The following is a 72,089-nucleotide window of genomic DNA, read 5'->3' as shown; positions in this document are numbered from 1 at the left end:
GATAGGTGCCAAAACCCAACAGACCTGAAAAACGCTTACCAGGATGAAAAGCTGAAGGACACTGGCTTTTTAGATGTGACTCAGGAATGCTTCATCCCACGCTGCTCGAATCCTCTATCTGCAGACAGGGTGACATGTCCCCAACCCCAGTCTTCCGCAGGCTTTCTTGCTTGGCACAAATTTCTGTGAAAAGTGTGTAAGAAGCTAGCAAGAAGAATAGCTCCTAAAGGCTGCACAGTGGTCCGGTATGGAAAAAAAAAATCTATTACCATGCGACAGAGAACTGAGGCAGGCACTCCAATCAGACTCAGAGTGAACTGAACAATGGCTCCCACAGTGCCTAGGGCAAGAAGGAAAAGTAGGATTGAGGCAGGGAGGCAGGCAGCAGTGTCCTTGGTTTCTCTGTCTCTTTCCTGCCCACCCTTGGTCCTTCTGAAGCTTCAGGTGTCCATGAGCCACGGTCTATCTCAGCCATACAGCCTGGGCTGGCAATTTCAATTATTCAGCTTGGTCAACAAACTGTAGAGAGGCCTCCAGCACTGTGCTGTGTGTCCTTGGGAATCAGTTATATAAAGTAAATGCAAAAAACACACTCTGCCTTCCAGGAGAGCCCAGAAAGCACAGGGTATTACAAGTGTCATACCACAGGCCACCTACTGGTTTTGGAGGGTAAAGAGGACTCTGTGTGCGTGTGTGTGTGTGGGGGGGGGGGGTGAGGTGACCTTTAGGCAGAGTCTGAAAAGATGGATGGGAATTGACAGACAAGTTGAAGGGAAGATATCAGGGAAAAGGTGACTCCTACAGAGGGACTGGCCTGTGCAAAGAGGATGGGGGATGAGCAGGCTGTGTCCCGGAGACAAGAGGCTCGGTGTGGATGGAGAATGCTGGGACCAGGGGAATCAGAGACATAAATGACCTGGAGAACAAGGAGGGCTACCCAGGGATCCTGGAGACCTTATGTATTGGTTACCTTTAATGATGTGGCAGAACAAGGGATAGGAAGCAACTGAAGGGAGAAAGGGCTGATTTTGGCTCATGGTTGGGGGTATAGTCAGTCCATCACAGCAGGGAAGATTCCACAGTGGGATTTGAAGCTCTGGCTCTAATAGCAGGGGCGTGCGGCTGCTGGCTCACATTCAGATGGATGGGGAAGCAGAAACGGGATGCTGCAGATGTTTACTTAGTCTTTTTTTTTTTTTTTTTTTTTTTTTCCTGCCCAAGGGAGAGTGGTACCTATATTCAGGGTGGATCTTTCCCATTTTCTTTACAAATGCCCTCACAGTTATATCCAGACCCAAGCCAAATTAATACTGTAGGAATTTCTTAATTCAATTAAGGGGATGAAACAGACCATCATACCTCGGGAGCAGTTTGAAGATCTTGGATTTCCTGGGGCAGATTTCGCTTCATTCACAGCTTCATTTGCCCTTGGCTATACCGGACATTTGATGGGTATTACCTCCAAGTGAGAGGGGAGTGTTGGAAGACTTTACACAGAGATAATATCTGCTGAGTTCTGAGTCTTACAATCCTCACACTCAGGCTTCAATATAAAGAATGGCTTTGAGGACAACAGGACTGGAGGCTAAAGACAGGGAAATGACAGAAGCTCGAGGCACAGATGACCACGTGGCGAGAGAGGTAGACAGTAGGATCTGCCGAGCTAGTGGCTGTCCGAGGGATGGCAGGAAGGAAGAGTTAAGATGAAGAACATTGCATCAGTTGGTTTTGTGTAACTGTAGCAAAATACCCAAGATGATCCCTTTAAAAGGAGGAAGAGGGCCTGGCGGGGAGGACACTTGCTATACATATGTGCAGACCTGGGTCTGAATCCCCACCACCCATGTAAAAAGTTGGACATGGATGCCCCGTGCCTGTAACTCTGGCATTGTGGGACGGAGGCAGGCAGATTCCAAGTGCCCAATGCCCTGACAACATGGCCAAAATGACATGTTTTTTGATTCAGTGAGAGACCCTGTCTCAAGGCGATAAGGTGGATAGAGATAAAAGAAGATACCCAACATTTTCCACAAGCCTCTATGTGCATGTATATGCACATATGCAAGCCTCTATGTGTATGTACCATGCACAGGCATGGGTACCTGCATTCACACATGCACCGCCCCCACATGCACAATAAATAAATAAATAAATAAATAAATAAATAAATAAATAAATAGAGGAAGGCTTAATTTCTGCTTATATTTTCAGTCCATAGTTAGTTACCTGGACCCATGCTTTGGGCTTGTGATGACACAGTAAATCATGACAGATACATGTGGTAGAGGAGACCTTTCAGTTTATAGTAGCTAGAAACCGAGGCTGGATATGTCCCTTTGAAGGTCAATGACCGAATTTCTTTCCATCAGATATCATTTTTCAAAGCATCTCCCCATAGTACCTTACGTTAGCAATCACGTCATCGACACGCAACCTTTGAGGGACAACGTAAGATTCAAATCACCAGGAGTATTAGTGGTAACTTCTGTGACCTCTAAGAGAGTTCAGGGCTTAGCCTCACCTCCAGCCTTGCTGGCTGGCAGTCTAGTCTCAGAACAGCTTCTGTAGCCCAGGTTTGCAGTTTGGACTTTGCCCAACAGCTGTGAGGAGCCACTCTGAGGATCTTGGTAAGAGCCTAATTAAACAGCACTGCCCTCAGTTCTGCTAGCCAGAGAGCAAGGCTCTACAGGGAAGCCCTCATGGAGCTTTAGCAGCAGAGTTGGCTCGTCTGGGGAGGCTGTGAAGGCTCTGTACTGTATCCAAAGCTCAGCTCAAAGGCACTCACGCATCCTGGGCAGCTCCTCATCATGTGGCTTCTTCCTTATGTGTAATCCAGGCTTCCTCTCCCTTCACCCGGAGTGTCTCAGTGACAGATGAAACAGACCAAGACTCCAGGGTCTGTGATCTAGACCTTGTATGCACAATAATCCCTTATCTTAAATTTCATCTGGACTTTGCCCTTTATTGCATAGCGTGATGCTCATTCTCATTTAAAATCACATCAATTGCTGGTGATGAGGTTATTTTACCTAAATCTTTAATCAGAGTAGCATGCCAGGATGCTGGACTACCCTTAACCCTGGCCTCATGTGTGCCGTGACCCGACAGCAGCAGACTCTCAAGTTATAGATTATCTAACTGGGAGCACACTCTAGAACTCCAGTTTGGGTTTGTGCTCGATGCTTCCCTCTTGGATGCTCTTCTCCTCTTGAGTTAGCAAGCTCCGTACACTCCAAGACCCAGATGTTTTCTCTTGATTGAAAATTATCCAGCTTATTAATTCAACAGAGAGCCCAGGAGAGCCCCTTCCTGCTAGCCTACCCAGCCCCACTCCTTCCACAGAGACTAGCTCAGCTTTTCTTTGAGTAGCACTTATGTAGATCAAACAGTCAAGTGATGACACAGCATTTCGCTGCTTCTCTCCCGAAGACGTGTATTGAACAATTATGTGGGTGGGAGAGGAGCCAATATCGGAGCATCTACTTGCCTGCCAAGCTTCAGATCTGGTGTCCTCTTGTTAGCTTCCCGAGAGGCTCACAGACTCGGACTTGAGTTTGTGAAATGATTTGCCTAAAGCCACACAGGTACTTTGTAATAGAACCCCTCTCGTAGTTCTGTCAAGGTAAAAGGCACACTCTTACCTTAAAGGAAACAAGAGGCTGTTTGTTCTGGAGCCATTTTAGGTGACCATGAGAACACAGATTTAGGTTAGCTCCAAACCCCATGTCCCAACATGAAAGCAGTCTCATGAAGTTTTATAGTTTTACCAAACAAAGAAAGTAATAAATCAAGTTTAAAATACACTAGTGGGTACCCCAGAGAGGTGATTGCCGCGAAGCTTTTCTTTAGGTCTGAGATGCTCTCTGATGGCACCCCTAGCTTTGGGGTTGGTAGAAGCTAATGACTTGCTAAGTTAATAGATTCCAAAAGATTTGTATCTATTGACCACAAGATGCTAGTTCTGACACAATAAAAGGGCAAGGAATGGCTGGTCAGGAGGGCTAGAGCTAGCCACAGAGAAGGTAATTAGCCTCTGGACCTGCCACATTGCAGACTCTGCACAGAACTGAAATTCTAACCAGTCAGCCAGTCTCTGCAGACACAGCTTCTTTTCAATAGTTCCCATTCACAGTTCTTACCCCATTGTTATGTAACTTGATTTTGTTGTGTGTGCATATGGTGTGCAAAGGACGATGTCAGGTGTCTAGCTCTTATTCCCTTGAGACAGGGCCTCTCGCTGGATCTGGAATTAGGTGTGGCAGCCAGTAAACCCCACTGATTCTCCGGTCTCTGTCCCTTATAGCACTGGGGTTACATGTAAGAATACAACCTCTCCTGGCTTTTTACCTGGGTTCTGGGGATTTAAACTCAGGTTCTCCTGTCTGTGCGGCAAGCACTACGACCGGTTAATCTCCTCAAGCCCTAGAATTTGATTTTGAAGCTTATGTTTGTCCTTCTGGCTCTGTGAAGGTACCAACGGCTCCTCGTCATCTTGTGCATTGAAGCCCACTACAGCACGCTGTTTACAGGCTGAGAGTAACCCCTGAGGATCTCTGAATGCCAAGTGATGATGTCTCCTAACCGCATGGCGACAGAGCAAACCAACAGCCTCCAGGGTAGCTCCATTTGGGTCTACTCTTCTCCAATGCTTACACATTCCTCTAGACAAGTAGATACAAGAGCCAGAATAAAGGTTGCCTTTAAACTACTCAAGGAGAAGTGTAGAGTTGAGGGGAGGCTGGGGACTCTAGGGTCCCTTCATCAGCCTTTATATAGAGAATAGGAGGGACCTGTTAAGCTTTCTGCTCACGTAGGTCTGTCAAGTCTCCAAGCTGCTCACATGCGCCCTCTGCAGGGCTGTGACAGCCTTGCGGAAGGAAGCCCGGCTGTGGGCCGCAATGCTTCAAAAGCCCCAGTCTGGCTTCCTGATCTCTTTTCTCCCAGGAGTTTCCCAGGTCTTGGATCTCCAGGTGTTGAAGCTCCTGGTCTCCTACGCTGGAGGAGGCCTGCTATCAGCGGCATGATGCTCCCATACCTTCAAGGTCCTGTGTTTTGACCTCGACAGAGTTTACTGACTTGGATAATCAAAAATTAGATGTCCAAAGTTTAATAATGTATGCAGTGCTTTTTTTTTCTGTGCGTGCTGCTGTCACCTCTGTTTATACAATTTGAGCTCTGGATTGTGATGGCTATAAACTGAGGGGAGGGGATGTACAGTCTTCTCTCTTCACCTTCCCTACCTGTCTGCAGCTACAAACGCCCCAAAACCTCTTTCTCAAGCAAAAAAAAAAAAAAAAAAAGGAGCTGTTTTAGTCAGAGCATCGCAACTCCTGGAATTTCCTCCAGAAAGGAGAAAATAAATCAATGTTTGCTTAAGGAGTTTAAAAGAAAAAAAACAACTCCTCTGGAAAAACAAAATGTGATTTAAAAAAAAAAATTATCAAAGCTGGCTTTAGGAATCACAGAGGAAACTAAACCCTGGAAGCTCTTGGATGGTGCTGGGTAACACCAGACTCCCTGGCTGTGATTAATTACCAGGTGCCTTCTCTCTCCATCTGGTTCCCGAATCCCTGCTATCCCTGGCCGGTCACCTCCATCTTCTTCTGTCCCTGTGGGATCCCTGATCAGCCCACAGAGAAACAATTAAGCCCTAATGTTAAGATATACCCCTGCCACCCGTGCACACATACATGCACGCACACACAAATGCACACGCACACTAAAAAGAGGCTCCTAACTGGAACTCCTCCCTGGCTCTAATTTTAATTTTGATTTCAGCTCCTCATTGTTGCTCGTCCTGTCTAAGATATGACTGTGCCCCTGCTATGCTGTCAACAGTAAGCAGCAATGTCCCAAGAGACCTCTGGGATTTAACACTGCTTTGTTTGTTTTGTTTTTGTATTTATAGACAATGGCTCAATATGTAGCCCAGGCTGGCCTGGATCTCAAAATCATACTTTAGTATCCATGTCACCAGTGCTGGGATTAAAGGTGCATTCTACAGCATCTGGCTTTAAGCACAGCTTCTTGCTTTTACAATATAATTTTTTAAAATGTCATGTGAGCCAGCAGCCTTCCTATGGATAGACCTGGGCTTCCAACATGGTGTCAGTCTTGACACTTCTCTCTGATTAGACCTTCTAAGAGCAAAGAGCCAAATTTAGAAGTAAATAAAGTAGAAAAGAAAAGAGGAAAAAAAAACACTCCCCAAACAGGACATGTAACAGGAGGTGAATAAAAGAGAAAGAGAGAAACCTTCTTCTACTGATAAAACTTCCCAAATTGCATGTTTTATAGGACAACAGCAGTGCAGGCTCAGAATTAGAAATTCTTGTTGAAATTTTAAAATAAATATACATATATATGTGAATTTCATATGTGATAAAAGCATAAGCACATTCTAAAACATAAATATAGACTCAAAGAGTACTCATAAACAAAAAAACCACTCTCATAACCATCACCCAAACCAGGGGACAGAATGTAAACAACGAGTGATACACCAGGAGGCCTTCAACCATGGCCGGCCCTTGTCCTTGTTGACCAAGTTTGAGCTTGGTGGAAGTATAATCCCACAGCATGGGCTCCTTCCTGTCTGCCTTCTTTTGTTCAACTTTATATTGATAAGAGCAAGTGGGGATTATTAATTTTCATTATTGTGTAATATTTAATTGCCTGACTATATCATTGTTTAGCTTCGATGGACATTGATGGACTTTTGGGCAACTTCTAGTCTGGTTCTTGTGAATAATGGTATTCTCAACGATGCAGTTTATTCTTTGAATTCACATGGAGACAGATCTAGTAGTGGTATTATTGGGTCATGGAAAAACATACACACACACACACACACACACACACACACATACACACACTGCCTGAGGTATTGGCACATAGCTGACCAATATAAATGAATTGAGACTTCTAGGAACTCCACACCCAGTGAGATCAATAGTCTGTGACCAGATTGGGGTAAGGCATTTTATATTTGTCATTTAATTATCATTTTACTGATATGCCAACATTAAGTACTTATTTCTAAACTTGTGTACTGTTTAGATAGTCTGTTGTGGAATGTGCCTGATCAGGCATTTTGCCTTCCTATGGCTTTCTGTGATTTTCTTAATGATTCTGGGGCTTATTGGCCTGTAGAAGGGCATCTAGGTGGCCTGTTCTTAATGCTATTTGCATGGCTATGTTCACTACCTTGGGCTTTCTAAAGGTGTACAGTCCGGAACTCACTGTGCCTCAAGCTCTATCTGTCCCTGAAGAGTTTGGGATCTTATCCTTAGGTCCTTCTGCTGCACAGAATTCTCAGCTGGCCTTGGTGTCTTCTTTATATTACCATCCTATACCACAGCCTGGCTTGGTGGGACAGGATTTAGTGGAATTTCAGTCCTAATTCCTTGATAGATTTCCATAAAGGAGCCTAAGAGAGAGGAGAACCAAGCTATGTGACAAAGTGTAATTGCCTCTGTGCAGCTCCACACATCCTGTAGGGACTGTACAACAACACAGCCTGGCTGTCCTCTCTCTCCCACCACACATGGTAACAAGCAGCAACAAATTGGTATTGTCGTCGCCTCCTTCCCCGCTGTACAGTAATAGCCAGGCCTCCGTTTGTGTCAGAAAATGTGAGCTTTCCACACCACACCTGTTCTGGGACTCTGCGCCTGTCATCGTAACTGATAGCTTCCGTTTAAGAGGGAAAGTGTGTAGGGCTGAAGCGTTTGTCTCTCCCTGCTTCTGGACTGTGGACACGATGTGACTACAAGGCTGTCTCAGGCTCCTTCCACTATGCCTTCTCCCGCTGTCAGGGACTGTTGTCCTTTTTAAACCCTAAGCCCAAACCAAACCCCTCATTAAGCTGCTTTTGTCAGGTATCTGATCGATGAAAAAAAGCAAAGCATTGGATCGGGCTCCAAACATCTCTGATCTTATTACTGAAGGATGAGAAACTTGCTTTGAGTTTTGGCCTTCATCTTGAGGCTTCCAGTGCCTACATGCTGACTGTGACGAGAAGTCTGTTGTAGAATGTTCCACCCATAGGGCCATGTCAGGACTCACCCCAATTCAGAGTGGGAACTACTTTGGATCTCATATTTGGGGACTGTGGCTGCTCATCTACTGTTCAGTGTGAGATTTGGCTGCAGCACGGTAACACCAAGCTGGGTCTTTTTAAACCATCAGCTCCCATCTAACCTCTATCGCTGGGTCTTAATGACCCCTGGCCTGGAATTCTTTATGCAAAAGGTATCTCTGTGGTCTAGATAAACTCTTGTACTTTGGCATTTCACCACGCAGCTGTTTGCTCCGTAACCTTTTACTTCCTTTGTTCCTTCCCAGGTCTAGCAGACCTTTGTCACCTCGACAGGATCTGCTTAGACAGCTTCCAAACCACACCGAGAGATTTTAATTTCCTCCCATCTTTGTTAGCGTTTCACATTGTTACAGGTCAAAACCGGAGGGTATTTATGAGGAACTAAGAAATGTCACGAATGTGAATCCAAAGCTCTGCCATTTCCCTCCCAGTAGTTAGAGCAATGTGCTGTGCCCTTCGTCCTGGGGGGCTTAGCCCAGGACGGACCCCCTTGAGCTTCTTTCTGCCATTGCTGTAGGAGGGCTATCACCCCAGGCTGGGATATGCCAGTGCATGTTAGATTTGGTGAGGGGACTGCACTAGTGGCTGCTATTAGTCAAAGAAAATTCTCAAAGACTTCAACTCTATTTCCTAGTGATGAGAATTTACTGGTTCAGAAATCATCCATTCCAGAAGTAACCCTGGCCCCTCCGTTTGATTCTTTTACTCTTTCAGGGGTGAGTATGAAGATAGTATAGAAGTGACTGGATGGAGCTGTTGACAGGTGTCTTCTCATTTTCTAGCATCATAAATGTAATGAGGACGGAGCCAGGGCAGGCGGTGATGAGGAGGGGCCTCTCGAGTTCTCAGGGCACAGGATGCAGTTGGCCATCGTTGGGGAACGTCTTCTTATTTGGGCTCCTGGGCACTGCCCGGAATTGAGTTTCTCTTTTGTTCTTCTTAAACACTTGAGTGCTTTCAGGATCAGCCCCAGACCCTTTTCTAACTTCACTAAGAAGGTCTCAGCCCTTCTCCCAGCTATAAATGCGACTTGCCACCACAAGCCTCAAATCAATCCCTGGTTTCTCTTCAGAGCTGTAGAAAGTGTATCCACTCTCTCAGTTGGTCTGTTGTTCACTTGGCAGTTACGTTGGTTAGTGTCTCATTACAGATGTGAAGTGTCTAAAGTGCTCAGTTTAAAAATAGAAAATGTGCCAGGCACTGGTGGCGCGCTCCTTTAATCCCAACACTCTGGAGGCAGAGGCAGGCAGATCTCTGAGAGTTCAGAGCCAGCCTGGTCTACAAAACAAGTTCCAAGATAGCAGACTACACAGAGAAACCTTGTCTCAAGAAACAAATAAAAGAGGAGATGTTTATTTTGTGTATGGCATATATATATATATATATATATATATATATATATATATATATATATATTCATATGTGTGTATACATCTATGTGCAGAGGCCACAGGTAGATGTCAGATGTCTTATTTTCTTAATTGATCTTCACCTTACTCTTTGAGACAGGGTCTCTCACTGAATCCAGAACTCACTACTGGCTAGACCAGCTGACAGCAAGCTCCAGGGATCTGCCTATTTTGAACAGCCTTCCCCAGCATTGGGGTTCCAGGGACATGCCATCCCAGTGCAGGGATCTGAACTTAGCAAACGCATTACCCACTGAGCCATCTCCCCAGGCCCCAGAGTGGTTTCACTCACAACTTTGGAGGTTTCGGGCCATGATCAGTTGGTTCCCAGCCTGTAAAGAGCGTTCTCCTATCATGTTGGCTGGAAGCAAAGAAAGAGGAAGAGGCAGAACTGGGGCCTCTGAATGTCTTCTGAGGGCATCTCCCATCGCCTAAAGTCCTCCCTTAGGCCCTGCCTTTTAAAGGTACAAGCACATCGCACTAGCACTATGAACTGGGGAACAAGCTCATGACATGAGCCTGTGGAGTATGCTAAGGGGCCTAAAGTGATGGAGTCAAAAGCATCTCCAACTTTACAAGTCAAGACCAAGTATGTCACCTTCACGTCAAGCCTGTCTCCTCTACCTCCACTCATCTCTGCAAAGCCAGAGTCCAGGAGACATCTTGGGCCTTTCTGTCTTCGTCCTCTGCCCTTCCCACCGAGCACCTGCAAGCAGTTTCTCCGCAGGGAGACACACTCCAGCATCATTTCCCGCCAGAACTCCCGCAGCGACTCCTCCCAAGTCTCTTCTAACTCGCTCCTCCTTTGACTCCAGTCTGCTCTGCAGGAGAATCAGCAAGTGGGAGCTTTAAAATGAGAACAGCTTATGCTCCTCCCCACCCAAAGCCTGCAGGGGCTGCCTGCGCATTTATACACTTTTTAATTGACACATAATATTTGTTTATGGGGTGCAGTGTGCTAATTCGATCCATGTATACAATGTGCAGCGGTTAGCATTTCCACCTCCTTAAACACTGACCACTTCCATGTGTTAGGAAACTCCAGAGTACCTTAGACTTCTGGCAAGCTGCTCACAGGCTGGCCATCACACTAGCCCATAGTTCTCACCCCTGCGCCTCGCTCCTGCTCACCTTTGGCTTCTCTTTGGTTCAGTCTTCACTCAGGATGTTCCCTTTGCCTGGAATCATTTCCTCTCAGGCTTCAACTAGCACCTGCCACAGCTGTGTCTTACCTCAGAGCAAGCCTCAGCACGGGTGCCTTCCTTTGCCTTCCGGTTCATGTATCTTCCCTGATTGCAGTTCATGTCTTCAGAATCCTTCCAATGTGTTTAATTATATATATATAATAATTATATATATAAATTATATATAAAATAAAATATAAAAATATAATATATATATATATAAAATTTTCGAGTACTAAAAACTGTCTCTTAAAAGCCAGCACTGCCCTTTGCCTTCATGACTGAGCATTGTAAACCCAGCTCTAAACTTTTTCTGGCTTTTGGCCCACCTAGTGGGGTGAAGCATTGACAGGGGCCTCAGCTCCCACCCCAGCGAGCAGATTTAACAAACAAAACTACTTGATGCACAGTTCAATTTGAATGTCAGATAAACAACCACTCATTTCTTAAGTGTGCCCCATTCAATATTCGGGAGAGATTTATATCCAAACACTTTGCGTCGTTTGGAATCCAAGTTGAGCATGGTGTTCTGGATGTTATTGGCAGGTCCAGATCCGTTTTCTAGATCAGATGTCAGCAAACTATAGACTGGAGTCTAAAGCTAACTTGTTTTTGTGCGGAAGGTTTTATATACTGAGATGTAGCCACATTCATGTCTGGATCGTCATCAGCTTGTTTTATGCAACAGTGGCAAAGGTGAATAGTTGTGACCAGAGACTGTATTGTACACACAGGTTACTATCTGACCCTTTACCACAAGATCAGACCACACAGAGCTTCCTAAGTCCCTGCATGAACAGTCTAGAGTGTCCAGAAATCCCAGGGGTCTTTTGACTCCTTAAGGTGTTCAAAGGCAAGAATGTAGGAATAGGGTGGAGTAGGGAAGCTTGAACACAAGGCCCTCACAGCATGAGAAGGGCTGCGGGAAGTGGGGAAGGAGGAACTGGGTCCTACCCTTTCTGATTTCCTCACAAGATTCTGCATACTCTAAACTTGGGCCCATCTTTTCTTTTCACTAGGAAGACCTGTTTTTCAACAGAACGCATCCTACTGACCTTAACCATTAGATTTGATTTAACTGTTAAACGATTAATTATGTGTTAGACTAGGCCCCTTCTTGTACTCTCCACTTGCCCTCTCAAATGTCACATCAGCTTTAATCAAGACAAAGAAATGTCATCAGTAGTGCCACCTGGTGGTGAGATCTGCTATTACCATCCAAGCAGCCTAGCTCCCCGGGGATGTGCTCAGGGGCTTAAGAACTCCAACCAGGACTGTAACAAGCCAAGTTCAAATTGTGTGGCTTTTGTGGAACAATAAGGGGATACTGAATGGTAGTCTGCATAGTTATCTCCCAAATTAGTCACTTACAGGTGGCCCATCCAAATACTTTCTGGTATTGTTGCTGTGCTTTACTGTTTGTAAAATGTGGGCGTATGTACCACAATGTGGCTCCAGTGATAATGGGGCCTCTTATAGCATCACACTGCAGCCTTCCCGGCAAGCCAGCACTCTTGTCCTGTTAGAGCTACCCTGCTCTATTAACCAAAACAGAAGTAATCAAAGATCCACTTCCCTCAACACGAAGAGAACAGAGGTTACATACATTTCAGCAGACTGGACCCTTGATGCTGGCTTTCTCTTGGAGTGTCAGGGCCAAAATAAAGGAGAAGAGGTTTCTGAAGGGTTGCTGTAGACTCACCTTCAATTCCAGAGACCTGTGACCATTTTGTTTTTTTTACCCACCTCAACAGAGAGAACACTTAACCAGAGTTGACTCTGCTATTTCTGTTATTCCTCAACAACCCTTGAAGCCTGATTCTCAGCTCATCAGGCAGGGTCCATAGGAGATGCCAACAACCTTAGCTGACAAGTCAGGGCTCGTTGGGGTTAACCTCCATAGATGCCTGTGCTGGAGTGCAGTCAGGGGGCTGCATGTCAGAGTCAACATCTTGTGCAAACAGCTGTCTCCCAGCAAGCCTGTGGGTGAGCTGGGAGCTCACTACAATCTGCTGACACGCCATTGAACTTCACATTCCAGTTGAAAATACTTGGAGGGAGCTCGCGGAATAAGTCAAGAGACTGGAAGCAGCACTGTTTGTTACATCATACTTTTCTGAAAGATCAATAGATGCTTCAAAAGAAGTCCTCTGGTAGGAGGTTGTGTGTGGCTTTGATGAAAAAAAAAAAAGTCTTAAGCTTCTAGCCTTGGGGAGAGCCAGTCTCACAACCCAAGAGACACCCTTCCAACTCTTTGTTTGTGTGTGATAAGATTTGTGAGAAAACAAGTTTACCTTGCCTTTCATTGCCGACTTCTGGGATAGGCAGTGAGCCAGAAGGAGGAGAGCGGTAGATTTACCAGATCCAGGCTGGCCTGCTGAGTTCTAGACACATCTTTTTTTTTCTTTTTTTAAATGCATATATTTGGCAAATACTAGGAGCCCTATCTATGACTATATCTCAGAAGCTGCCCTCAGAATAAACAAATCTGACTTGACAATGGCCATGTGGCATGTACAATGTCATGCAGCCATGACACATACTGCCGGGGACCAGGAAAGGCTTTGGATAGGAAGCACTTTAGCTGTGCTTAGACCAGCATCAGGTGATGAGATAGATAATGGCAAAGGAAAGGGATGGGCTAGCACCGAAGCCCAGGAAGTTCACCAAGAGACGGTCAGTTCCAGAAGCCCCCCTTCCCCGAGGTACTCGGACTACAGAGACTCGGGAAAGGGCACCCAGGTCTACTGGGTCTGTGAGTTTCAGAGATTGGGAGGCAGCCTCAGGAGAACGCAGTATGTTCTGCCCATGGTGGCCAATAGGAGGCAGTTCTGTGCTTTCTCTGGGGAGTTGGTAGGATACACTCTGGGTGGACTATTACCCTTGGAAATGTTACTGCACATTTCTTTACTTTCTATCCATTATCCTCTTTCCCTCTCCAGGGCATACACACCATGATCTTGCCTGTTTTGTCTCTGCTTTATCCAAAGCATGCATGTGCAGTAGTGCTGAATGTACCACCCCGTGTGTGTGTGTGTGTGTGTGTGTGTGTGTGTGTGTGTGTGTGTGTGTAACAAGGATGGACATTACCTTTCCCTTCTAAAAGTGCATCTGGCTTGATCTAATCTAGTCTACTCTTTTTCACTGGCAGTCAGCAGCATGAACAACCACAGGAGAGTCACTTTCTTGGTAGACACTTTAGTGTAGTCTGGGTGACGTCCTCCGGAGTCCAACATAAGCTGTGAATGCCAGAAACCAAGGCGATGACAGTGAGGAGGGAGGAGTGGGTCAAACCCCGGGTCATTGAGTAGCCGTAAGCCATTAGAAGGCACAGTGGTGACCTGAGTGACCCACATCCAGTGAGGCCAGTGATGACACCACAAGCAGCAGTCTACGGCTTCAAGCAGACTGGAGTATGAGGGTCTGGCAGTTCCACAGTGCTTGGGACAAAAAGGACAGCCTGCTGGGCCAATGGCTGCCTGTGTCAATGAGACCTGGAAGGCCACCCACTTGCAGGTGTGCTTGCAGCTAGCTGACCACAAGGGAAAGTTTCTGCCTCTGCTACCTACAGCTATTCTAATATTTGCTTTTAACACCAGCCCCATGCTCATGTCCTGGCTCTCCTAGAGGTATTGCTTTATTAGTTATAGTTTAAACAATCTGGGAAAAGAAAAGCTAAGTGGATATGTCTTTTTATTTTTTAAATCCATACACGGCAAATGCTGGGAAGTAGATATGTTACACTCTTGGTGTCTGTGGCTTTTCAATGAGATTTCAGAGAAGTGTAGGACCTCCAGACAATAGCCTTCGAGGGGCCCACAGTCCAGCCTGTGTCTGTGCATGCTTCCTAGGGCAGTGCTGCAGGATCAAAGGTCTCGGTTTCAAATGTGAGATGATTTGGCTTCAGTGTGATGTCAGAGTGATTTTTAGGTTTTTCTTATCTGCTCTACATGACATGATTAAATCCTGCCAGTATCTACCAGCTTTCCCACTTTGCCCAGGACAAGGAAGATTCCAGAACATATTCCTTTCAGCGTCAAAACTTGCAAAGTCCTGGGCAAACCTGCATGAATTTGTTACGCTGTTACCGAGTGTTGCCAGCCAGTTTGCCCTTCCTCTTCTCTTGGCCATATCACACGAAGTATTTACGATTTCTTTCTGCCCTGCCATTTCCCCTTCCCCCTTCCTCTCTTGCTTTCAATTTTCCTGTCTGATCACCATTCTCAGACAGCACCCTTTGACACCATCTGGATTGAGGATTGTTTAATGAAGAACATCTCTGGGCAGCTTGGTCACTGCTAAGGATCTTGCAACTAAATTACTTTGGGACCCATCAAACCCACTGCCAGCTCTGAGCCCTGAAAAGTGAGGTGAGGCAGGGGCAGGGAACAGTGTCTCTGTTTGTGGTACTTAAGCCTGGGCCATCATTCACGATGTCAGGGCTCTGGAGAAACAGACTGTTAACTGATGCATAAGCATGGCCAGGCAGAGGAGGCCCCACAGAGGATGCTTAGCTTCTGCCTGATGTAACTAGCAGGAACCATGTGCTGACTAAGCAAATTAATGAAACAACAGCAGGAATGTCTGTCCAGATAAATCTCCTCGCTGAGATTTGAGCACAAGCAAGCACTTAGCAAACCATTCAAGATGAGAGCCGCCAGAGAACACTGTTAGTTTCTTTCTTGAAGACCGTACCCTGGAGGGCCTGAAACCTCTTTAACCTTACATCCTACCTTTCAAGTAAGACAGAGTAAATTGTCTGTCACCTAATTACATCCGACATTACTGTTGATGAACAAGAGAGAAAATGTTGGTCAGGTTCAGTGACCTGCAGGACTGCAAGCTTCTTTGGCAAGTCTAGGTTTAGAAGAGGCGGTTCGAATCGTGGTCCTGCTGTGACTCCTTGAGAAGAATAAGAAATGGGACTGAGACAGGCTGGGAGTGAAGGTTTTCATTAATAAATTTCTCATACTGAGAATACCCCATGGTTGCAATCATGCCTGGTGCCACAGGTCACCTTTGAAAGGCTTTTCCCTCTCATTTCTGGCTTTCATGAATGAATGAAGAAGAAAATAATTTTTATTTTATTAATTTTGGACTTGTGGCTCCTGGTTGAATCTACTTCTTTTCATATACATGTATTAGTCAGTTTTTTTTTTTATCTCTGTGGCAGATGCTCTAGGTAAAAGAATTAATTACTTTCCCATGCTATGATAAAATACCATGACCAAAGGAAACTTTGGAAAGAAAAATTTTAGTTTGGATTATGGTTCCAAGAGAGAGTTTATAATGGTAGGGGAGGTATAGCATCAGGTAGAACAAAAAGCTGAGGGATCATATCTTCAGCCACAAGCAGGAAGTAGAGCAGGGGCAAACAGGAAGTGGGGCAAAGCTCTAAGTTCTCAAAGCTGACTCCAGTGATGTGCTTCCTCCATCGAGGGATACACCTCTTACGAGTTCCATAACTTCCCTAGACAGTGGTACCAGCCAGGATCAAGTATTTACTCACATACATGTGCCTTTGGAGAACATTTATCTTTCAAACCACCACAGCAGGCTACTTTATAAAGAAAACAGGTTTATTTAGCATACAGTCATAGATGTTCAAAATCCAATATCAGATGGTTCCCATAAGTTTGGCCTCTTTCAAGGACCTAGCTTTACATATCCCAAGTGTGAGAGCATGCATGGGAGAGATAGGGCTTGATACAGGAGACTAGAGAAGCTAGGGTCTCACCGTCTATTTCTAGGACCCCTCCCAATGACCTGGGCACCTCTCGCTAGTCTTTTCTCTTAAAGGTTCCACACTATATCAATCCACCAAACCAAGGACCTAACTTCTAACTTACGAACCATGGGAGAACAAACTATATTGAATCCATAGCTATGTATTTATATCTAAATCCTTGACTATATCTATCTATCCATCATCTATCTATCTATCTATCTATCTATCTATCTATCTATCTATCTAAATTATCTTCTATCCATTCATTTACAAGCACAGTTTAATGATAAAGTTTATATAAGAGGAAGTAGTACTTTAAAATGAGATAAGGTCAGTCTTAGTGTGGAAAGACACAACCACAGAAATTCTTATAAAGGAAAACACTTTTGGGGGATTGCTTACAGTTTCAGAAACTTAGTTTATTATCATCATGACGGGAGGATGACAGCACACAGGCAGGTGTGGTACTGGAGAAGTAGCTGGGAGTTTTACATCCGGAACCTCAGGCAACAGGGAAAGAAATACATAGGGACTGGCTTAGTCTTTGAAATTTCAATGCCTACCTCCAGTGATACACTTCCTCCATCAAGGCCACACCTCCTGATCCTTCTAATCCTTCCAAACAGGCTCACTCCCTAGTGACTGATTATTCAAATATGTGAGCCTATTCTTATTCAAACCACCATAGGACCTTTTCTCAAATAACAGAAGAGTATTTATAAGATATTAAAGAAACATTTGCTCTCTGAGTCTACCCTATATCTTCATAATGTTCTAGAAATATTGTGTCAGTCACCTTACCTGACTTCCTCTGCTTCAGAAGTGATCTGACTCTGCCATTCAGATAGTAATTGGTCCAAGGGTGAGCTCCTGATTTAAGCAGAATCCAGTTATGGATACTAGTGAGGAAGATCCCTGCCCTTTTCTGAGACTGCTAGGGGTTCCTGAAATTATATCACTTCCACTTAGAGGAAGGTTCACTGAAATAAGGCAAAGAAGCAAATGGGTTAAGAGATTAAACTGGGATGGATGGTGAAAGTCAGAAAAATCCATGGTCATTTGGAACCTCAGAATTCGTCCTTAGCTGTAAACAGAATTACTGCAGATGTGATTTGTTATGATGAAGTCACATTGGACCAGAGCAGGCCCTAATCCAATGAAGGAATGCAGGATGATGCACTAAGGAAGGATGTCGTCAGAGGACAGAAGCTGTGGCTGGAATGCTGACAAGGAAAGCATCAAGGAAAGATCCTAGTTAAAGATCCATCTCGAGGGAGATGGAGACTCTACTGATGCCTTGATTTTAAACTTGCACAACTCTGAGAGGATGAGTATCTGGGTTTGTTGTTTTATTTTTAGTATTTTGATAAAATAAACACAAGATGAAATTTACCTCTTTCACTGTACATTCACACTGATATGCAGAATATTTTATTGTTTCAAGCTACCAGGTCTTTACTTTGCTATTACTTTGTAATAGCAGCCCCAAGAAATTGATTCAGAACTGTAGAAACAGGATAAGTCATAAAGATACTTTTTAAATCCAGCCATGCCCGAATTCCACTGGGCTCTCTGATATGAGGCAATAAACGTCATTGATTTATTTTCATTATTTTAGTAGGGTTTTTTTTTTGTTTCTGTTCCATAAAAGAATCTCAACTAATACAAATAGAGCAGGTAGATGGAAACACTCTTATTATTTTTCCATAAATAGAGGTCCCCATACTCTAGCATAAACTGTTTGGTTCAGAGCTGTATAGCTCTCCATTCCACTCTGGACCAAAAATTATCCCAAAAGTCCATCCTCTCATGATATTAGTATACCCAGGAGAACATTAACAAAGTATTTTATACAATAAGCACTTTAAAGGCAGAAGTTATGGAATACTCTGGAAAGTTGTAGGCCAGTTAAGAAGGAACTTCATTTATTAAAATGCCAGGTAGGGGGTTATGGGAGAGAGATGAGAATCAGGAGGGTGAAGGAATAGGATGAGTCTGCAATAACTACCAAGAAATCACCTCCATGTGTATAGCTCTTCCAAGGCAACTCTAGGTCTCATTTCCAGGGGATACAACTGATGATGCATAGCAAACAATTAATTTCTATAAAATACCAACTAGTTAATAAAAAAAATATGTTCCAATCCAAGATGACTCCATGAAGAGCGTACTTACAAATAAATGACGCTGACATTCAGCCAATCAGCCATGTCTGTTGCAGTGTTTGATTTTTCACAGGACTTGTTTTTCAAATTAATTAGTTACACATTGATTGTTACCTCTATTTGGTGAGATTTCATCCAGGTAATGATTCTCTAATAATGAGAGAGCTGTAAAATGCGTGTCTTGACTCGTCTAAGAGCCAAGTAATACCAAGTACAAAATGAACTCTTATGTTAAAGTTCAGTCATATGAAATAAGGAAAATGAGATTCGTATGTATGGGGAGGAAAGGCGAGGGTCACCACCTGCACCTCCAATACAGATGAGTGGCAAGTGGTCAGAATGAGCTACACTATTGCATGTAGTTCCTTGTTACTACCTTTAGGTCTGGGAAGTGACCATGCTACCAGCCCCCACCTGGCTTCCTTTGAATCCTTGGACAAAACACACACACACAATTGCCTTAGGACACAATTTCTGGATGCTAGTATCTCCCATCTGGAAAAGCATGCCCTTAATAATAATTTTTATCTCCGATCCTCCCACCTGCCCTACACTTCAGTGGCTTCTCTCACCTAGTCCCCGCCAAACATCCCTGGCCACCTGCCTGTAGTAGTAGCCTCAGGCCCCAGCTCCTCCCACCAAGGTCTCACGTGGGCTGGGCGTTCTTATCCCTCCAAGGCAACAACTCTCCCTCTCTTTCCTTGCATTTGCCTTTTTTTTTCCAGGGACCATGAATCCCACCTGTCACTTCTTCCCAGCAATTGGCCCCTGGCTTTCTTTACTGACGGATCAAGAACCAACTGGGGAATAGGACTCCAGCATCAGAACTACACTTTGTCCTTAAGGCTGCTGTGAACTTCGAGATCTGGGCAGGTAAATATCAGAAATTGCACTAGCTACTTAGCTTGTCACTCAGCAAGACTGTCATTCAATCTGTGAACCAGCATGAATAATAGTTCTGGCTTTACCATCTGGCTAGATTGACCAGACGAGGATGGGAGTACAATTGTTGTATCTACTGGAGGATGTGAACAGATGTATCTCTTCACCCCAAATAGAGTACCAATAACAGACCAACTCTAACTTGGTTTACCATGACTACTTATACATGCCTGGGTGTGAACTACTTACAAAAGTATGGGTGGCTTAAATGCTTTGCAGAAAAGCCCACCCCAGGACAGGTATGTCAGCTCAATGAACTTTGCATCCCTGCAGCCCCTGTACTTGAAGGTAGTCTCACTGAAAAGCCCTCTCTTCCTCAGAAAGCACTGGCTGCTCCCATCACTTTGAGGAGGACCTCATGAGTCTTACAACTTTCTAAGTTTCCTGACTCTTGTTTTATAAGTTTCCTGAGTCTCCTATGTTCCCTTAGCTTTCTGAGCTCACAAACCTTTCTCTTCTGTTTAGCTACATAGCAACAACCAAGACCCAGTGTTCTGCATGGAGGAAGTAGTGGGTTCCAGTCAAGGCTACACAAGCTAACACCTAGTTATTAGGTAGGAACTAACTAACCATGGGTTTTAATAGGTTGGGCATTCTAACGGGTGGCAAATTCCTATGAACTCTAAACCCTAAGCTTGTTCACAAATTCTGAGTGCACTGCTGTGAGGCACAGGTACACCTGGTTCAGGTCTTACAGATGTGGCAGAAGATGGTTTAATATGCCATTAGAGAAAACATCCTCATAGCTGGCTCAATGGCAATTTTATGAAATTTATCAAAGCTTCCCCAGCTGAGTCTCCTATAGACATGGGCCCTTTCTCATTACCAAGCTGTCTTTGCCTGCATGGTTTGTGTCTGTCCTTCTCTGGATCCAGATCAGTTCAGTTTGGTTTTAATCTACTCTGGCCCAGACTTTGGGTATCTGGCTCTTTCTTCAGAATGGATAACACACAGCACAGTTTTACTCTGACCCTCAGACAAGGAATAAGTCTGACACCCAGTCTCTGACTGATAACCCAGAAGGTCTCTGGGCTCTGCCAAGTTCCACCTAGAAGATGGACAGTCAAGAATGTATAGAAAACTGTGTCTGAATCCCTCTCTGCTGCTGGAGGTTGGTTGTCTGTCATTTACTGGCTGTGGACTCAGGAACTTTGCATCCTCTGATACACATGCAAGGTACATCTCCTGTACTAACAACAGCCCACAAAACATCAAAGGAGGAGGCCATGGGAACAGAAACAGGTGGGAGAGAATTAGGGGGATAGGTAAGAGGTCCTTGAATGGGGGGGGGGGGCAACATGACTATCTGCATCTCCAGAACTTTAGATGGACTGAGAAACTAACCCACATTTTCTAACCCAAAAAATTCTGTGTTTACTTGCTGAAGAAAGGCTAGGAAATAGGCATTCATGTTCATGCAGTGGTCTTCAGTGGCACATTCTCAGCCTCTCACTCAAGGTTTCACTTACAGAAGAGATCATATTCCTCAAGTCCTTGTCTCCTGCTGACTGGCTGGAATGAGATTCTGCTTCTCCGCCCTGGTGAACTGTGAATTTCCATCAGACAGGAAGCTTTGAGTCGTCAGCTGTGAAACTGCTCACTAGACACCTCCAATGCCTAGGCATAGCCACTATTTAATTTACTTTTAATATTACGGATGTCTTAAGTGCCACAAGGCCAAAGTTCAGCCAAAGCTTAGCCAAAGCTGAGTTTACCTCAACGCTTGTTTAGAATGGATCCTTGAAAAAATTGCCTTGGGTCTCTGAACGGCATCTTGCCAAACAGCTGCAGCCCCCTTGGTTTGATGCCGAGAGATTTGCTTCAAATGAATTCAGTATGATTCCTGCTTTCAGGTAATTATCTGTTTTCTGTCCATATTCCCTTGTGCATTTCAAGATTCCATACGAGGAGGAGATCTCACTTTACATGAACAACTTATGAGATTAGAGCTGCACAAGGCCATTTCTATGGCCTGTTTCACCAGCCTTTATTGTGTCCCAAAGATGAAACAAATAGTGGGTGAGGTCCGGCACCAGGAATTTAACTATGGAGAACACAAATGGATTTGCTTTTTCCTTTATTGGGTGTGAAGAGGTCACCAGGGAGAGGATCAGGCATGAGAAGACTAGGATGTGAGTGCGATTGGGGTGCATGATGTGAGATTCACAAATAATCAATTATAGATAGATTACAGATTGATTGATTGATAGACAGTATGGAAGAGCAGAATTTTGGATATCGCTAGACAAGCATGAATGATTTTAGAAATTTCATATAAAGAACTTAAGCATTAAAAAAAAAAAAAAAACAGGGCTGGAGAGGTGGCTCAGTGGTTAAGAGCACTGACTGCTCTTCCAGAGGTCCTGAGTTCAAATCCCAGCAACCACATGGTGGCTCACAACCATCTGTAATGCCCTCTTCTGGTATATCTGAAGAGAGTAACAATGTACCCATATATATAAAATAAATAAATCTTTTTTAAAAAAAATCCAACAACAACTTTACATGTTTGTTTGTCTCTATTGTTCTCTATCTTAGTATTTGAAACAAATTCTCACTGAACCTCGAGCTCACCATTTCAATTAAACTGGCTCTGGTCAGTGGCCTTCTGGGATGCTCCTATCCCTTCTCCCCACCTCCACACCATGGATTCATAGATCCATGGTGCCACACCGAGTTTCTATGTGAGTGCTAAGATCTATTATTCTCAGGTCTTCTTTTCTCATGGGTAAGTGCTCTAACCATTGGGACATCTCTCTAGTCCTTTGTCTAAAGTTTAGTCCAGGTTGGCTTTGAACTTCTGACCCTCGTATCTCCAACTCCTGAGTATATTCTAACAGCATGTGCCACCACAACTGGCTGATTCTTTTTTTTAAAATATATACATATATATGTATACACACATATATATATATATATATGTATACACACACACACACACACACACACACACACACATATATATATATATATATATATATATATATATATATATATTTCATGTATATGACTATACTGTAGCTGTTTTCAGACACACCAGAAGAAGGCATCAGATCCCATTACGGATGGTCGTGAGCCACCATGTGGTTGCTGGGAATTGAACTCATGACCTCTAGAATAGCAGTCAGTGCTCTTAACCACTGACTGAGCCATCTCTCCAGCCCTCCTGAGTATATTCTAACAGCATGTGCCACCACAACTGGCTGAATTTAAGTCCACATCTTAGTCACTGTTCTATTGCTGTGAAGAGACAGCATGACCGAGGCAATTATTATCAGAGAAAGAATTTCATAGAGGTCTGGCTTACAATTTCAGAGGTTTAGTTCATTGTTATCATGGCAGGAAGCATGGCGGCACACACATGGTTTTGGAGCAATAGCTGAGAGCTCCACCCTAGTCTGCAGGCTGAGATCTCTCTGGATGTGCATGAGCTTCCGAAACTGCAAATCTCACCCCCAGTGGGGTGACATACTTCTTCCAATAAGGCCATCAAAGAGGTCCCCTCTCTGGTGACGATTCAACTAATGGAGCCTATGGGGCTTTGTTATTTAAACCACCACAGCCCATGCACAGGTAGCAGAAGTGATTGAGAATGAGGACCAAGCTCAAGCTAATCTCCACGCTGTGATTTCATACCACAGCATCTGCTAGATTAGAATTGTTAATGATTTAACTGGAGTCTGTGTATACAACACGCCTACAGAGAACAAGGTGTTCACATTCTAACGACCCTCCTTCTAAAAGAACGTACATGTAGGCCATGTATGTGACAACAGATTTAATTTCACTCATCTTTATTGGTTTAGACATGACAGTGGGTTGCAACCTGACTGGTCATCTGCCAAGGTGCACACCTTCACACATACACTTTCCTGTCTGTAGAGGATAAAGTGAAAGCCCTTTAGTATCTTAAAGGCTTGAGATCCCTTCCTCCCACCCCAGCAGCGTACCCCACCCCTCCTTCTCAGGCACTTTCCATCCTTGCTATCCAGACTCTAACCTGAGTAAACTCTAATTTACCTTTCAAAATATTGCTTGAGTTTACCTAAGCCATTATGCTGCAATCACTTGTCTGCTCTCTCTGACTGTGAATTAATTAACTGCTTTACAAGCTCTAGATATGTAAACCAGGCTGGCTTCAAATTAGTGATCTTCTTTTCTGACTCTCCCAAGTTCTATGGGCCACCAGGCCCAGGAACTGTCACCTTCTGAAGGACAGGGCCTGGCCACTGCTGCACTTCCAGGGCCTCTCCTGGGAATAGCAACCTGTCTGCCTCACTGAACATGAGGCTTTAAAAAGTGGCTCTGTGAGCTAGCTCAGCAGCTACTGGGGTCGTAGCTTTTTTTTTTTTTTTTTTTTTTTTTTCTTTTCTGTGAACAGAATATTCCTGTGAACTTTTAGAACTCATTTAAAACTTATAAAGCAATTCATGAAAATATATGTATAAGACAGATCAAGACCTCGAAACCAGAAGAAAGACAAATTACTGTGGCCCCGGGTTCTCAGAATCAGCTTTGTGAGGCAATGGGACAGAATTCACTTACAATTTCTTGAGTGTCTATTGTGTACTGGGCTTTATGCTGTGCACCTTACTTGAATAAAAGATGGTTCTTAAAGATGCCACAGTCAGGCAGAGCAAAGAGATGCTAAGTAGATGTGTAGCTGAAATGCAATGTGATGGGTGAGCTAATATTTGATGCAGAAAACCATCGAGATTGCAGAGTCCTACTCTCTCCTTGGGGCAGCCTCATGTGCTATTTGAGCCTCCAGAGGACTCCCATGAACTGTTCTTGCTTAGCACAGACATGCAAGATCTTGGGGACTTTGACGTGTGTCTGATCTGGGACTGCTAAAATGAAGAGGAATTAATTGAAGTGCTGGGGTTTCTGCCATGGCTCAGGTCCCCCTGGGCTCTTGGAGGTGGGGACAGAAGCCAGGAGGACTCCAGGAGCTCACCTGCAGAAGACAGAATGGTTTGGCACAATCCTTCCAGACCACTCCCTGCTTCAGCCTCTTGTAGCAAAATCAACTGCCCTGACCCCACTTTCCTTACCTACTTGCAAAAATGCTTTCAAGTTTTAAGATCCAGCCTTAAAGAATTTAAACTTAATCTTGTCAGTGATGAGAGGTTTTTTTGTTGTTGTTGTTGGGTTTTTTGTTTTTTTGTTTTTTTTTTTTTTTGTTTTGTTTTTTTGTTTTTGTTTTTTTTTTTAGCATGGATCGGGGCTGTGAAAATGGCTTCCTGGGAAAGGAAGTTTCCAGATTGAAGACGTTTTAAGAGTGTAAGTACTAAGTGGCAAGAAACTCAACTAAAACAACATTAGGGTAGAAATGGTGCCATTCCTGCTTTGTCCCCTACTGAGAATGGTGTCTAACAGCCATCCTTTGGGTCAAATGAGTGAGCTTATTCAGCAAGCAAACACAAGAGGACAAATAGCAAGCAGGGATAGACAGAGACACAGGAGGAGATGGAGAGGGAAGCATCATCAGATCGGCTGGTTACAACACCCAGCAGAGACCACTGGAGGAGCTGGACTGAGAGCAAGCGACAGTAATATCATCAAACCGGGGGCTGGCAAACACTCATTAAAAGGAACCACGGAAGCCCTACTGGAACAGTCGTGCTGCTGCTCCTGATTGCGTCTCAGGCAGATCACAGCATTCAGTCGGCGGATGAACTTCCAGCTTCCTGTTCCCACAGCAGGAATTCTTATAGCAGGGAATAAACAGTAAAATTTCAATCGGCAACCGCTTACCTACTAGCTGTTCCTAAGGGCACGTGTTTGTAATGGCCTTAGCTCAGAGATTCTCAACTTTCCTAATGCTGCGACCTTTTAATAAAGTTCCCCGCATTGTGGTGACCTCCCTCCCCCCCCCCCCCCCCCCCCCCGCCAACCACAAAATTATTTTTATTTTTGTTGCTACGTTATAACTGTAATTTTGCTACTGTTATGAATCGTAATGTAAATGTCTGAGATGCAAGACATCTGTTTGACGCCGAGGAGTCATGACTCACAGGTTGAGAGCCACTGCCTTGGCTGTTTGTTATTCTCTGTTTTCCTTGTTATAGACCCAGGGAGCCGGGCTGACTCAGAACAGAGAATTTCAGAGGACCACTTGAAATAAACACTTTCTGTGTCTAGGACAAGGGAGCCTTCTGACTCCCAGAGTATGCTTTTCACAAGTACCAACAGCAGACAATTGACCAAGATAATTTATATCCTATGGTTCCTGTAAAAGCCATGTCTAGTGCCGTCTGGACACCTTTTTGGACATTTTTCATTAGACCTGGCTCTCTTAAATCACTGCTCATCCTATTAAAACTGCTCACGGGTTTTTTTGTTTCCACCCCTGGAATGTAAGTGTCCTAAGGCCAGGCGCTGGTCTGTCTGATTTATGACTAACTCTCCAGAGTTTCAGTCTCTGTCTAACTACACATCAGTGATAAGGGTCCTAGAAGATGTCTTATCTACAGATCATTTCTGAACTGAAAGAGGGACCACACTTCAGAGACAGCCTCAGGCAGTGTGCTGCCCTTTCCTCTCAGCAAGCTTGAAGTCAGCCCTCATTAAACCAAAGCAAAGAACAAGTCAGGCAAATTTGACTTTTGCTGCTTTAATTTTCTCTTCAGTGGTTTTAGCCTCTCCATCATTTGTAGATCACAAAATTTGATAACTCACCCTCCTGCCTGGTTTGGATGTTAATTATATCCTTATTCGTAATGATGTTATGGTACTCATGGAGACAATGAGGGTGGGGTTCTAGCAAAGGGTCAAAGATACAAGCTGGCAATCAGTGTCCTGTTCAGACTCAGAAACTGCTGGCTTCCTGAATGGACAAAACCTTCTAACTATAAGAAAGGAAAGGAAAAGAAAAGAAAAGAAAGAAGGCATTCCATCCACATGTGGGTCATCTCCCTCCTTTTCTTCTGTCCTTTTTACTGGAGCTGGGGATTGAAATTGGGACTTATATCATGCTATGTTTTACATGAATTACATACCACCACCATCACACCTTATTTTTCTTTCTCTTAAACTTTCTGTGTCTTTCTGTCTCTCTGTCTCTGTCTCTCTCTGTGTATGTATATTTGTATGTATTATTCAGGTATGTACTTGTCATAGCATGTATGTGACCGGGACACATAGGTGCCGGTTCTTACCTTCCATCTTGTTAACGGAGAGAGAGTCTCTATTGTGTTCCACCATGAGCCTCCAATTAGCAGTCTTTGAGCTCCAGGAATTCCCCTGTCTCTGCAGTGTGTCTCACAGTGGGCACCCCAGCATTTCAGATCCCTATTGCATCTGACATTTCATGGGTTCTGACGATTCAACCTTACGTCCTTTTACATATGTGGCAAATGCTTATCCTCAGATATTGGCTTTATTAATTAATATCTCTTGCTGGGCGGTGGTGGCGCATGCCTTTAATCCCAGCACTTGGGAGGCAGAGGCAGACGGATTTCTGAGTTTGAGGCCAGTCTGGTCTACAGAGTGAGTTCCAGGATAGCCAGGACTACACAGAGAAACCCTGTCTCGAAAACAAAAAACAAAACAAACAAACAAAAAAACCCAACCCCCCCCCAAAAAAAAACAAAAAAATATTAATATTTCTTAAAATTGGCTGTTTTGTGGAGGTGGAAGCAAAAGTCAGAGGAATCAGGTGCTGATAATAATTGATTGGTTACTGGTTCTTTACTGTACACATGCTGCTATTCAAAGATGATTTGGACATCAACGTGACTTTAGGTGATAGGTACCATTATTCCCATTTTATGGGTGCAAAAACTAAGTGTTGGTCAGATTTAGTAACCTGTCCTTGGTGACTCAGTTTATGCATAGTGTCTGGGATTTTGATTTAGGTAGTTCTGCCTTTCCTCATATCTGGGACTTTCCCTAAGGCTTCTTATTAATTGACCAAACTATGGGAACTTTCTGCCTGAAGTTCATTTATACATAACTATGAGAAACACTCACCATAATAAATAAATACTTTTCAGTTTGATATAAAAATAGAAAGATAAAGGCTACTTCATAGATCTCATGACCAGGGTGGTTTGGCATTTTCTGGTAGGAGACAGGAGTACCCCAAAGGGAAGGCTTATGAGTACGTACTTTTATAAAACCAATAACTTAATTGGCCTCTAGGTTTCAGAACTTAGGACTTTAGTTGTTAAGTTTCACTTTGCTTACCCCATGGATTTGGCTGTCTGTCCTACACAAAGCCTCCAGGAGATCCCTGAAGCCTCATAAAATGCCCGTGTTCTTCCTTTTGAAATACTTTTATATGATGTATCACACACTGGAAATTCCACAAGGCATGCATCTTCCAGTTGTAGAAAAGTTCCAGAGCAACCACATCTGTGTCATGACCTCCTAGGGCCAGCAACAGCATTGCATCTAGACCATGGTTTTCAGCATCCTGTCCCTCAGAGAGAGAAACGCCCCTGATGGAAGTGCTCAACCCCATCCACAAAAGGTCTCCCAGAAACCGGGGACTCTGGGCTCTAGGTGAAACTATCAGTTTATACAAAATATGAGAAGCAGAGGATCACTTTAAGTGTCCCAGAAATATAACCAGGAAAGGCCATACTTTGGGGGCGGGACTTACAAGACAAATTATACCACTGCTTCAAAAATAATGAACTGCAAGGCAGATGGGAAGGAGAGAGCTTCTTGGGAGACCTAACAACCTACTGTGTATCTTGAGGAAAGTAGTTATGAAAAATATTTATGAGACAATTCAGTACTGACTGAATATTTGGTGATGTTAAATAAATTGTCTGAGATGTAATAATTGTATTGTCCTGATATTAAAATCGTTGTTCTCCCTTTGCGACACACTAAAGTATATTCCTATGAACAGTATGTTTTCTGGGGTTTCAATGGAAATGATCCATTGTGGGGTTAGCCATAGGGAAATTGGATAGGGCTTTCAATGAAGCCAGAATTATTGTGCATTGAGATTATAGAGTTGCTGAGTGATATGTACGTGGGGGTCCTGTAAAGTATTCTTCATTTTAGGATATTATTTCTTTTTTTCTACATAATATTTTATTGATTAGTTGGTAGTTTCACATACTGCAACCTGATCACATTCACTTCCCAGTCTTCCTAGGTCCACATCCCCATCCTTGTGACCTCTCCCAAAAATGAAGAAAAGGAGGTAGAAAAGGAAGAGGAGAAGTTGAATTTATGTTGCCCTTATACTCACCAAAGCACGATCAAACTCCCAGTGGCCAGCTCTTTAAAGATAAGTGAGTGTCATGCTCCCTACCCCACTCCCCTTTGACTAGAAGCCATCAATGATTAAAAGCTACATTTCAGCATCCTTATCACAGTTTTAAAGAGTTCTCTTCAATGGCTTCCTGTCTAGACTGTTTCTTTTCTGGAGGGTGTCACAGAAGCCTTTTATGTCTCTTATTCTCAACTGTGAGTCTGCAGTCATGAATACCACTGCAAAAGAAGCTTCCTTGCTCTTTATAGTCAGTGGCAGCATGGATCACGGACTTCCACATGGTTTCTGGAGACATCATGGACCATATGGCCTCTGGTGTCAGCAAGGACCACAGACCTCAGCATAGTCTCTGGTGGCCATAGACATCAACACACCCTTGTGTGCAGCATGGATCTTGGATATTCTCCCCACCCCTATCACAACAGAACCATGAACACCTTGGTGGCAGCGCAGGCCATACACACACACACACACACACACACACACACACTTTTGGATATATTTCAATGCATCTATGCATTTATAATAATAAAAAAGAAACTCTCCTCTGTTGCCCAATCCAAACACTACTCTCCTCAGATTGAAGGCAGCCTTTCTCTGCTCTGTTAACCTACAGGACTTTGTTCATGAATCTCAGCAAACCTCACAGTTATTTAGGTGTCTCTGAACTCATATCTTCCCCTTCCTCTTCTCCAAAACTGGGGCAAGAATTTGACCTCGTGCACCCCTCTGGCACCTAGCAAAGTGCATAGTGGCTGGCAGGCCTTCAGTAAACATTGAGCTATGGAGAGACTATGGAAGGCATTAGCAATGTCTTTATCAAAACCAGCTGCCCTCGACCCATCCATCCACTTGAAGAGAAGTAGCTTCTGAGAGCGGCATGGTCTCTTTTTTACATATGGAGAAACTGAGGCCTGGGCCGGCAAGGAATCATGGCTATGAGTTTCTAATTCTACCCCCTGCAGCACGCTAAGGAATCCTATTGCATTGGGAAGTTGTAGCAAGGATGGCCTCCATGCTACAGAGTTCTGGCTTTAATTAAACAGCAAAGGCTCTCAGAAAGGGTTCCACTCACTTTATCCTCCACGACTTTTCCTTCCAATCCTAGACAACTAATAAAGTTCTATGTTTAAATTATAGCAGTGCTGTTCATAACTCCCAATAAAAATGTCTTTTTCTTTATCACAGATGCATTTAAATAACAGTAAACATTGATACTCCAGGACAGTAGAAACAACTGAGACCAGTTAGACTGCCACAGCACAAGGCTAAATGCCAGTGATTGCTTATCTTTAGCTTGCTCTAGCTACTGAACTCTGGCTGACAAGTCTCTGAAGTCTTCCGTACATTCTAAAAATGCCAACAATGTTCCCTCTCATCAAAATTGTACCATCAATATTTCTTATTTGACTGTGATCTTCACTGTTAGCACTGCTGACAACGTTTCAGTTTCAATCTGAACCATGCAAATAAACAGAACAATACATGAAAACAGGCATTTTATAGAGGAAATGTTGTAGTAATTATTTTAAAAAACGGTCGCCGGTCAAGCCGACTGTCTATGCTGTGGCGTCTCTGCCTAGATCAGACGCCATGTGCCATGTTCCGAGGCCATGAGGCCACGTGTGCTCCACAACTAGAAACAGCCAGCCAGAGACACCAGCCCTGCCACCCACAAGACGCCAGCGTGGGAGATAGCTCTGCCAATCTTCCACGCTGTCTCTGCAAGGCTGGGCATTGCCCAGACCATTCCACCATCCACGGGGGGGGGGGGGGGGGTAGAAAAATGAGACTCTAATGCTTAAAGATTAATCAAAGGCTTATATATTTGGTAATGCTCAATAACAAGATGCCCTTACAATCAGATACCCAATACCCAACATAGATATACCAACGACCTTTGACTGCTACAGAGAAGTGAACATCAGCCTCCATGTTCCCCTCTCTCTCTCATCTCGTCTCTCCCCTAGCTCCTCCTCTTCCTCTCTTTACTCCTCCCACCTTAGATCCTCCTACAAGAAAATAATCTGAGATTCACTGAACCAGCAGCCGAATTAAGTCAGAAGTCACAGTATCTAAAAGCAGACATGAAATAGGCAGGGACTGGGAAAGAGAAGATTATACTATGGGGGGTGGGGAGCATTGATGGCACTTAATCTCAGGCCACTGCACTTGAAAAAGAAGGCATAGCAACTGAGATGGAGACTGGATTAGCAGGGTAGCTTCTCACCCTAATGTTACACAGGGTTTTTACTCCTGGAAAGAGCGCAGACCTTATTCGGAAGGCTGTTAAATAAAAGAAGCAACGAGAAAGGACGGGAGTGGGGATTGGAACTCGGTTTCTAACTATAGCTGGAGCCTCTCCATCAACTCAAAAGATTAAAGGAGAGGAAGAAATGGGCCTCATCAAGAAAGTTCAATTAGAAGAAGCTGTGCCTATGATCACCAGCCAGAATGGGCTCTCGGGAAGAGGTCATTGAGCCTCCATTGGCTCGTATCATTGAAAATAGAATAATTCTCCATTTCTCAGACATGATCTAAGAACAGGTGCACTCAGGGACATTTGGCTGAACTAGGAGAATTCCAGCATTAACTCTCTCCACCACTAAATGCTGGCTCTCGCCTGGAGCTTACACATCACCCCAAGTGGTGCTTTTAGCGTCCCTCCCTCCCCCCAGCAGGCGCACACAGGGAGTTATTTTTATAGGAGCAGGTGTGACTTAGCAGCTACTCGCTGGTCTCTCCGATAACGAGTACAAATCCAGGCTGCTGTCTGCTGGCCCCAGCCCAGTGACCAGGTACTTGGCTCAATCATTGTTCTTTCGTCTTCAAAATTGTGATGGACAAATGCCACTTTTTATTCTCCAGATGCCATAAAACCCAAATTTACTGAAAAATTTTGCATAAAAAATTTCCATACAAATCTGTGTCTGACCCTTGCATTTGCATATGAACAAAGCCTGGAAATTGGCCACCCAAGGCTGCGTCATGGCAGGCTCCTCCTGTTACCTCAGTTACTCCACACTCTCCTGTGATACCAGTCAAAGAACAGAGCAGTGGAAGAGGAGCTCTTCGAGAGACTGTCAAGCAGTTAAACTCCAGCCATAAGTTTTATAGAGTCACAGGAGTTAAGAAAAGCTCAGAGTTCTGAACTTCTGAGAAACCATACCTCCTTTCTCACTGATTAGAGAGCTTTTATCTTTGAAACTAAACACCTAACATAAGCAACCCAAGGGAGGGAGGGTCACTTTTGCTCTGGATTTCAGAGAATTCAGCTTTGGACAGCTGATTCTGTTGCTCTGGGCCTGAGGCAAGTTAGGAACTTTATAGAGAAAGAGCAAGGGAAAAAGAAAACTGCTTTCTGCATGGGATCCATGAAGAGACTGGGAACCAGAAGAACAGACACCACAGGCATGCCCCCAGAGATTCAGTTCCTTCAACTGGGCTTTGCCTCTGAATACCCTCTTCACTACCAACTCATCAGTGGATTAATCCTCTAGTGAATTAAGCACCCTAGTAAACTTACCATCTCTCAGTTGTGTCACTAGCTGGGAATCAAGCGTTCTGGTTGAGTCTCTTGGACTGGCGCTTCATAACACTTACCATATAGATGGGTCAAATTGATGAAGAACTAAGATTATACCCACCTCATCCCTGCACTTTAACTCCCTCACTTAACAAAATGTAGAAGGTCCTCACTAGGTACTGGGCACTAGAATGATTACTGCAACAAACCCAAAGACAAATAAGCATCTTCTTCAAGGACATTTCAGACAGTTGGGACATGCTGCTATCTGATGCCAGCACACAGACATCTAGAGATTTAGGATATCAGGAAACCCCACTTTCATTCCTTAGAACTTGGGCAAGATTGAGGCAGCTGAACACAACCTGTTTCAAACCTTGGATAGCATATCTCCTCTAACTCTTAAATTTTTAGTCTGGGGACAGGATCTCACTGTGTGTCCCCAGTCTGCCTAGAACTCCCTGTGTAGATCTGGCTGGCCTCAAACTCACAGGGCTAGTGCTGAAAGTATTCTGGCTTTGCCTTCCAAGTGCTTGGATTAAAGGCATGTGCCACTATGCCTAGCTAAGATGTATTTTATTTTTAATTATGAATACATGTCTACATGTGGGTATTTGCATGTGAGTACAGGTGCCCACGGCAGCCAAAAGAGAGCGTTGGGTCCCCTGAAGCTGGAGTTACAGACAATTGTGAGCCACCTGAGGTGAATGCTAGGAACTGAATGTGGGTCCTCTACAAGATCAATACATGGTCATAATCCCTGAGCCATCTTTCTAGCTCCTCTAACTCTTATTAGTCTCTTTTCTCATCCTCCTCAGAATTCCAATGCTTCCTTGATGCTCAAGGACTGAACTGCAGCAATCAGCTAGGGTTACTGTCTTCATTACATAGTGGACTAAGATGGAGAAGTTGCTCAATGAATGTCCCATGTCGAAGCAGAGCCTGGACTAAAATACACCCGCTCCTATGATGAGCGCCCACTGCACAGAACTCCATCTGATCTACTTCTCTGCCAGTCCTACCTGGATCAATGTCAGGAGTCAAGAACCAGGTCAAAGCTGGTTTTTAAAGCAGAAACCTGCTAAAACTGGACACTGAATTATTCATATTTTGTGTCATAAATAATGTATTGAGTGATAGTATCAGATTTAGACGTGCATTCATAATCCGTGGAGTGATTAGTCACTGTTGTGTGTGGCCTGGAGGGAAGAGATTAGCTGATCCTGGTGCCCTTGATGAGTTACTGTCCTTGGAGATAGGTTCCCCAGCCAAGTGTTGTACCCTTCCTATCTCTCTTTGTGTGATACCGAATAGCAGGTATCTAGGTTAAGTACTAGTACACAGAACCCCAGGGTCCTTTCAGCACCTGCTCTCAGATCCTAAGTGTCATTCTTGTTCAGCACTGACTTGTGCGAGGAGTTGTGTGAGGCCTCCAAAGTATAAAAGGCAGAAGCAACTGCTTGACACCAAGACTAGGTATCTGTGGCAGTGCCTCCTGGATCCTCTGTCCCCCTTTCTCCTTTTCATTTCTGTTGTAGAGAATTTACTGAAGTGGCCTCATTTTAGATGAATTCACAGTGAAAGCCACCCTTTCAGCCACCCTTTAGTGCCCCTTTCACTGTCCTGCAGAGAGCATCAGAGAAGCTACAGGTTATTGGGTGACAATCAGGCATTGACTCTCAAAGGACAGTAGCTTGGAGAGGTGGCAGCCATTACAATTTTGGATATGAAATATCTCTCTAACAGTCATGTATTAGTCCCTAACACAATGTTGACAGGTGGGGCTTTTGAGTTATGTTTGGATCAGGGAGGATTCCATGAGTTAATCTGACCCTGGGTTCATGGTTAAGGGGACTATTGGGAGGTGGGCCTGGTTAGAAGAATGGTTCATTAGGGTTTGACTTTAAAGGTTGTCTTGCTCCTGAATTCTTTTCTTCTTTCTGTTTCCTGGTTACAATTTAGGTGAGCAACTCTTTCTGCTATACTGAGTATTCATCATGTTCTTCTGTCCTGTTATAAGCCCTTTACAATGGAGGGGGAAAAAAATCATGAACTGAACTCTGTCAAACCATGAGCCAAAATAAAAACCTCTTTAAATATATATATATATATATATATATATATATATATACACACACATATATATATAACAGATATTTTGTCACAATGATGAAAAAGGTGGCCAACAGAGTAGTCACTAAAGATTACACCCCAGGGGTAATTTTGTTCCAGTGGGAATGAACCAGAAGGGATCGTCAGTTCTTCACCCACAGGAATCCAACTCCTGAGGCAGAGATGCACAGGGAATGAAGCCAAGGGACAAGTGTATTCAACAGTGTTTGAGTGGTGGTTCAAGCTTTTTGCGGATTCCTGCAGCCAAGCCCAAGCATGGTACAAGGGTTCTTTTGTTTTATCTTTACCCTAGGCACAGAGTACATTCCAGATTCCATCTTGTGTCTAGGAACATGAGACCTTCTCTAGAAGTTGACTGAGGAAGCCTTTGACTCTCCCTAAGAGCCAGAATGATCCTCAACTGTATAGAGGGGGCTGTGGCTTGTTCTCCTGCTTGTCCAGGCAGTTGACCCATGACCCAAAAGATGGACAAAGGGGGAGATCTAATTTCCTAGTGACTGATCATGGGGATGAGAGCACCCACACTAGTCTGGAGGTCCACTGCTGGCACCAGAGAGGGTCTGTGTAGTACAAAATGGCTTCTCCACATAAGCATGCCACTATGTGATGCTCTCGGGGGTCCGAGAGGACTGGGCCAGTGAGCTGGGATGCATGTGAGGCAGCTTCCGTGGCATTCGCTCCCAACAGTGGTGTGAAAACAATAACATTATTGCATCACTGCAAGGTGGGGGGCACTGACATGCTGATGAGGATGCTCATTCCTGACAAGGCTGAGGAAATGAAATGGCTCGGAAGGGAATGGGAATGTGCCCAGAGAGTAATAACTGTTAGGTTGTTGAAGAGCTTCAACAATGGATAACTCTGCTGTGATTTCATCAGCCAAAAACCAATTAACCCCCATGGAGCGATCTAACACTCTGCGGCTGGAAAGAGGGGAAGGCCTCCAGCAAACTCTTACACTCTTCACCAGCTAAGCCTCAGCACTGGGTTGGCTTCAAGGGGAGAAATGTCTACACTGTGCATTTCATGGGTGTTGCAGAATGTGATACAGAAAGTCCCTGCAGCGATCTAATGCCCACTATGTCATCCCCTGAGAGGACCAGCGTGGGTTGGGGAGCCAGCAGATTGTATGACAGTATCTAGTGGAGGTAAAACAGAAGGAAGTGGAAGCATTTTAGACAGACTGATTCCAGGACATCTTTGAGGAAAATCACCCCTTCCAAGCTGCTGCAGTGTAGGCTGAGGGTGAGGCTGGATAAAGCTATGGTGGAGCAGAGGCAGGACACTGCAGAGCAGAGCGCACAGCAGAAGCACAGTATGGGGGACAGCAATGGGATTCAGGAGGTCGAGGAGACAGGTGGCCCTGGGAAGATGTGAAGACAGTGGTGGCTCCCTGGTCTCACATCCCCTGGATGTATCCTCACAGATACATCCAGCCTCCTTCCCCATGAATCTTTGCAGTGACCACCCCCTCACCCCCAACTGCACCTTTCCTCCCAGCAATGTGAATGACATTCAAAATGTCTCTGTGAGAGAATGTGACCAGGGGAGGAAAGCATGACATAACAAAGTCAGAAAATAACATGTTGAAGCACCAAGATAAAAGGCCCTGTTCATAAGCATGGAGAATATGAACAGGTTTAAGAATAGGCAAAGTGATGGGGTGGGGTCCTGGGACAGAACTTTTCAAACAATCTGTGATGAAGGCTCATTTTTCAGCCCTTCCAATTCATTAAAACACTGGCTTTTCTAATTACTAAAATGCAAGTGGCAAGGTCAAACTGCTATAATATGTCCAGTCACTTAGGACTCTCAAGACAGACTAGTCACATGTCATAGGCTGGACCTGTCTACAGGCCACATGTTGAGTAACATTAATCTAAGAAGTAGTCATATTGGAGTACATTATTACCACTCATAGAGACAAAAAGCTGAAAATAAAAACAAAATTTCTTCACTAGGGAGATGTCTCCGCAGTTAAGAGCATTGACTATTCTTCTAAAGGTCCTGAGTTCAATTCCCAGCAACCACATGGTAGCACAATCATCTGTAATGGAATCTGATGCCCTCTTCTGGTGTGTCTGAAGACAGCCATAGTATATGCATATACATTAAATAAATAAATAAATAAATAAATAAATAAATAAATAAAAACTTTTAACAACAAGAACAACAACAACCAAAAAGCCAAGATTGAACTGAAATCAGTTCAGATCTAGGATCTGAGAGCCTGTGCTGAAAGGACCCTGGGGTTCTGTGTACTAGTACTTAACCTAGATACCTGCTACTCAGTATCACACAAAAAGAGATAGGAAGGGTACAACCAGGTCTGCCTTCCAATAGTCCCTTTAACCATGAACCCATGGTCAGATTAACTCATGAAATCCTCCCTGATCCAAACCCTAAATTACCCATGATACTGTAAACATCTGGATCCTAACCTCTCATGATGTTGCACTTTCCAATAATGGTTAGTTTCAACACACACACACACACACACACACACACACACACACACACACACACACACACAGAGTCCTTTACATTATAAAATTTACAAAAAGTATTACTCAACATGGTATGTGTATGTCTACTCAGATTTAGACTCCACACAGGAGGCCCATGACTACAAGACACAGTGACTCTCCACTTCAACTGCTTGAAAAGAACCCCAACCCTCACTCAGCAGCATGACCCCTTTTCTGGAAACTTACTTGCTTCTTTCTTGCAGTGTATTTCAATAAATCCTCTCTTCATCTGTTCATGTCCTTCTAAAATTGGTTTACTGCCTGCTTCACTGGTCTTATGTATGTTGTGTCTGCCTGATTAGAGGTACAAAGTGGTATCTCTCTCAAACTTTGCATGGAAATGCCCCCCGTCCCCTTCCTGAGATGTATCCATACTTATCTCTCCACAGTGCTTGAAACAACCCTTTTGGGAAACACTGGCTTAAGGCTTTAAGACTAGAGAGAAACCATCTTCTGTAGGAGTCCCTTCAGCAACCTATAAGCATTTACATAGTTTGGAAATGCTTCAATGTTCTACCCCAAGAACTATGAGATCACTGGGCCTGCGACAAGAAAGACCAAAGGATGTTGACAATGAATGTTGGGCTTGGAGCCAAGGGAAGCCCAAGAGCCCAGGGCCAGTGAGATAACATAACCTTTGACAAACAGTAGTGGCTTAAGACTTGTAAGTTCAGAGAGAGCTGCCTACATCCATTTAATTAGATTTTAATTTCTCTTTACACATTTGATTTTCTAAAATTCTAAGAGGCAATTTTTTTCAGTATCAATTGACTAGAAGGCACAATCCCCAACTTAGAATAAGCAGCTTAAGGAGCCTCGTCTCAGCCTTGCTCAAATAGTCTTCCTGAGGCAGCTTAGTTGAATCATGCATCGTGGTCCCACAGGGGAGCTGGCAGAGACAGACACCTGGTAGAGATAGAATGGAGGAGGGGCAAAGCTGTGACAGTGGCAAAAAGCTCTATAGAGTCTAACAAAAGAAGTCAAAGAGACTCAAAGGGGCATCACAAGGACATGACACTGTGCTTGGCCTGTCCCGTGTAAGCATGTAAGTAATGATGTCTCCCTGTTTAGTGATGAGTCTAAGCGTGAATGAAAGCAGACTCCCCCACATCCCCTCAGAGGCCCCTCTGAGTTAGTCTCCTTATAATGGAACCGTTTATGTGGTGTTCTATAATAGCAGACACACCCTCAGTGTCATTGTGTTGAAGCCAGAATGTGAGAGAAACCACCCAGAACAACAGGATAAATCATTTTGGGTAGCATTGGAAAAAGAAACAAGAGGGAAAGAAAACCAGTGCAGTGACCTCATATGTGTGGTCACTGTTATAACTAAGCCACTTTTAAGATCCCTAAAAGCAGAAATGTAACAAGAGGTTATAGGTTATAAAACTCAATCAGCAATCAGGCATTTCCATGGGCCTGCCCTCATGGACCCAATGGTTCCTTATGTTATCATCATCTGCCACCACCATTCTCTCTCTCTCTCTCTCTCTCTCTCTCTCTCTCTCTCTCTCTCTCTCTTGCTGTTTTATCCATTCTCTTTTCCATTCTGTCTCTTCCTAGTTCTCTGTAATGTTCATCCTCTCTGTCTCTCAGTCTCATGTTCTCACTCCAAGATGGCCTTTTGCTCTCCCTGCTTCCCCAATAAACCTCTTACACTAGATCTGTTACATGATATTATTTCTTAGCAGCGCACCTTATCAAGAGCCCCCTTTGCTTCATTATACTAGTAATGGCCACAAGCAGAAGAAAATCTAGAATATCTAACCTGATCAGAACAAGGTACATACATAGAAGTTTGAAGAAAACAACAGGTAAGCCAGGTACTGGTCTTGCTTATACCTCACATGAACAACTAACTGTTGTGATGCTTTTGGTGGGTGTCTGGGTAATGGGGACAAAATTTCTAGCATCCATGCTATGCAGGTATTAACGAACTAGCTACTGCTATCAGTGAACAGCAGTGCAGCCGACATGTACCAGAAACTTTTGCAGATGACACTCCATGGGGCTTCAGGGATGTGAAGACATGAATCATAGATGCTATGTGTGAGAAATTTGGATAAAATTGTGTGAAATATGAAAGTGAGAAAAGCAGAGTTTCTAAATTAAATTACCACCCTGTAGGGGTGCATGCATGGTTTTAAACAAATATGTCTAACTTGTTTAATAAGTCAGTGTTCTGATACATTATCAGTATTCTTAGAGCTCCCATGTTCAGGTTGACAGATTCTGTTGCACAACTTCTCCTGGGGAGATGAGCAAACATCTGTTTATGCCAGCTAGGCATTGAGGACAGATTGAAGAACTGATTCCATCTATGTCTAGGTTTACTTAAAGGAGTGAGGGTGAGCGGGTTACTCTCAGGAGCCCAGGAGACTCTTCATTACAATGTTCACAAGCTGAGCATGGAGCTCCAAAGATACAGCTTTTATGAGTTATCATCCTGTTGAGGTGGGTGTTTTAATGATCTGACTTGAGTTACCCATAGTCCTGTAAATAGACCCAATAAACTCATCAGTTCACCAAGATAGACTTGGGTAGAATTGTTTTTTGTCTGTCACCAGTGTCCTAGCTGAGACAAACTTGTTCATGCCTCTTCAGAAAGAGTCATACAATAGAATCTGTTCAGCAGAGGTTTGGAGGTAATCTTAAACAATGGCTCGTAAAGCCTGTGGTGTCTGGGAGGATGCAAGAAAGAACAAATGCATTTTATATAAATGTTCAAATTCAAAATGTCAGGGGCATCTCTGCTTGTACACTGAAGGCCTGGAATCAGCCATAGGCCTAAGTCAGCCTGCTAACACAAAGTCTCTGGTCTCTGTGGAAAAACACTGAAACAGATAGCTATAAGACATTGTAAACAAGCAGCTTTGGTGGATAGTTGCCAGGATTTAGTCATAGACCTTGTAGATAAGTAACCTTGATAATACCAACTTAGATAGGGACAAGTAAATCATAGGTGGAGTCAGAGTGACCTGTCCCCTGAAGCTTCACCCAGCTGATACTCTGTTCTGGAAGATATCTGTACTCCCCCTAAACACTTATGCTCCTGCATCATCCCCTTCCCCTACATCCTGCCTTTTTGTGTATATAACCCCTGTGTGAAAAAGTAAAACTTGCGATTTGATCAGCCTATAGACAGATCGACATTCTTTGCATTCTCCTGTCCCCCATCTTCTCTTTCAGTTGACATCCCCGGGCCACTGTTTAATGTCCTGCTGGACAGGACACCAAAACATTAGAAGCCATGGCAGAGTTGGGGACTATAAAAATACTGACATTCAGATAACACTTTGGACTAAGACGATCAAACTTTCTAGGGGTGATGACTGACCACTGGTATCTTGAAAGTCCTTTCACTGATTCTGACATGCAATTAGGGTTAAGAGTCACTAACCTAAATTGTTTTACCTTGATCATAGTCCTTGATGGAGCATTTGGTATGGAGTGGTGCTTAAGAGCAGAACACTGGGTGTAATACTGACTGTTCCACTGACCAACTGTATAATCTTGTAAAGGTCACTGCACCTTTCTGTGTCCCAGATTTCTCATGTTTGTCTATGGGAGGGATTGTAACTGTGACTGGTTCATTATTACATTTAAAAGTTCTTAGAGCAGTGCCTGCCATAAAATGGGAGGTTGTATGATTCATAGAGATGGATACAGCAAGGCTTCTACCCATGACATTTGTATACCCTACCCTGCCATAGTTTATCTTCCCACCATACACTAAAAGTAAAGCAGATCGTGAACTGGGATCTGGAGAAGAGAGAGGGATTGGAGAGAAGCAGGTGTCTGGCTTGAGAATGATGTTCCAGTTTATAGTAAGTCAAGCAGGGAGTGAAAAGACACCACAAGGTGTCTAGGAGAAGTAGAGCCTGCTCAGGCAGCTACCCACTGTAAATTCAAAATGAGGGGATGTTTCCTCAAAGCACTTAAGCCTTATACCCTATTGTGTCAATTCTCGGGTCAGAGTTCTGGGTCCACACTTAGAGAGACCCATCTAGAACCTAACATGGATGATCCCTTCAGTGCTACAGGGTCTGTAAAAGGCTCTTAGAAAACTATAGGGGCATTGTGTTACTTGTTACAAGGAGTTCTTGGATAAAAACATGCATATCGAAGGGTGGCATGTGTCTTAGACATTCAACACAGTTCAGGGAGAGGAGACTCCCTTGTTGTTTTCGTGAAATGGATAAAGATAGATATACAGTGGTTGGGAACATGGGCCATGAAACAGGTATACATAAGTTTGCCATGCACTAATTGTTTATAGTCTTTGGCAAGATGCTTTGATAAAATCTTTTGTGCTTAGAGATTCTTCAAAAGCTGTGGTGTGAGTTTTTAGCTACATCACTTTATGCTCCTGGCAGCTCCCTGGATCCGAGAATGAAACACACACACACACACACACACACACACACACACACACACACACACAAGCTTATTTTTAGTACGCCGTGTAGCTCAATGGCTGGGCAGTTCCAATTCTCCACCTGCTACCCTAGGCCCAATCTAGGAAATGGCCAGTGACCAATCACTAGAATTTTTACATGGCTTATTGGCTCTCTCTCCTGCAGCTCTAACTCTGATCTGTCTCCCCTGCATCATGCTGATCCTCTTTGCCTCCCCTCTGTGTCCTAGCCCATGCAACTCTAAGGGTCCTTCCCCATCTCCCTTTGCCCAACCATTAGCCACTGGCAACTTTGATTAATCAAAAACCAATTAGTGTTTGGACATGCAGATTCCTGATTGAATCAAAGCATTAGAACCAATCTTCAACAACCAGCAAAGGGGTTTAGTGAGGATTAGAGGAAATGATACAGTTGAAATACCTGGCTGTTATTTTTATAGTTTCATTTTGTAAGAAAAACTCTTTTTAAAAAAAAAATCTATTTTCCTTTCCTTTTAGATTCCACTAAACCTTAAAGTGAGAGGTCATTATGGCATCTTGAATCCATGCCAGACCTCTCGTCTGTGTTTTAACATAGAGCTTTTAGGAATATCATGTATTCTACAGTGCTGCCACTTCTATAATGTCACCAGTTCCATGAAGCTGACATGGGCTCTCTGTCACGATGGATTGGACATGCAACTGTGAAGACAAGAATGCAAATGAGACAGATGCAATCAGACTCAAAAGAGGTACAGACCACGGGTGATGGGCGGTCAGAGAGGGTAGACAGGCATCCCGCCTGGAGGAAGGACCATGTGAAGGGAAGGATGTTCAAGTTGGCCACTAAAGGATGATGGGTAGGATTTCATCATGTGGAACTAGAGGAACTGCACAACGTATTCTAGATTTCTTAAGCAGAGAGAATGCTGAGCAGAACCAGGACGATGAGGCAGCACCTGGGGTCATCTAGTGTGATTGATGGGCAGTGTATGAGGGAAGAGTTGGGAGGGGGGACATAGAACAGTGCTTTGTCATAAAAGACCTTAAATGCTGGGCTGACCAATTTATACCTAATTTGTCAGTCAGTGGGGAGCCATTGGAGGTTTGGTAAAGGAATATCTAGTCACAGCTGCGCTTAGGGAAGAGTAATTATTCCCATCAGGTGACTAGCAGAGAGCGATATGGGAGATAGACAAAGGTGCTGGAATATTTCAGGTGAGGATTAATGTGGGTTTAAACAATGATAATCACGGAGGGATAGTGGCGGAATCTAAGGGACATGATGATTGATTGTTAGGGGATAAGGAACACTCAAAGATGAATCCAAGGTCAGCGGCCTGGGGGAATAGAAGAGTGATGGAGTAATAAGCCAAAGAGTAAAACAATTGGGACGGGTTTAGGGAGGCTGGAGAGCCAAGGCAGAAATACAGACAGAGCTGCAGGCAATATGGAGCTGGGCACAAGAAGCTGAGACTAAATTTTGTATTTGTCCTGTAGCTGCATTCTTCCTGCCTACATCCATTCCCTCTAACTCTAGGCTTAACACATAGTAGATGCTCAGAAATTGGTTCTCATTTCGCTTCAAATCACTTCTTCCAGTGAAACAGAAATGTCCGTCTCTTCAGAACTGTCCGTCTCCTCAGAACTGTCCGTCTCCTCAGAACTGTCCGTCTCTTCGCAGAGCTGTTTCTCATTAGGTTCCTTCTTCTCTGAGGCCCAAATGGGACAAAACCATCCTCCTCACTTGATCTCATTTTCAAATAGAGAAAGAATTCTGTGATAACAATGCAGGAGAGATGAAGATAATAACATTGCAAACAACACAGCATGGGCTACGTGATTAGTCAGGGGACTCTGCTGATACCTAATTCATTCCAAAGATGGGCAATTAAAAACTCTACTCAACAGAAAAAGTGACCGTGTATTAGTAACATGGCCATCTCACAAAATTCCATGCATCCCATTCTTTTCTCAATTACACATGTGACAAGAACGTCAGCCGCATACTGAGGGGTGTGAGGAAGCCTGTCCACACAGGAGAGTACTCAGAAAACTCCAGAAGCTGCTCCAAAACACCCAACCTTTGGGTGATCTTTAAGTGTAAGCTTCATATGTTATTAAAAGCTAGCTGATACTGGGGCAGGAGAGAATGCTTGGCTGTTAAAAGCAAGTAATGTTCTTGCAAAAAACTTGAGTTCAGTTCTTAGCACCCATGTAGAACGATTATAATTGCTTGTAATTCCAAAGTCCAGCTCCAGGGGATCTGATGCCTCCTTCTGGCCTTCTCAGGGAACTTCATTCACGTTTATATGCTCCTTCACAAATACAAAATTAAAAATGAATTATATATGTGTGTATATGTGTGTGTATGTATTGTGAGCTATATCAAGAACTGTATCTCTAGGAACAGGCAGCTGTGACTTAATAATTCTTTCTGAGCCTGTGGAACTGAGCATCTGTATGAGTTACTTTTTTGTTGTTGAAGTGACCAAAAGCAATTTAATGGAGAGGTCATTTAGGCTTATAGCTTCTGTCTAAGTTAGAGTTTTATTGATGTGAAGAGACACTATGACCATGGCCCACACACTAAAAATGAGGGAGTGGGAATTAATGGTGTCATCATAGGGATAGTAACTTGCTTTGATGGCCATTTGCCCTAGACGTCTGTCCAAAACCTTAGTCCCTGTAAGAGGCCCCCCCTGTGCTTCAGGAGGTAGGGAGCAGAAATGTTTCTCTAAAAGTTTATCAACGTGTCTGCTTCCACGAGGCATGCCTTGTTCCAACACTGCTATCCTCTGGACAACACTGTGGCTTTCATGTTCTTCCTTCTTCTATTTCATCATTTAGGAACTCAGGGGTCCCGGTGCACTGTTGGGAAGCTGAAAACAATACCTTGCTTCCCTTCTGTGTTACAATCTGTCTTATAATTTCAAATATATAAGATAATGGAAAGCACTTTGGCATTTAAACAAGACAGAAGTGGATTGTAATCAATTGACGAGGAATCTGAGAACAAAGGGGTTTTAAGCATTTTGGCTGAGATCACAGATAATTAGTAAATGAACCAAACCCAAGGAGAATAATTTCAGTCATGTTCCCCACCATTTTATATATCTCTCTCCTGTGCTGAACCTTTAAGATACTAGCCACCTTTTGACATCTATGCTTTGTCTGAGAAATCACTATAACAAGTAAAACGGTGTCTCCAGTTTCCCTGAAACCTGTTTTATGTCACATAGCACTTGAGTTCTCTTGTATCTCTTCCTGTGTGGGAGAACGCCTTGTTATTGTGAACCCTGGAGCCCAGGCCAGTAACTTCCAGAAGATAAGGCTTCACATCTTAGGAAGTCTTGTTCTGAGGATTAAGTCAGATAAAGAATTTAAAACACTTGGTGTAGGGACTAGTGACACATATAACAGCTTAGGAAAAGATTAACTATATTACTTTGTAGGAAATAAAATCAAACAGGCAACTCTAAAATAAACCCAGAGCCTTCTCTGATCACCAAGGATTTCTTGTTTTTGTGTTTTGTTTTGTTCAAGAATGAAGCTAGCTGTTCTTGAGTCTTTCTTTGCCCAGAATGAATGACCTCCTAGCATACTGAATTGTTTTCTGACAAATCCACCTTGTGAGTTAAGGAAACATGGCCTAACCTCCAGCGGGCCACCCTGCCTTAGGTGTGCTTTAACTGATGGAGGATCTTCCAAAGAGTATGAATAGGGATAGGACAGGTGTGGAAGACCCAGGAACCTACAGCTCAGCAAACACACTCAGTAGTCCCACATCTGGGATTCTCTCCTACTTTGCAAGTGTTCTTTCTCAGGAGACCTACTGGTGAAGTCATCTAGACAAATTTCATGTTACCTGGGGAGACTTATTTTTCAAAATGGGGATTCAGTAAAGCCAAAGGGAGTTTACCCTTTGAAAACATTCTCCAGTTGATATTTTGAAAGATAAAGAGATGGCTGGCGTCCAACCTGAAAGATTTCTCCATCTTTCTTCCTTTCTTCCTCTCGTCTCCTAGACTCTTTAATGCCTTGTGAAATCAAATTTATTCTTATTATGAAGTTAACATCCAGTGAAATATAGTCCAAGACTTGGAAGGAAGACTCCTGCATTTTCTATTGTTACAGGAAGCCCACCAGAGATGAGCATTCAGACACAGTTTAGAGCCAGCCGAAAGTCCTTATTCCAGCTGATTGGGAGTATGCCCAGGTATCGCCCCTAGTGTCCAGAGCACTGTTTGTTTGTTTGTTTGTTTGTTTTTGTTTTGGGCAAGAAACCATATTCTGGCATCTTGCTCAGCAGCTGCAAAAGGAGCTTTGTGTAAGCAAGCAATTTAACAGAAGCTAGGTAGGAGGTTAGCTGGAGGGGGTTCCACATAAACAGGCAGTTTAACAGAAGCTAAGATAAGTTAGCTATGGCACCTTGACCTTGGGTTTCTAGAACAGAGTTGGGTAATTTCTATGAGAATCTCCATTAAAGAGATCAAAGTTTAGTAAAACCTGAAATAACCTAAGCAAGAAAACAAGGGCACTGTCTCGCCCTGTCAGACTATGATGCAATGTGGCAGAACCCCAACTGGCTCTTTATCTTCTCCTATAAAGGAAATCATTTTGCAAAGTAGGACTTCCAACCCCCAGACGCATTAAGACTTCATAAGATCTGTGGAAGACAGTCAATATGCTTGAGGTTGGTGAGGACTATAGGGGAATTATGCCCAGATTCCTGAATTTGAGTGAGCCAACTCTCATCTAACCAGGAAACACATTATTGGGTTCAAAGATCTTCCCTGTCTCCTGTGTGGCTAGTTTGAATCTGGGTTTGTCTTGTTGAATAAAAAAGAACTGTTTAAGCAACTTGTTTTTATGAAACTTTCTACAAGTGTGTGGTTCAAAAGTAGACTACAAGACCTGAGACACATTTTTAGTTACTATATGGCTATTAGCTCCATGTATAAGGCTCTTTCTGTGGCCCACTTCCAGTTAGGTTCCGAACTGATGCCCTGTACTTTGCCCCACTATTAGACCTTGTGTTTGGGTTGCCTTTTCTTAGTGGTTATTTGCTTGGAGTCATGTTTGCTAGCCAGTTCTGCAACATGGCCCCTCGTTCTTGGAAGTACGGTCTGTAGTTACTGGAAAATCTCTGTGTTATTCTAAGTAGGGCAGACAGGATGTGAGCATATGACCTTGGTCTAAGGTCCTGAGTGCCCACCCTTTTGCAGTTAGACAGTACTAACAGTCAAGAGGCTGTGGGTGGGAGTAATGCATGTCACACCTGGGACAGAGCATTTCCAAATGAATGCTTGAACCTTAAATCTCTCTTCTGTTTGCTGCAAAGACCTTGAGGCTATGTCTTCTAGTGGGAATAGCTATAAAAGGAGGGAGGTCCCTGTCAGACTGAATGTAGAAGAGAATCCACAACAGTGGCTTTTATGAGTGAGAAATAAACTTTAAGCCCTAAACCATTGAAATTCACAATTCGCTACTGCAACACAGCTTAGATATCCTGTCTAGGAGATTCACTATAAGTTTAATGTGAAGAACACTGGAGTCTGGTGTAAACTCATCAATGTATAGATAAAGCTTAGAGAAATGAAGGGGTGCGGGGCAAAGCTCGACCTGGAAACCCCACTTCACTCTGTTGCACCAGCTTATTTTAAGCTGGTTTGTGATATATATATATTTTTTTCTCACCTTTTCAACCTCACTTCTCAGTTCACAACAAACTCTTAATTAACTGTCAAACAGGCACAGTATGGGGCCAAGCATTCTTCTTTTGCTTTTTGAAAAACAACTAACAAAAACAACAACAATAAAAACAAAAAATAAAAGTATCTTCACTCTTTGGTCAATGATGCCCTGTCTTTATTTCAGGGACAAGATAGACGGTACTGATAGGACTTTTGATAAAAACTTCTTTATACTGTATAGCTTACTTGAGGTGAGAGTGGGGAAGATATAGGGGAAATATGGGTTATGAAGATTTATCAAGATTTCTCTATTCTGAGTATCTATCTATCTATCTATATTTATTTATTTATTTAATTCATACACAATTACCTTTGGGGTGTGTGTGTGTGTGTGTGTTTATAGAAGTATTACTTAATTAGAGCCTTGATGTGCAGAGGCAAAAACAAATATCAAATTCTAGATGAAATGAGAGGAAATACCAGCTCAGCTCAGACTATCATATCTAAGACAGGTCATTCAGTTGTGAACACCAAACTAAAAATGGAAACACAGAGAGAAGCAGATAGAAACTGAAGACACTGGGGAGCTGAAGCAGGCCAGAGTAGGTGAAATCAGCAGGGGTTTGGATGGAGCCCTGGAACCGTTGCCAAAGCTCCTAGCTCATGGAGTAGCTGAGTCTGTAGAGACCAATTTGTGGGAGAGTCTTAGTTTGGGTTTCTATTGTTGTGAAGAGACTTCATGATGACAGCAACTCTTATAAAGAAAAACACATAATTGGGCAGGTTTAGTCCATTATCTTCATGGTGGGAAACATGGCAGCACACAGGCAGACATGGTGCTGGAGAAGAAGCTGAGAGTTCTGAATCTACATCTACAGGCAGCCGGAAGAGAGGGTGACCACAGGGCCTTGCTTGAGCTTCTGAAACCTCAAAGCCCACCCTGCAGTGACATACTTTCTCCATCAAGGTCACACCTACTCCAACAAGGGCACCTGTCCTAATCCTTTCAAATAATACCACATCCTATGAGCCTATGAGGGCCATTTTCTTTCAAACCACCACAAGAAGCAACCTAAAGGACAAACCCTGAAAAGTAAGTTCAGGGTAGAAATGTCTCAGCCTTTATGGGCTACAGCAGCCTCAAATCTTGCTTCTTCCTTGGCAACATGTTTCAGCTTTTCCCCAAGTATGCCTTTCCCCTTACTCTATTACTATCTAGATATTCCCTTGAATGTTATAAGTGCACTAGTAATTCCATATCTGTTCTTCCTTGGTTACCAGCAGGAATACATACATGCCTATCAAATTTGGTTCAGAAAGCACCTGATTGACTGATCTCAGTTTGATTCTGGAACCCATATGGTTGAAGGTGAGAAATGACTCCTTCAGGCTGTTCTCTGACTTCTACAGGTAAACACGCACAAACACACATACATTTTTTTCTTAAAAATTGGTTTTGATATTGATCTGATTATATCACTAAAAACTATAAAAAAGAAGGTTAGGTTATATAGCTTCAGCCCTTCAGCAAATCTGAGATGGCTTGTGAGACTCTATCAAAGGAGATCGGCTCAGTGTTTATCTGGTAGCTCAGGAATGGTGTCAGCTTGAAAGTTCCCAGCAAGCCTGGCCCCTGAACCTTCTGTCCTCACCAAAAAAGAAAGCACCCAGACTTTATTACCAGCATGCCTGAATGCAGACATGAGGCAGACACGTGGGAGAAGTGGAAGGGACAGGTGTCTTGGTAGCCCCCAACAAACATCAGGAAACAAAGGTTGATTCTCTAGTGCTGACTCTGTCATTACAATGACTGCGGCACTGGAATGAGACGGCTGCCCTGCCTTCTCTCCCAGCACCCACTGCGCCCCAACACTTAGTGCATTCTGGTCTTCTCCTTCCAAGCTGAACTCTGATGTTACTCTTCCCTCTTCCCAGCCCTCTAGCACCGTTCTGCCCCACCCCCACTACTGCTGGGGCATCTACAAGGCTCTCATGTTGGAGATAGGTATTAAATTGGAGGACAGCCCTCCTGATTAATATTAAAATACACATGACTAAGAGGAAATAAAAGGATTCTATTTTTCAAAGAGTTAGGAAAACAAGAAAAGAAACATACGAAAAGAGAAATGCCGAGACCGAGATAAGCAGCTCAATAAATGGAGACAGGTTGAGGCTATGACCTCTCATGATTGCTCTGGGTCATCAAAGGTTGTTGCTAGTTGGGGAGAAGCTTGCTTCGACTGGGATGCTGTCTGGCACCCTCATGACTGAGTCCTAGAACAAGATGGCAGAGGAGAGTCACAGGATGCTAATCCCCAATGGGCTCTTCAGCCCACCTATCCTATGACTCAAGACTATTCCCCATCTAAGGGAAGCTGGTTTGATGGCCAAGCTTTTCTATTTCTGACAGAAACAAGCTCACAAAACTCTCTCCCATTGAGAGCTTTAATTGGCCTTCTGGTGTGTGTGTGTGTGTGTGTGTGTGTGTGTGTGTGTGTGTGTGTGTATGTACATCCTTCTTCCTTATTCCCAAATGCTTTTTCTTTCTCCCTGGAGAAAGAGATGGCCTCAAGCTTTGTAATGGATTTTGCATGCAGAGAGAAGAAAGGAAATAGCTTTCTAAGATTGTTGCTTTGTAACAGAAAGAAACATTCTCCTTACCAAGCCGAAAGTGGTTACTTCACCAGAATGGGGAGTGGTGAGATTGAAAGGTTAAAGAAGACTGCAAGTTCACTACCTGTCTTTCTTGTTAGAGACTTTGACTTCCCACTTGACCTTTCCCCATCACTTCTGCTTTCTGTGCTTTTGTTCCGCCATGTTTAGGTCTTGAATAGCTGAGCCACACTCAGATGTTTTAGTATCTTTTGTTCCCATTTGGATGCAGATAAACTGACGAGGAACTTTCAGAGAATAATCCCTCCATGGGCATAATTAGAGGGCTTAAAAAGACACAAATGCAGTTCTTTATTCAAGACTCTACTGGGGCTGAAAATATCTCTATCAATTGATAGTTACAGAGACAGCAAGCATGAGACAAGAAGTGTTAGAAATCACAAAGAGATTTAGTGTTGAAGTGGTGTTTGTTACAGTTAAAGACTTGGCCAGAGGACCTAGGAATACCTGAAACTCCAGTAATTATCCTTGCAAGTGAACTCTCCAAAGGAAATAGAAGCACAGGCAGTGCTAACCTAAGCAATCAGACTTCATGACATCTGGTGTGTTTGCTCATCAAGGGCAGACTTTGAGTGGGCTGCATTAGGTCCTAGGGTATCTTGTTTTCCCTAAGCTAGAATATTACACCCTTAAATTACACTCATCCACACCATCAAGAACAGAACCGGAGGAACAAGAAAGAAGTAATGAAATCTGTACCTTGGGTTCTGGTCAGTTGTGAACTTGTGCTCTTCAGAGATTAAGGAAGTCTCTAAAGTAGGGAGGGACTAACGAGGAAGAACTGGAGTGGCTTCAAGTGCCGTCTCCATGGAGACCAGAAAAGAAGCACCTCAAAAACATGGTGGCCAAGGAAACAAGTGTTTCAGTTCATCAGAGACGGCAGCTATTTCTCATGCCCTTTTGGTCTCCTCTACTTTAACTCCAAACTTGGGCTTCAGGTCTCACATCTCTGAGGATAATTCACTGGTTGCTTCCACACCTACCTGCATTCTTTTTTCACACTGTTCTGCTATGACCTCCCTTCCTTTCAATGAGGACACTTTCTATAGCATCCCAATTCTTACCAGTGGGCTTCTGACTCTCATTCACTTTGCTTTATATAGATAAAATTTTCGGGTTTGGTCTACTTTTAAGGCTGGCGACATCTGTGCTGTGCCACCCTCCCCCATGTAGCAAGGGCTGACTAATGCTGTCTTCCTCTGTTCTATGACCTTTATTCCATTGCTTCAGTATCGGCCAGTTTTCACCAGGCTGTGCCATGGCAACCAGTGCTTCTTTCTCTTACAAGTGTGTTAGACTTTTTGCTGTTGTGACAAATGTGGCTTAAGGGGCGGGCATTTATTGCTCATGGCGTTACTGTACAGGCAATTCCATTGGCCTGCTCTCAGGGACCTAGCAATTGCTTAAAGTCACCGCCTGCCTAGAACACCTGCTGCCAGCGTCATGTGGTTCAGGTGTGTGCTGGGATGAAAGGGACCTCCAGCCACCCCAGCTCAATCATCTCTGTGCTTACTCCCTTTCTGGCCCCTCTCTGTCCTTATCCACCCTCCTCCCTTCATAAAAGAATCACACCTTTTACTTCATTGACACTGGTACTGGCAATGATCCCCAAAATGTTTAATACTGCAATGGGATAAATGTTTGTGAGTGTACAAGGTCGTTCTGAAGGTGAGAGCATTAGGACGAGGGCTGTGTGGGAGGTAATAAGGTCATGGAAGGAGCTAAAAGAAAATTTTATGGGTCCCATGAAAAACATATATAAAAGGGGCCTTATAGATTCTTTCTCCCTAGCCTGAGTAGCTAAAGTCGCCCCTCTGGTTTGCCAACCAGAGGCCAGTTAATCCGTAAACAAAGAATGCAGAGTTACAGGACAATGGGCTACTGAGTCATCCCAGGAATGAAGATAAGAGATAAACATCTGCCTGCAGGAACTGCTCCCTGCCCCCATGGACCGGTTTGGCCAGATGTTAAAAAATTGGAAAACAACCAATCGTGTGCACCCGCGCGAAAGTTTCTCCTTTTCCCCACCCCGAGCTTATATTAACCCTAAACCCCGGAGCCACGAGGTCGATGCCCCTGTCTCCTACATTGAGACACATGTCGGCCAGGAACATTCCGCCATTAAACTACCTCGTGTTCTTGCAGCAAGTTGGTCTTTCGTGTGTCCTTTGGGTGCGCGCCATCCTGTGACTTGAGTGGGGTCTCCTTTGGGGGTTTCCCGAGCCTTACAGAGCCACTTCTTACATGGTATGTGTGCCCTTATGAAGGGAAGCTTGGAAAATATTCTCCTTCTGTTCCACTGGGAGTGTCATCAGCCTGAGAACTAGAAGGTCCCTGTCAGCCTGACTACCCCTCTCTTATCTCAGCCTTCACCCTTCAGAACCACCATAAATATGATTAGTGTTAACAAGCTACTCCATTTGCAGTAAACCAAACTGACGAAGAAAGACTACACTGTGAAAATATAATTATCTCAGAGACTTGGGGTCATAACTTTGACCATTAACCCTGGCATTGTTGCAGTGTAGAGATATTTCTAGATGTTCCTAGAGGGCTACTTGCCTCTTTTTTAAATGGTCCCCAGGCCACTTTGCTTTTGGAACTCAAGGCTTCATTTTATAATTTTTCTGTTCATTCCCCAAGTACCAGGCTCATGGTTGTTTTATCTCCATAACAAGAGTAAGACTTCTTTGGCCCTTACATCACCTAGAAGCTCATTAGAAATTCAGAATCTGGGCCCCAACCCAGGCCTTCTCAATCAAGCTTTGCATTTTAATAAGTCTCCTAGGTGTTAAATATGCACATTAATGTTGGAGAAGCAGCCCAGAGTTTCCCCACCTCGAGGGCATATTGGCATCACCGGGGAAACATTACAGATTCTGATGCTGGACCCAGAGCCCCTCCTCCAGAGCCTGGCCTAATTGGTCCGGGGTCTGGGGAGGGCACTGGAGGTTGAAGGGCTCCCTCTGTGATTCTAATGTGCAGCCAGGGCTGAGAGACACAGCTGTCTGCTGGCTTTCTCTTAGCTGCTTGAACTTGCTGGCTCAGTGATTAGGGAAGCAAGCTTATTTACAAGTCTGCAATTGTGTTGCTGGCCACTAGTGTCACTTCCAACAAGGCTGGAGGAGCCTGGAGTATTCAGAAGTAGCAATAGCCTAAGTTTCTGAAGAGCTTCTATGAGATGAGAATATTATCTTTAATCTTTATATGTTCTGTTATCTAAGTTTAAATGTAAGAGACTGAACCTCAAAAATGTTGACCTTTTCCGATGCCTAATTAGTAGAGCTATGATTTTAATTAATCTCTGGTGTTAAAGCCATGGAACTAATCAAACACAGGGACATTTACTTGACAACCATGTGATTACTGGACCTTGGACATCAACTGTGGTTGTTGACATTTTCCAGAGTCTGGTTAGTTTCCATTTGGGCAAAGCTACCTGGTAAGGGATCACCCCCACTCTGTTTGTTCACTGCATGTTCCTCTTGGAACATTATCTTAGTATGTTCCTCAGTTTTGCAAAATGGGAAACTGGACCACTATGAAGACAAGTACAGTGTTCTACAGGTCGTGTGGGGAAAACAGAGCAATGCAAAGAAACTACATAGCTTTGAAGGAGAGGGCGGAATTATGTGTGGGTTGAATCGTGCTTTACCGCCAACTTCTTAAAAATGGGGAAGACGTCAGCTATAAAGGTGAGCACACCAGGGGCACGGTCTCATTTGATCTTCACCACAATCTTGAATACAGAGTTAACTGTTCTCTATGGTACTGGGGAGGGAGGCTGGGATGTACATTAGTGAGTTAACAAAGAGTGGAGCTAGCATGGGAATCCAGCTCCAAAGCTTGTACTGGTTAATGACTTAATCTCGTAAAGAATTGTCCTGCTAGCCCACCTGAGTAACTACTTGCTTCAAGTAAAGAAAGGAAAGGACAGATCTCCATCAACATTCCACCTGCCAGAGACATGTTGGCGCCAGCACACCTCACCTGCTAATTCTACCTTCTCATAAGTCAAGAGTGAGGAGTTTCTAATTGGAGAATAGTCAGGAAGTCTGGGTTTGGGGTGGTGGTGTTTAAGAGTTTTAGGAAATCAACTTCCCAGCATTTGAAAACTTAACAGCTCTTAGTGTAGAGTGAAAAATTATAAAGACCACTTTATGAAATATATACAGGCTTTTTTTTTTTTTTTCCCCAGACCTGAGCAAAAGAATGCAAGTTCCAGAAGGCGGAACTGAATGTAAGATTTCAGGACTTCACTGCTAGGGACACATTCCAGGTGGAGGACATTATCCCTGAATCAGAGGACACTTGCTGGATTAACATTCCTCAAGCCTCAGGGTGGGGAAAGCCCAAAACAAGAAGACACATTCCTGACCACAGAGAAAGATACAAGTCATCTAGGTGGGGCTATTGCCGGAGCAAGTGAGAAATAGTTAACCTGAAATAGTTGGTAATGACAGGGTAGGGCACAGTGACATGGTAAAACTACATTTTTGAGAAGAATGAGTGTGCAGAGTGATTTTCACATGACTCTAAATCATTTGGGGTGGGTTCCTCTGAAATGTTCCACTATTTTAATGTTATGTATCCTTGACAACCCCTCTCCCCTTCCCACTCCCCTGGTTTGTGGTTTACGCCTTTAAAACCCTCCTCAGACTGACTGACTTTGTCAAACTCTACTCCTGCGCGAATGTGCAGTTTGACCGCTGGCTGCCAGCTTTCTTCCCTAATAAACTTCTGCTGATTCCATCCAGGTACAGTGTCTTAGAGTTTGTGGGTGGTCACGACTTCCTGAGACTTGAGTAAGGGTCTCCCGAGTTTGGGGGTCTTCATTAGAATATTCCATAACTCCCTTCGGGGACAAGGAAATCCTTAGTCCAACCCAGCATAGTTGGTTCAGTAGGCTACTTACAGGAAGAGGCCTGGGTCAGTTTTGGCCAGGCTACCTGTAAGAACACCTGAAAGTACAAGCAGAAATACCTCTCTGGGTTAGCAGTGATGGGAAGCCGGTGGGCAGCACAGGGTAACTGGTTATGAAGAAAGAAAGGGAGAAAAGGACAGAGGTCTGAGGCAAGGGGTTCTGCCTCCTCCTTATTCAGGGATTCCTGTTTCAATCATCCATCTTGTCTGGCTGGCAGAAGCCAGAGGAGAGACTGCTATAGGACCTCAGATTAGAGTAACGGGAGGAGAGGCCACATTTGCTGGGTGCAGGAACTGAAGTAGAAAAATTCTTTGACAAGATCTCAAATTGAGTTTCTCCCCCTCATAGAATGATAAAAAGATACCCATGCTTTACTCCCATGGTTTCTTGGATGCCACCTCTGAGCTCAGGGAACCTATTTATTAATACAGTTTTCATCCAAGACATGGTCCCTGTCTTATTTCCTAAAGCCTAATTTTTTAAAACTTGAAAGTCTGCAATAGTCCTTGACTACCTTTGTTGTCATCTGCCCATTTCTTCTCCTCCTTTCTTGGTTCCTAGTATTCTACTTGCCATGTTGACTGCTTTGCTGCCCAAGTACAGGATGGGGTAGAGTCCCTTTTGTGACAGGAGATGGGAGAAACATGACCCATTAATATTTCAGAAGTATTATATTAAATCATTTATAGGATTACATTCACTCTTTCTTTGACCCCAGGAGCCAGCATTCACAGCTTGCTTGGCATTAGTGGGGTTGGGGATGTCGACTAAGTGACAAGACACTGTCATTACTGATCAGTACACATTCATGAACCCTGTTGAGGCTTCGTTTTGGGGACCATGATGCTTCGGAAAGCTTGTAAGACTTTACTATACCTGTCTCCCCAGATACTAGGAGACTGAAAGTTTTAGATAGAACGATCATTCACATTCACCTAGTCTTCAGGTTGTTTGTGGCTAGAAGCTGGAGGGAAATGGGACAGAAGTGAGAAGGGAACTTGTAACTAACCACCAAACTTGGAATGCACTGTAACTCAGGAACTGAGCTGCCTTTGTAAGACCCGAAGTCAAAGTTAACCTGTACTCCCCACCTGCCCACAGACCAGGTAACTTCCTGGGATGCTGGGAGTTGTAGTTCTTAGAAAATAGCAAAGTCAGATGAGAAAATATGGTGGCCTTATGGTTTTGTCCTTAAAAGCCTCTACGACATGTGTCTTGAGGCCACTTGCTGGGAATTCCCGGGAGTGGTCCTAACTTAAATCCACCCTGGTTAGTATTTAATTAAAGCTTGCTTCAAATTTGGCCCAAAATTGTGGAATTGGTTTTTCTCTTGTGAATCTCAGGATCAACAGCTTCTTGTGGATGGAGGTGAACTTACAATTCTCTAACATCTGCTTTATATAATTCATGGGACAAAGTGTCTAGGCGCTAAAGGTTACAGCCTTGCGCTCACCCTTCTCCCCTGACAACTCACATATCCATTTGAGCAACAAATCCTGTTGATTCTAGATCCCCAGCAGAATCCAAAGATTTATTTATTTATTACGTATATGGGTGCTTTGCTTACCTGTACTACATGCATGCAGAAGAGCACATATGAGAACCTGCAGTAGGAATTAGAGACAGGTGCAATTGGTGGTAGGAATCAAATCCATGTTCTCTGGAAGAGCATCCAGTGCTCTTAAGCCCAGATCCATCTCTCCAGCCCTCCCCATAATGGAGTTTTAAGGGTGGGCTCTCTCCTGTCTTTGTTTAGAATGAGAATATGCCTCCATGAAGTGATAGGTACACACTGTTGCCTGCCTGCAACCTCTCGAGTTCTCCAAGCCTTATTGTTACTGATGTGTCTAGGACTCACCTCATTCATGGTCACCCCGCTCACCGTGAGCATACCATGCCATGAAGACAGTCTAGCCATTTCAAAGCAGTACCCATGGCCTTTCCTACTTGGACGCCTATGGGCTCCCTTCACTTTCCAGTTTCCACCAGTTGTGATGGACTCCAGCCATACACACTTCTCACCGAAGCCTCCACGCTTCCCTCACACCCGTTATTCACCCACCCCACCCCCTTTTCTTAACTTGATACAAACCTCATAGACCCAGTGTTAACGGCAGGCTTCCTGTTTGCCTCCTTGGGTTGGTGCTGGGCTCCCAGAGCAGTTCACACAAACTCTCTTTTCTCCTGTGTCGTTATTTTTTATGTGGCGTGTTTCTTCTACTGAAAATCTGCTCTTCAGGCCAAGGCTTGCATTAGATACATAGTGGGTATTCCATTAAGTATGGATGGTTGGTCTATATTACATTGCAATCCAGCTTCTCAAGAAGTAAAAGGTATAGGGATTTAAAAAAAGTTTGACATGGGCAGTGTGTTGGTTTGAATGAGAGTGTCTCCATTAGGCTCCTCTATTTGAACACTTGGTCCCCAGCTGGTGCAGTGGCTGCTTAGGAGTCCCCTATGTGTCTCTCCTCACACTTCTGTATTTAATCTTGATGCCTTTGGCTTTATTAATCGCTTCCCACACACTTTACCCTCATTCTCTTGTTTCTCAGTAATAGAGACAACCCTTCCCCCACACAAATCAGCTTTCCCTCCTAGAGGGACTATCAGGAAGACAAAGTAGACCCACCCCAGAGGAGGAGACCTGCTGCTTGGAAAGTCTGCTCATTTGTAGCAAAACCTAAATATAAACCAGAAGCCAAGAGGAGACTGGAACCCACTCAATGGGAACCAGGTGGAGGCAGGACAGACATATTTAGAGAGAGGAGAAAGAGGAGGTATCAAACCTAGAGGTTTTAGGGCTAGGCCTGAGGGAGGGCTGCACCTCATAGTATCCATATATATATAAAAAAGAAGCTTCCACATAGAAAAGAGAAGGTCACTGTATCACCTGCAGATACAGCTGAGAGAGGAGCTGGGTGGGGACAGGGGTAGAGGCAAAAAGTGATGGGTATATTCCTGCCCAGGCACAAACTGTATAGTCCAAGTGATAGGAGACTGATGCTTCTGGTCTGGGCAACCAGCTACAGTGTGATGCTAAGACTTGCCGTTCAGTAGCTGTCCTTTCTGGGGGTTGTAGATGCAGCTTACAATAAAATTCAATCTGTCTTAGGAGGGATTTTTTGAAGGAACAAAGATCTAGGGTATGAAGTTTTTCTCATTCTGCTCCAGAAGGGACATGAATAGGCTGTTGCAACCAGAGGGCAAGTCCTGTCTTCACTGGCCACTGTCCTGTGTGATGGGAAGGTGGAAGTTTATCAGGGCAGATGGGAAAAGTTAGTTGGAGGCTTTGCCCTCATTCTCAGAGATGTTCTTCAGGAAGGTCGTTGGCATCTCATGACTACCTTCAAATAAACATGAGAGAAGTTAGGCTTCACCGTGCAGCTGGGTTTCCAGATTCTTTAATATCCAGCGCAACATGGTTTAGAACCTAGACTTCAACAGACAAATTATCAACCAGAGAGAAAATTTATGCCTTAGACAGTTTGACACTGGTAATTAAGGATCAACTAACTAAAGAGATAAGGCAGTTCTAAGCATCAAGGGGCAAAAGCAGGGCTTGATCCCCAAAAGTGGTGAGCCCAGAGACTCCACCTCTCTATTCTGAATGACCTGGGCCTGAGTCAGATCTGTGTAAGTTTTATAGGTGGATAAGTGTTTCTAAAAATACCACTTTCTGAAACCTAAAACTCTCAATTCAATTCCCTCAGATCCTGGCCTCCCCAGAAGCCCTGACGGCCTAGCCAGGTTCTCATCTGATCAATGCAGACAGGGAGGCGGGCAGCTTTTCCTAGCATGGGATGGAGCCTTTGGAAGGCTGTGATGCTTCCTTAGGGTCTTGCCACCACAAGGTTAGTTTCTTTTCTTTGCCCACCTCCAGGTCTTCATTCATCAGCACCTGCCTCCTATTTAGTTTGTGGAGGTGTTCCACAGACACTCCTCAGCTCCTTTAAGACCCAGCTCTGCAACCCCTTCCTCTCTGGCATGCTCCTTCCTGCCACTGGGCCCTTGCTTCTCCCTGTCAGTGATCCAATTTCCTCTGACCTGTGTGCTGTGGTTCCAGTTCCCAGAGTCAAGGGGGGTGGGGTACTGGGTATCTTAGTTTGGGTTTTATTACTGTGATTAGATGGCACAGGGGTGGCAATTCTTATAAAGGAAAACATTTCCCTGAAGCTGGCTCACAGTTCAGAGGTTTAGTTCATTGTTGCCATGGTGAGAAGCATGGTGGCACGTGGGCAGACATGGTGCTGGAAAGGTAGCTGAGAGGTCTACATCTGAACCCCCAGGCAGCGGGAGGAGAGTGCCACACTGCACCTGGCTTGAGGATCTGAGACCTCAAAGCCTACCCCTGAGTGACACACTTCCTCCAACAAGGCCACACAAACTCCAAAAAGGCCACACCTCCTAATAGTGCCACTAGGAACTAGGCATTATGACGAGACGAGGTCAAACACAGAGTACAAAGGAAGTCATAGTATAAACAGGCAAAGTGTCTAAGGAGTTGTAAAGCAGAGCAGCGTAGCAGGCTGCTAGAGGGTGTCTTAGGGTTTTGGTTGCTGTAAAGAGACACCATGACCACAGCAACTCTTATAAAGAAAAACATTTAACTGGGGCATGTAGACAGACACAGTGCTGAAGAGGTAGCTTACTCACACCGTTGGTGGATTGGCTGTTAGCACACTTGTATTGGAGATTATATTCTTCTAAGAACATTTTGCTGTGTTTTGTCTATTCGTTCTGCTACCAATGAACACTCAAGAGTTTTACCACTTTTAATTACTATGAGCTGCTATGAAAATTTTTGTGTCTTTCCGTGGATTTTAATTTCTCTTCGGTAAATACCTAGAAGAAAAATGTTGCAGAGGGCTTCCCCCACAGGACAGCCTTACTTGGAAGCTGTCTGGTAAATGTCTGAAGTGGTTCAAACACGTCAAACCCACACCAAACATTTAAGGGTTGTTCCATCATCTGTGCAGACTTCCTGATTTTAACCAATCTGGTTAGTGGGGAGTGAAGTCTTATTGGGGTTGTCATTGTTATCCTGATAGCTAAGGAAGGTGACTAGTTCTCATGTTGTTTTGGGATGTTTTCCTTTGTGAAATATCTATTTGCAGCCACCACCACTCATTTTAAGAAAAATTGTGTCTGTTTTAAATTGTTGAGTTAGTTGTAGGCATTCTTTATGTTTTTATTAAGTAATCTTGGCCTTTTTATCCTTTTATCCCAATATGTGCCTTGAATATATATATATATATATATATATATATATATATATATATATATGACATATATATGGTATCTTATATAAATAAATTTGTGTATGTCAATTTTTATGGTTATTAGCTTTTGTGCCTAAATATATACTTTTCTTAGGTCAAGAACATTGTCTCCTGGAAGCTTTGTGGCCTGAGGTTTTCTGCTTAAGTTTATGACTCATTTGGAATGTATTTTTGGTACATAATGTGAAGTAGAGGCCAAAATGCATTATCCTTTATTAAAGTTCAGTTGTTAGAGCATTGCTTGCTAAAGACATTCCTCCCCCACCCCCGGATTGATTAGTTTTGACATCTCTGTTAAAGACAATTGCCTGTGTATGCAATTTCCTGCCTCTTTTTTGTGTTCCAAGGATATATTTACTTAGCCTTATCCAAACCCCACATAATTGGATTACTGTTAAACTATATCCTGAAATATAAAAATATAAAATTCTCCAACTTTGTTTTTGGAGATTACTGTTCTATCCTGAATGCATTTCCATGTGCGTTTTGGAAACACATCAAATTCTAAACAAATAAAAAAGTTTTGTGGGATTTTGACAGGCATTTCACAGAATGCAGAATTCTGTTGCAGGAAGAGTGACAATGTAACGACATTGTTTTCCAAATTCCAAGCTCTGTATTTCTCTCTTCAGTTAGTCCGAGCAATTCTGAATCAAACGTTACATGTCTATGGCAGACAGGTAGGATGGGTAACTATTGCTCTGAATGGCTGGAGTCAGAATCCAATGGCCCATCCTTCTTCATTCTTGCACTGTGGTCTTTTAGAACATTGGCTGCAGCAGAAATGCCTTTGGTCTGCAAGTAAGAATTTGGGTGAGTGAAGCAAGGCATTTTTCCCCCAGACCTTAGGAAACCTGTGTGTACTCAGAAGAGTCCAATTCTATCAGTTCATCTTTGCTATTGAGATACCACTTACTGTGGGTTGCATGTTCTCCTATGGTAAAGCTCTCTGCTAATAAGAACATTCTATCTAGCCCCGGTACCACATAGCTCTTCAGAAAAGTGTTTTTGGTTAAATCCTGATATTTCTTGCCACTGTGCATTTTCAATGCTGCACTGAGTACAGCCTGCCAGAGTGATCTTTTAAAATGTAAATTATATCATATCACTTCTAGGATTAAATTCTCCTGTGGTTTCTATTTCAGGAACCTACTGCTATGCAACAAAGCACCCCAAAATTTAATGTCTTAAAACTATTATAATTCTGTAGGTCACTGCTACAGGTGGTGGCTGGCAGTTCTTCCACTGGTTTTGCTTGTGTTCATACATGTAGCCACCCACAGACCTGAGGAACGCCATGCAGCCTAACTGGTTCCAATCCCCCAGTTTACACATTCAAGGGTTCAGTACTTGGCCAGACCATTGATGAATTTCCATTTAGCGATCCACTCTGAGATTTCCTACAGTCTGTAGAAGTGCCCCAGTAAGGTAAAGGTGGAACATTCAGTAACCCTTGAGGGTGAGGCGTTGGAATTAAAGCATCATTCTTGCCACATTCTGAGGTCAAGTTCTAAGGTTAGCATAGATAACAGAGATGAGAAAAGAGCCCTCAGTGCTGGGAGAGAACTGTAAAATACTGGGCTTCTTGGTTTGTTTGTTTTTTTTATTATTCACAGTTTTCTATTGCACTGCATTTATTCATTTATTAAAAACAATTTCTCATATTAAAAATAAAGTAAAAAAAAAAAAACCCACATATTCTAGCACCCGCTTCTCCCTCTGAATTAATCTGTCACCATGTCTCCTTAGCTTGCTATAAATGGTTGCTCTCGCTTTAGGGATTTTGTATTTGGTGTTTAAGACCCTCTATATGGGTTGTTCTTTTCTCAGTTCTGTGTGAAACAGAATTCTATTTTCTTTTTTAGTGCAAACACCAACTTCTGACAGAGACATCCCTGAATGCTTCTTCCAGTTACTCCAGCCATCTTGTCCTGTTGCATTTTTATGTGGCACTTAGAATATCAGTATGAGTCTTTTATTACCTGGCTTCTCACCCAGAGTCTGAGCACTGTGAAAGCACAGCCATTGGTGTTCTAGTCTGCGTTCTGCTGTTGTGATAAACTCAACGAGCAAAAGCAACTCGGGGAGGACAGGTTTGTTTCAGCTCACACTTCCAGGTCAGTCCGTCGAAGAAGGAAGTCAAGGCAGGGTGTTACTGACTGGCTTACTCTCAAGCTCAGCTACCTTTCTTATACAGCTCAGAGCTACCTGCCTAGGAATGGTATAGCCCCCACATCAGTCATCAGTTAAGACCATCATTTACAGACACGGCTAAAGGCCAATCTGATCAAGGTAATTCTTCAATTGAGGTTCCTTCTTCCCACATTGCAAAGTACCATAAAGTTGACGCAGTCTACCTGCCTTTAGAGACAAGCATCATAGGTTTGTCAGGTTAGAGTCCGTGGCTTCTGGAACAAAATGTGTCTTCCAGTTCCCGAGAGACCAATGCACTCCCTCAGGCAGTGATGAATTCAGGCCACTTTGTGTTTCTCTGATGTTCCCTTAGTAGTCAAGGAAGCATGGAACCTTGACAGGATAGTTGGTCTTAGACATTAATCTTGTGTACCCTGTATGGCTTGCAAACCTCATTGTAACCTGGCAACTACAACTGTATTGATCTTGGCAATTGCCATTATATTTTGTTTCTGATAAGGATATAAAAAAGTCTGATTGCTTTTCATAAAGTTGCCACAGCTTAAGTCTTGCTGTGACTCACCCAACTGGCCTAGTTTAATTCCTCACGGTCATATCCAGTGACCTTGGCTAGGTAAGGAAGCATGAGCGCTTACCCCAGGCTACTCAAGGTTGGGTCAAGTTGACAGTAAAAATTAGCCAGAATCCTGGGGAACTCATTCACACCTCTACCCCTCCTCTGGCAGTGCCCGTTACCAAGTACATGCTCAATAGTGATCTAAATTATCTTGAGTTTTTAAAATCCCCATAACTTCATGAAATTGGACAAAAGTGAATAAACAGCTAAATCAATGGATTCATTTAAAAAAAAAAAACCCATAGGATCTTTTTTAAATGCAATTATTAAGTATGACCACCTAGTGCCAGGGGATGCTGAGTTGATTGTGTGTGCTGTGTTAGGTACAAGCGCCTTCCCTGAGATCCAAATTATGTCTTTTGGGCTAGAGATTAGCTGCACTGGGGCAGTATTTGAAAAGCATGGATGAGGGGACGCTGGGATGAACCCCAGAACTGGGGAGGGGGTGTGTGCAGAAAGTCATTTGCCAGAGTCTATGCAAACAACTTTATAGTTAATTATGAATTGTGTAAGTAATATATCTCAAATGTATCAACTTGAAGGATGAGCCAAAAACATTTTTATTTGTTATTCATCAATATTACTTATAAATAATCCTCATTTGTGATTATGGATTCCACTTGAGTTCCCTGGCTTCAGGGCTGGCATGATGAGGCAGACCTTCAGGCTAGACTCATGAAAGTCTGGAGTAACTGCTCTTGGCTTTGAGCCCTGTCCTCCTCCCTTAGGGACTCCTGATAACTTAGTTCCCTACTGCCTAGACATCCTCTCCACCGGAGCCTGCCCTTCTACTTCCCTTCCCTACAACACAATTGCAGAGAGAGAAAGGAATTCCTATTCCATTATCCCGAAAGCAGAAAGCACCGTTCTGTGCCTGCTCCTTTCTAACAAAGAAAGTAATTTCGACTTCTCTTTAAGCAGTAGTCAAACGCCTCCGTTCTGTTTTCCCAGGGGGAGTTCTTTAAAGCACTGATTATGTACAATACGACTTAGCTTATCAGAGCCAATAGCAATGATTTGACAAGAGGCAATTTATAAAAACCGTTTTCGTGATAAGAATTTCCCCAGAAACCTCTTTTTCCAGGAGAAAGAGTTAGAGCCCCTCAACGCAGAAAGGCGGTGACTCTGCCAAGCACCTGCCTGGCTGTTTGAGCTTTTGTTCACCACAGCTCTGAGCACACCATCTCCAAAGGGCCACCAGCAGAGGACCAACTGCTAATCCTTAGTGAGGTGAGGCTTCCAGGATCTCACCCTTCCAGGCTCAAGAAAGGATGTTGTCTAGGGACCACCCAGACTTTGTGGGCATACCACAAAGCAGATACCTCATCTAGCCCAGTGATAACTTTTCTGAGGACATGGATAAGTTCTGGTGTTTGTATATTGTTAACAAAATCCAATCACCATTAGGCTAAATGTATTTTAGAATATACATGTTAGCAGTACTCATTAAAACTATATGTGTGTATTATGAGTATTCACTGAATGAATGAGAATGACCGTTTAGAGTTTATAGTCTATAAATGTGTTAATTCACATTAGGCCTCTGGTCTTACTGGATTGTACAATGTATTAAAAAAATAACTCTTAGCCAGGTGTGGTGGATCATGCCTTTGATCCCAGCACTTGTGAGGCAGAGGCAGCTGGATCTCTGAGTTCAAAGCCAGCCTGGTCTCCAAGAGTTCCAGGAAAGCCAGGCCTACACAGAAAAACTCTGACTCAACAAAACAAAAAACAAACTCACAACACCTTAATTTTCATATGTATTTATTTATATAAGATATTTAAATACACCACTGTTATGCTTTATATATGTGAAAATATACCCAAAAATATAAGTTAAAATGGGTAAGGTGAACCATAATGCTTTATAGTAATTATTTTGTTATTGATGAAATTTTAATTTTTACTAAAATTGTTTGTACATTACTGATATTTCTAGGAAGAATAATGCAACTGATTATGTATTTTCTTAAACTTGATTATTTTCTTCAAAATCGGGCTTGTTTCCATAGATTACATGCAAGATACATCATTGTCCATGCTGGTATCCATTATTTGATCTTTTTTAAAAACATATTTTTTTTTACATTTTTGAATCCCACTTATCAAAGGATTTTGTGGCACTCAGCTAGTATTTCCTATATTCTCAGACAACAATCCAACTTTTTAATGAGTAAATGAGAAGTGACTATGTTTTCTATATTTTTAGCAAATATTTTCAAAATGTATCATGTGAATGATCATTGCATTAGAAAACTCACTTTCGCCGGGCGGTGGTGGCACACGCCTTTAATCCCAGCACTTGGGAGGCAGAGGCAGGCGGATCTCTGAGTTCGAGGCCAGCCTGGTCTACCAAGTGAGTTCCAGGACAGCCAAGGCTATACAGAGAAACCCTATCTCAAAAAACAAAACAAAACAAACAAAAAAAAAAAAAAGAAAGAAAGAAAAAGAAAGAAAGAAAACTCACTTTCTAGAAAAATGGATGGAGCTGGACATTAATATGTTGAGTGAAATAATCCAGACTCTGAGAAGACAAATGTCTCACATAGTTTCTTTCAGATGTAGAATCTAAATTAAGTAAATATACACGAAGTAGAAAGGACACCACTTATGGGACAGTAATCAGGGAAAAAGAGAGGAAAGAGGTCAAGATATGGTAATGGGGCCATGACCATGAGCTACGCACCAACTGGGGCATGACGGTGAGCTGGGCACCAGGATGTGCCCGTACACAAATGTCACAACAAAATCCATTATTCTATAGTGTAAAAATTAACAAAAGATATATAAAAGAAAACTCAGTTTCTAAATTTCTTGGGGTGAAGCTACAGAAGTTTTCCAGGTGACACAGTGTCAGTTCAACAGGGAGTCAAGATGAATATCTGTTTTCAAGCAACTTTCCACAGCATAGGTACTGTCTCATTCGATGGGCAGGTCCCACACTGAGCTTAGCGAGTAGATTATGTATACTTATTTGTTTTCTGCTGATGGAATTCTAATAACAACTATTTGTTACTATCTAAAAGGGCAGAAGTCTGAGAATAAATATAGATACATACATACATACATACATTCATACATACATACATATAATAAAACCACCTTATGTTCTCATATGACAACTTTATTTTTCAGTGCTTGGAATCCGAGCCAAGGGCCTTGAGCCACACCCCAGCTTCACAAATGACAGTTCTTAAGGAGGTTGCCATTCATAGGCAATGGCACACATCATTTCCATGATCCATTCTTAATAATCAAAACTTTTACACCAGATTCTAGATGATCCGATCTTGCAAAATGGACCCCACCCTAACTATATTTATATAATATATACTCTATATTAGATTTTTTTCCTTTGTTGGTTATTTTATTTATTTACATTTCAAATGGTGTTTTTGTTGTTGCTTTTTTAGATTTATCTTATTTATATGCGTACACTGTAGCTGTCTTCAGACACACCAGAAGAGGTCATCAGATCCCATTACAGATGGTTGTGAGCCACCATTTGGTTGCTGGGAATTGAACTCAGGACCTCTGGAAGAGCAGCCAGTGCTTTTAACCACTTTTAACCACTGAGTCATCTCTCCTGCCCTACATTTCAAATGTTATTCCCCCTTCCTGGTTTCCCCTCAGCAAAACCCCTATCCTATCCCTCTTCCCCCTGCTTCTATGAAGGTGCTCACTCACCCATCCCCCACTCCTACCTCATTGCCCTAGCATTCCCCTATGCTGGGGCATCAAACCTCCATAAAACCAAGGGCCTCCCCTCCCACTGGTACCAGATGAGGCCATTCTTTGCTACATATGTAGCTATAGCCATGGGTCCCTCCATGTGTACTCTTTGGTTGGTGGTTTAGTCCCTGGGAGCTCTGGGAGGTCTAGTTGGTTGATATTGTTGTTCTTCCTGTGGGGTTGCAGACTCCTTCAGCTCCTTCAGTCCTTCCCCTAACTCCTCCATTGGAGTTCTCATGCTCAGTCTGATGGTTATCTTCATTTTTATGCAAATGGATCTTGTTTGTATGTATGTACCATGCATGCAATGGCCAAGGAGGCCAGAAAGAAAAATGGATCTCATAAAACTGGAGTTACAGATAACTGAGAGCCTCCATGTTGATGCTGGGAATCTAACCTGGTCCTCTGGAAAAGCAGCCAGTGCCCTCAACAGTGACCAGAAGAAGCCCAGAGGCCTGCCTGACATGTGGCCCACCTGCGGTAGAAGCCATGACTCTGTGCAGTTTGAGCACTGCAGGGTGGATACGAAGACAGAGAGATGAGTGAGATTGTGGTGCATGATGTGAAATTCACAAAGAGTCAATAAAAAGTTTTTTTTTTTTTTAAATCCTTTTTCTTGCCCTGAACTTGTGCTCTCTGACATTAGTAATGCAGCATGGGTGACCAGACACTGGGCTCAGTCATGTGACATGCCTCAGCCTATGAGAGATCAGCAGTCATAACCAGAGAGGAGACTGTAATGGGCTTGAGCATTGGATCATCGGAGCCTGCTCTCCTGGAACTCAGCAACCCTCAGAAGAAGGTCAATTCCAGGCAAGCCCACTGGTCTCAGGCTGAAGTCCCGTGGAACAGATATGATATACTCACTTCAGCTTACTGTTGGGAGCCTCTCAAAACTGTCAGAATAGAAATGGAATCATTTTTATCAGCCCTAACCAATGAATAATGCCCAGAGGTTACAAAGAACACACCCTGATAACAGTGATTATGCAAGAAACACTCTGCTAGCACCCCAACCCCATACAAAGGCTGTACCTTACACAGGAATGCTTCTGTGAAGACTTGTGCTAAACTGACTTCCACCAATGCCATCCTTCTTACTGATCCTAGCAGCCAAGCATTATTTTTCTGATAGCTTACATAATTCTCACTGGTACCTTTAGATCCTCGTCACCTCAGCCTCCTTGAATATACTCACTGTTGACTATAATATACACATTGCCATGGCAAAACTCTACCATTCCCAAGGAAATCTCATTTTCCTTGAAATTTCTGCTGGCTGCTGTTTAAGGAGACCAGTCTCAGACAAGTAAGTCTAGCCAAAATCAGGGAAGCCACACAGCTGAGCTTGGATCGATTCAGGAATCAAAGACATTAGCAGTCCCGTTGCACTGAATGTCCATCTGCATTTACTGGTGCAGGCCCTTGGTGTTTTGTACTTGCTAAATAGTTCCCCACTCAGGCAAGCATCTCACTGAAAACACACACACCACTGCCTCATCATCACCTCCTCTGCCTCCCATCTCAGGGATAACTCCTTACCTCTCTCCATTACCATCAGCATTTGAAACAGCTTTACTTTCCTCTAGCTCTTGGCTCCTAAATAATTGTCTTCTATCCCAAGTCTTTTTCCTTTTAGCATCTTGTCTCACTCCCTCCTTGAGAGAGATTTTCCTACCGCAAATGTTGCTTTTTAACCACGCCCCTTCTGCCCCGCCCCCACCGCCCCGCCCCCACCGCCCCGCCCCATCAACTCTGGGACTGAAGGCAGCTTTGTCTTCCCCCCAATACATCACTGGAGCTGCTCATTCTGGGCTAGTCATGGTTTTTGAGTTGTTGGATATAGTGAAGAAAACCTTGAGTTTCTTGTACTTCATGCATGCTATCTTTGCAGGCTTCGACATTTTGACAATCCGCTCATTCCCACAGCCTCTTTCCCTTCCCTTGACATGTTCCCCACCTGGGTCTCCTCTGCTGATCCTCACATTGCCTCCTGGGCATTCTTATTTTTTCCTCTTAGGTATTACTTTGCTTCCTAGGAGTATTCTGCTCTTGTTCCTGTACACAGAGTAAACTCACCCCTACCTCGTCACTGTGTTCACAAGAATAGGGCAAAAAGCAAAGACTCCCAGTCTCTTGGTCTGTCCCCTACCCTGTGCTCCAGACACATGGAGTCTATTCGATATGCCATAAACAAAAAAGGAGAGGTCTAAAATCTAACTCACTATTTGCCTCTTTTGGATGGTCTTCCTTCTTGATTCACTTCTCAGTGAGCGATACCATCTCCTTCCAACGGCTGAAGCCGCGGTCCTCCTAGTTTCTCTCTTGCCTCTTTTCCTATTCCAACTTATTTCCACATCTTGTTAATATCCACCTCCTACACTCTCTTCTGTCTGTTTACATCTCATGCCAGCTGATCGAGTCCAGGCTACTCCAATCATTCCTTTGATCATTACGTCACCAGGCTCCCAACTTGTTTCCGGTCCACACTTCTCATAGCTAGCTCAGCCTTCCTTCTTACACCATCCAGACACACCTGCCTAAAGGCGGTACCCCCCCTCACTCACACATCATCAATCATTAATCAAGATAATACCCTCAAACATTTGCCTACAGACCAGTCTTATGAAGGGATTTTTCTCCATTAAGATTCCCTTTTCCCAAATGACTCTTTCTTGGGACAAATTGAGAGAAAAAACAAACCAGGACACTGTCTATCAAAACAGAAATATGATTGATTGCTTTCGTCTCCTGCTTGGTTTTCTGTTGGCCGGAATCATGGAAGGCTATCTGTGATCTCGGCCCTGGCTTGTTTCTTCAGCGTTCCCTCCTGATGGTTCCTTCTTTGAGTTAGTGAAAATGCAAGGCGCTTCTGGAAGTTTTTCAAAGAGACCTTATTTTTTTTTTCTTTTTGAATCTTTCACACCTTCAGTCCTATCCTGAAATGAAAATATCCTTCTGGCAGTCGAGGGAGAGGCCTTCCCGTGTCCTCCAAACCACCGTTCTTACTTAGTACTTCCCCTTACACCCAATGGCCTTGTTCCTAGCCCAAGGTCTGGGATGATATTCCTACAGGCAGGGATGATACCCTGTTAGTCACTATATCATCAGAAGTCACCACATTTGGGAACTAATAACTGCTCAGTAAATAGTTAACTGGGTGTTCTAGATCAAAATTTTCTCCACCTTATATACTGCCAAGCTAGGGTCTTTTAGCTCCTCACAGGTTTCTTCTTCTTGCCTATCATGCACAAATTGATTTTTTTTCTCCTTTTATTGGCACAATCTTTAGGTCCTATAAAAATATCCTCAATTCTCTTTACTACCTATGTCAGAGCAATAAGCATTTCAAGTTTTCTGTCTGTAACGACTGCCATATGGGGGCATGATCCACTAATGCCAAAGTTACTGTTAAAACAAACTGCGCTACCTCCGGATCTCCTCCCATTTAAAGGGCCCACTAAAATTGATTGTGTGAAATAGGCTTTTAAAAAAATGTCTCCCTCAAGGAGGAAATATAGACAGGGAGGGCTGTTACCTCAGAAAACACAGCCAATTTGGAGACCCAGCATGTCTCACTTGACTGAACAGGAGGTAATAGTGCCCATTGGCACAGTGTGATCAGAGTCTGTGTCTGTCTACACTAATGGGCTCAGGGTTCTGAAAGATTTGGAAGACAAATGATCTGGCTTCCATTTTGCAAGTCTTTGGAAGTGACTCGGGTATGACGGGGACAATTCATGCTTGTGTGATAGGAGCAGCAGTGCATATAACATTGTAGGAAAAATGTCTTGTTTGTGGGTTTTATGTGTTCTCAGAACTGGTAAACTAGAGCTTCACAGTTCCATACTTAAAAGCTTGTCACTGTGTGAAGTTTGATCTTGCTATGACCAGGATTGTACCAATGTACATACACACACACACACACACACACATACACACACACACCAGGATTGTACCAATGTACACAGACACACTTCATTCTGGGACTTCTATTTACTATCTTCTACGATCTCAAATAGAAAACAGCCATAGACTTGTTATAACATATTTCTAACTTCCATTTGAGGTCCTACATTTCAATATTGGAAGTGAGGGTCCTGTTATAATAAAGAATAACCAAGCTGGTGGTCTGTTTCAAAATGGAGAAGAAAGCTCTGAATTCTATTTTACAGATTTTTTTGTGTGTTCATGAAGTCAGTTGGCTTTCCTTCTATTTTTATTTTTTAAATTCATGTGCATGCATGTGTGCCTACATGAGTCTATATGCACTGCATGTATGCAAGTATCCACAGAGGCCAGAGGGCATCAGATTCCCTGAAACTGTAATTAAAGGGGATATATGCTTCCATGTGGGTTCTGAGAACTGAAGCCAGGTCTTCTGCAAGAACAATAAGTCCTCTTAAGCACTGAGAATCTCTCCAGCCCCAGGGGGCCAGTTCTCTTGATCTCTAGTCTTTGTGTTCAGCACCAGAATGAAATGTGTCCTCAGAAGTTTAAACACATAATCTGGACAGACACAGAGAGGAAAATGACAATAGACAGAGCTGACTAGAAACCCAGGCAAGATCCCCAGAGGTCAGATAACTGAGGGAAGCTCCTATGGGGGGGGGGGGGGGGGGGGGGAATGTGCTGTCAGTTGTTTTTGCAGGTTCTGATGTTTTTCACAGCAGTCAGATTGTTTTTCTTTAAACAGAGAAACTATGCTATTGTGGTGTCAATAGGGTGAACCGAAAAGCATGAAGAAGTATATTACATGGCGGAGAGAAATGCTGAGATGGGGAAGTGAGAGTCGTAGCAGAGAAACAGAAATGAGTCTTAGGAAAAGGGTATGTACAATGTACGATGGAGGGTCAGCCAGCCTGTCAACCTCTGGCCTGCCAAGAGCATTACCGGCCCACCTCCACCCTGGGGTGCAGAACCTGCTTCCATAACCCTGCCAGACCTTTGGTTTTCATTGGAAGAAATAGAGTTTAATATGGATACTGTTCTGAATATTCTCTTCTAACTGTTGGAAAAAAAATCACAAGAGCATAAGCAGTGTGCTTCTAATGGCTTTGCAAAGCAGTGGAGTCCTGAAACTTTTGATTACTAAATAACTCCATGTATAAATGCATGTATGTATATATGTATGTGTATGTATAATTATTAATAATCTACACACATTATAAACATGTCCTTCATATGTACAACACCCATATGAAGCATATATAACAACAGAAGCTTAAGCTATAGGAGACAGTCAAACACAGTATTTTCTTTCAACTTCCGATCTCCTGCTAGGTTCACTGTTATGAAGGTGGGTCACAGGCAAGAAGAGAAACTTCTTTAAGGACTTGTGTGTAGGCATACCAAGCAGAGGGAAGGTCAGAAGCTAGAAAATGGTTAGGAGAAGAAATTTACTTGGACTTCTTGTTTCTAGCAATCTCTTTCCTTTCCAAACCAAACAAGAAATAACCTTTAAAGAGGGAATAAAATGTTCTTAAAAACTCATAAACCTGAGACAGTACAGAAGGGCTTTGAAAATAACACAGCCATGGAAGCCTACAGCTGCTCTCTTTTCTAGAGCCTTGAGTTTTCATGGCCATGTTGGGGCAGGTGCGTGCAGGCACTAGGTCCCCACAGAGTAAGGAGATGGAACGATAGGTGTCTCTACAGGCACTACCCT

General features: G+C 43.4%; 1 long non-coding RNA gene across 2 annotated transcripts; it reads left to right on the top strand.

The window, feature by feature from the left end:
- Window positions 1-52,839: 52,839 nt before the first annotated feature.
- LOC143437067 (uncharacterized) lies at window positions 52,840-66,060 on the top strand. Of its 2 annotated transcripts, XR_013106753.1 has the most exons (3): window positions 53,108-53,411; window positions 53,915-58,491; window positions 61,785-66,060. It is a non-coding gene; the product is annotated as an uncharacterized LOC143437067 (long non-coding RNA). The 2 variants fall into 2 exon arrangements; XR_013106754.1 differs by lacking the exon at window positions 61,785-66,060 and having other exon boundaries at window positions 52,840-53,411; window positions 53,915-54,468.
- Window positions 66,061-72,089: the final 6,029 nt, after the last annotated feature.

Source organism: Arvicanthis niloticus, chromosome 23, assembly GCF_011762505.2.
Source record: "Arvicanthis niloticus isolate mArvNil1 chromosome 23, mArvNil1.pat.X, whole genome shotgun sequence".
NCBI lineage: Eukaryota > Metazoa > Chordata > Mammalia > Rodentia > Muridae > Arvicanthis > Arvicanthis niloticus.
The sequence above is the reverse complement of the archived record's forward strand: the minus strand, read 5'-3'. Positions and strand labels throughout refer to the sequence as shown.